The sequence below is a fragment of the Rana temporaria genome, chromosome 9, assembly GCF_905171775.1.
Source record: "Rana temporaria chromosome 9, aRanTem1.1, whole genome shotgun sequence".
NCBI classification, from domain to species: Eukaryota; Metazoa; Chordata; class Amphibia; order Anura; family Ranidae; genus Rana; species Rana temporaria.
In genome coordinates, this window is record NC_053497.1 from 121,911,968 (window position 1) to 121,984,056 (window position 72,089).

General features: G+C 44.4%; 2 protein-coding genes across 2 annotated transcripts in view; one reads left to right on the plus strand and one right to left on the minus strand.

The window, feature by feature from the left end:
* Positions 1–998: 998 nt before the first annotated feature.
* On the minus strand, positions 999–19,346 carry LOC120913980 (leucine-rich repeat neuronal protein 1-like). The gene is made up of 2 exons (XM_040324365.1): positions 18,930–19,346; positions 999–3,683 (listed from the first exon to the last, which is right to left on the minus strand). Exon 2 carries the CDS (start codon positions 3,631–3,633, stop codon positions 1,423–1,425), a length of 2,211 nt encoding a protein of 736 aa, XP_040180299.1. The 5' UTR covers positions 3,634–3,683; positions 18,930–19,346; the 3' UTR covers positions 999–1,422.
* Positions 19,347–51,537: 32,191 nt separating this feature from the next.
* Positions 51,538–72,089, plus strand: part of LOC120913981 (properdin-like) — a 39,603-nt gene continuing 19,051 nt past the window's right edge. The window contains exons 1-4 of the mRNA XM_040324366.1: positions 51,538–51,760; positions 57,540–57,690; positions 61,325–61,479; positions 64,348–64,518. Of these exons, the coding sequence (XP_040180300.1) occupies positions 51,697–51,760; positions 57,540–57,690; positions 61,325–61,479; positions 64,348–64,518 (541 nt within the window). The 5' untranslated portion in view covers positions 51,538–51,696. The remainder of the gene's footprint in view (positions 51,761–57,539; positions 57,691–61,324; positions 61,480–64,347; positions 64,519–72,089) is intronic.

Sequence of the window (72,089 nt, forward strand, 5' to 3'; positions counted from 1 at the left end):
TGAAGTGAGCTTCAATGGAAAAAAGTGGTGAACGTAACCTCGCTTTGCTAGAGCATTGTGAAAAAACGATGGTGTGTAGGCAACGTCGTTTTTGAAAATTGAAGTTTCAAAAACGTCGTTTTTTACTTCACAAAAAAATTCGTTTTTTTCCATTGCATAAAGTGATGGTGTGTACGCGGCATTATAGTTGTATATCTGCAATATAGGATCTCAGGATAAGTTTACATCTATGCAGTTGTGCCCCCCTGCAGCTTTTTCTAAACGTGGCTGCCTGCACGGAAACCACATTATGCTTGGGACCATGCATTTTCACATGCTGGAAACCGCACCACAATTTTCAGTGCATAGGGGTGCCAATAAAAGTTAATGGCACCCCTGTGTGTTGTAATAAAAGCAGCATGTTTTGGGGTGTGCATGTGGGTGCAGGACCACGTGTGATTTACACGCACTCCCAGACCTGCACAGATGTGAACCTAGCCTAAGGCTCTGCTGGCTCTGACTGCTCACTTTTCTCTAGGCTAGAGTCTCTGACATCAGGGAGCAAATCCCTGTCTCTACCAAGATGACTGCCTACACTCAGAAACACAATGCAGAGCAAGGCATTGTAGGTCAGCAATGGTGAAAGGATCAGCTGCAGGGAGACCACAGGCAATACTATTGACTAGTCCTTTCCTCTCTGCCTGCCATTTTTTAGGCACAGCTTCCACAGTTCAGTTCCTCTTTAACTCTAAATGTGAACCTTCCTAAATGCCAATGGCTGTTGGCATGTTGCGTGCACGCCACCTTGCTTATTTAGAGAACAATGAGGAGCAATTGCAGCACGCAATCAGAATGTACTTTTTAGGAAACAAAGTTAAATTAAAAAAGATCTGTTTTGGGTGTTTTATCACTGCACTTTATATTTACCCCTTGCACTGCTTTATTGAACAAGAGCACAGCAGCGGACCTCTTAAAATAACCAAAATCTTACTGGCAAGCAATTTAAAAAAACTTCAGGGTTAAAGTCTCATATTCCTTTAATCTAAAAAAGGATTACAGTCAATTTCACACAACATGGCATAAAAATAAACTTTTAGTTCCCCTTTGCCTCAAGTCTTTCACATAGTTAAATCAATACACGAGACAGTTTCCATAAGTCAAAACTCCCTTCTTATTCACAAAAAAAGTCCACATAAGACACTTAAACCGTACTGTTGGATGCTGGTAATGGAGCAAAACAGTGGATTTTTTTTCCCTAAAAACGAAAAAATAAAAGACAAGAATCCCCCCCCCCCAATTGTCTCTAATGCCAGTTTTGGGTGGGTTTGTGCTAAGTTCACCACTGCTTCATAACCATTTGTACAAAAAGATCTAAGACAGGAACACCCTCTACGAATGGAAAGCAGCAAAGTCAATATTAATTATCATCAGTCCTGTGTAAGTCTATGACTGCCACATATATGTTTTTGAAGTGTCAATTTGAACAATGGTTGGGAAAGTTTTATCCTCTTGCGGTGGCACCAGAACAGGTTGCTCAAGGCTGCTTTCCTTTTCTTTCTCTGCTTCTCCTTCCCAAAGGCTGATAAGTGGAGGGTAAAACTCATTTAGGGGGATGAATGAAGCTCTCTGCATGTACTTTTTTAAAGAGTGTCCGCAGCTTTTGTGACGGAGGTGATGTCCGGCATACACAATGACAGCTGCCATGCACAAACCAGCAATGAGAGAGCCAAGAGCTGCTGAAAAGGCAATACTCACTGGCCTACCCATGACTGCCATGGAAAATGAAGCATCCTTAGTGGTCACATTGAGGCAAGACTGTTGACTTGGACGAGAAATAGAAGAAACAGTAAGGCACACCTCATATTTGGTGGCTGGTTGGAGATGAGTGAGATTATACTCCTGGATTTCAAGAGGAACCTTGGCTGTGTAACTGATATGTGGGTTGTGTATCCTCATTGTTGCTGAGGTCCACTGGACAGGTACTAGAACACTTGGAGCATTCACAGGGCCACCCAACATTTTCCATTCCACTACAACAAAACTTGAATGAACTTTCTTGGTAATAATGGAGAGGGAAGTGACTTCTTGTTCCTGAGTTCCATTGATGAAGAGAACCACACTTTTGCTGTCTGTACCGTCTGAGTTCCACATTTGGCACATATATGACCCAGAGTCCTCCTCTGTGGCATCCAGTATTTCCAAGGAACCTTCTCCCTGAATACGTACTCTGCCATTTCCTCCTGATATTCTTTCTCCATGTGGAGTTATCCAGTAGATTTCAGGTTTTGGATGACCACTTGCTTGGCAAGTTAGAGTTACTAGCTGGTGCTTGGAAAGGTGGAGCCGAGAAGGAAAAGAGTGTGTATCTATTAACGGTGGGCATCTATTAAGCCATGCTTGGCCTTGTATTTCCTGAAAAGGGTGTCCACTCACCAGGGGAGGGCTTGTGCAAAGTGTTGCTTGGGCTTCAATTAATCTCAAAGATGAAAGTCCTTTCCAATTGTTTTGACAGTCACAGCGGAGAGGATTACTGTACAAACTGATTTCGGTTAACCCTGGTAGCATTTGAAATACTTTAAGCGGTATCAATGCTAGTCGATTATTGCTGAGAAGTAGCGTTTTCAATGCGCCAACGTTAGAGACAAATGCACTAGGATCAAGATAGGTCAATCTGGGGTTGTTGCAGATTTCTAGTTTAATTAGCTCAGGCAGATCCTGAAAGGCCTCACTCTCGATACGTTCAAGATCCTCCATTGAGTTAAGGCTTAGTTCTTCAAGATGTGGCATGTCTCCAAAATCTCCTGCTTGAACTCTGCTAATGGGATTCTTGTTGAGGTCTAGGAATTTTAGCAATTTGAGAGGTTTCAGTGCTTCCTTGGGAACAGAAGCCAACCGGTTGTCAAAAAAGGAGAGGCTTTCTAGATAGTCCAGTCCATAAAATGCATTTTCTGGAACATGGTCAAGTTCCATCCCTGCTAACACAAGACTATGTAGTTTCCCGAGAGGCTGAAAATTAAAGTTCTGAAGAGCGCTTACAGGATTTTCTCCAATCATTAGTATCTCTAGATTCGGGAGATCTTCAAACCACCTTGAATCTATAACACGTAGTCGATTGGCATTTAGGTGAAGTCTCAGAAGCTTACCTAAACCAGCAAAGGCACGGGGACCAATAAAGTTAATCTGGTTGTGGTTAATATACAACTCTTCTAGGCTTTCAAGGTCTTTTAGGCAATAGTCTGGAAGTTCTGTGAGTTGGTTCTCCTCCAGATAAAGGGTGATGAGATGAGATAGGTTTGAAATGCTCAGCTCTTCAATGCTTTGAAAGTGATTTTGTGATAAGTCTAGTTCTGTAAGGTTGACTAGATCCTGAAGTTCCCAACCCATACGTGAGATCTTATTGCTTTGAAGAAGCAAAACCTGGGTGTCTATGGAGAGGTTCTCTGGGATATGGGTCAGCAGAAGGTCATTGCAATCCACTGTCTTGGCTTCATGGTAAACTGACTGAGGTGTGAACCAAGGCCTTGTCTCACAAATACACTGAGGAGGACAGAATGTCAGGCAAGATGTAGAATATACATTGAAAATCATAAGAAGAATACAAATTTCAGTCCAAGGAAGCAGTCTTTTCATTCTCACACATAAGAAACGAGGCATGTTCAATGTTGTCTAGAAAATCACAGTAATCCAGTTGAGAAACAATTGACCTGTAATGAGAACAAGAGACTAGAATTAAAATGGATAATGTAATATAATAATGAAAAAATTTAAGATGGGATGGTAATGCCAACATTTTTATGCATACTTATTTAGCCAAAACTGGACCAAAGAAATCTATACTGCCCACATCGACAAGACCCTGCTGTCAGGTCACCTGTGGCCAGGTGACAAGTGCACCCCGTTGGGGTCAGGGATGCACCACAGGGTAGTCAACCCTATGGCCGACTGCTGCGATCAAAGAGGAAGCGTGAGCCCAAGATTCCCCATGGCGCGGAGACTAAGACTCAGCTTTGTGTTCACCAGAGCCTCTGGTGGTGAGGATGGCCTTCGCCGCAGCTGGATCCAGGTCGCGACCCCTGGGGTCCCCAAGGTCACGCTCCGCAGGGAGAGGGGGGAAGCAGCAACCAGGACAAGCGATAGTGATGGTAAGCCGAGGTCAGGGTAACAGGCAGACAAGGGTAACCGAGGGACAGGCAAAAGGTCAGGGTCACAGGCAAACAGGAGAAGTCAGGGACGAGGCAAAAACGGTACACAGGAAGGTAATTGTAACACAATGCAGACAGGAACTAAAGCTAACAACACGGTTGAACAGCAAAGCAGACTAGCAGTGCAGTGGTTAATATAGGCTTCCTGAGATGGCCTGGGGTGGAGCCATACAGGAAGGGAGGTGATAAAAGACAGCCAGAAAGAGGGTCAGGCCTCTAATAAACACATGAGACAGGTAAGCTGCCAGACTGTATTGCATATCCATGACACCTGCCTACCATTTTTGCAGGTTAGTTTGGCAAATAAAAGCCTAAATATGTATTTTTTTCAGGCGTTGAGCAGAGAGCCAGAGATGAGAGACCCACTGATTTCTTGTCAGCTGCCTGAACATGTGGCGATAACTTGCTCTGTCAACCAGGCTTCTAAGTAACTATGACAGTATCAAACACAAAAGCATGGATTTGCCATGAATAGCCAAAGTGACAGGTTCCCTTTCATCACTGGAAGAACCCGATACAGCTTCTACCTTTACTTCCTCACTCTGTCTGTTTACTACGATTTATTATTTATGTATTTGAATACATGATTAGGATGCTTTCCTCATTTATGCAGAATAACAGCGTGCCATTTTTTATTTTAATTTATCAGTTTTTAATTTTTATTTTCTATTTTGCCCTGGAAACGGAAAGGAAGATGTTGACCGGTTGCTTAGTGCAAAATACACAGGCACTTTCAAATGGTGGGGCCTGTTATTGCCACAAAAAGGTTATTATTTTCTTTTTTTTTTCTTTTTAAACCATTACATTGCTAATCCTCCTGATCCCATTCTCCACAATTCATGATGGCGTTTGCATGTAATTCCTGTCACTGCACAATACATCCCCGGGCCCTCTTTGTTTCCTCCACCTTGTGATGCTTTTGGTCAGCCCCTTGCCTACTTCTTCTCCCTCCATATTTGCCAGTTCCCCTCGTTATTCTCCCCATCTTAAGCCTTGTCTCCTACGCTCTTTTTAGCTCACACTAAGATGTTACCATGGCAACACCCTGACTGCTCTATCTAACCAACTACATGGAAATGAAGGCACAGAATTAACCCTGAGTAGCCTGTATTACTTAATACGCCATAGCTGTGGAGGAGTGGCAACTAGAAAGAAAAAATAAAAGGGCAATGTACACAGATGTCTGAAATATGACCGACATTATATGCCGGTGCTATACAGATACACATTTTTATAGCTTTATGTGTACTGTGGATCACATGAGTAAGCTCTGTTGATACTTGAATTATATTGAAGGTACACTCCAGGCCAACAAGAACTTATCCCATTTTCATTGACTGAGCGGACCGTTTTCATCGGACATGTCTCCTGGGATATTTTGGTCTGATGTGTGTACACACCATCAGACCAAAATCCCCGTGGACAGAGAACGCGGTGACGTGGCGGTGACGGTGACACGGCGACGTGCGCAAACCAGGAAGTTCAATGCCTCCACGCATGCGTCGAATCAATTTGACGCATGTGCGGGATTTCGGTCCACTGGTTGGACGTACTAACCAGTGGACATGTCCGACGGACAGGTTTCCAGCGGACAAGTTTCTAAGCATGCTAAGAAACTTTTGTCCGCTGGAAAACGGTCCGATAGGCCGTACACACGACCAAACATGTCGGACATGTTCGGTCGTGTGTACGGGGCCTAAGTGGCTGTCATTGTCATCCGAGTCATCCATCTTCTGCACCTGGCTGCCGTGCTGTTTACAATCCCAGTGCTGTTGTTATCCTTATTCCTAAATGACCCTGACCTACACTGTGTTGTGTTTCCCGGTTTTTAGGACTGTCCTCTCCAGTTCTCGGGGAATCAGAAGCTTCAGTCCTGCACAGGAGCTATGTTAGACCCTGAGAAGCTATATAAATACACATTTTTAGTAGGATTGCAAATGGTTAGTTGCTCTGTCCATTTCTTATTGCAGTTCCCTTTTGTTCAAGAATTTAAAGGGGTTGGAAAGGTTTATTTTCTAAATAGGTTCCTTTAAGCTAGTGCATTGTTGGTTCACTTACCTTTTCCTTCGATTTCCCCTCTAAATGTTTTTTTTTTCTTTGTCTGAATTTCTCACTTCCGGTTCCTCCTCAGTAAGCTGTTCAGTAAGCTGTTTTGGCTGACTATCCACCGCTCGGATGATGGTGGAAAGCTTACTGAGGAGAAACAGGAAGTGAGAAATTCAGACAAATAATTTTTTTTTCCCGAAGAAATCGAAGGAAAAGGTAAGTGAACCAACAATGCACTAGCTTAACTGGTTGCCGACCCGGCAGGTCGGGCCTCTGCGCGAGAGCATGTAATATAACGCCGGCTCTCGCGCAGGCCACTAGGGGCACGTGTGCGCCGCCGGAGGTGCGCGAGCGTGCTCCCCAGTCGCCCCTGACTCCCGTGCCCGGCGGGTGCGATCGCCGCCGGACACACACGATTGCTCGTTACAGAGCGGGGATCGGGCGCTGTGTATGTAATCACACAGTTCCCGGTCCTGTCAGGGAAAGAAATGCTGATCTTCTGTTCATACAATGTATGAACAATAGATCAGTCATTTCCCCTAGTGAGGCCACCCCCCTTACAGTTAGAACACACCCAGGGAACATACTTAACCCCTTCCCCGCCCCCTAGTGTTAACCCCTTTACTGCCAGTGGCATTTTTATAGTAATCCAATGCAGTACTGAAAAAAAATCGCTGATCGCCGCCATTACTAGTAAAAAAAAAAATATTAATAAAAATGCCATAAAAATACCCCCTATTTTGTAAACGCTATAACTTTTGCGCAAACCAATCAATAAACGCTTATTGCGATTTTTTTTTTAAGAAAAATATGTAGAAGAATACGTATTGTCCTAAACTGAGGGAAAAAACGTTTTTTAATATATTTTTGGGGGATATTTATTACAGCAAAAAGTAAAAAATATAATTTTTTTTCAAAATTGTCGCTCTAATTTTGTTTATAGCGCAAAAACTAAAAACCGCAGAGGTGATCAAATACCACCAAAAGAAAGCTCTATTTGTGGGGAAAAAAGGACGCCAATTTTGTTTGGGAGCCACTTCACACGACCGCGCAATTGTCAGTTAAAGCGACGCAGTGCCGAATCTCAAAAAGTGCTCTGGTCTTTGACCAGCAATATGGTCCGGGGGTTAAGTGGTTAAAGGAACCTATTTAGAAAATAAAAAACAAACCTTTTTCAACCCCTTTAAACCCTCTTCCTCTAAGGGTGCACACTGTATAACTGGATGTGCCACTTGGACAGGAAGTGAGTATAAAAACCTAACCCACAAAAATAAAATGCTTTAAACCTTCTCCACTTTATTCAATAAAAGCAAACAGCTTGGGCTAGAGCTGCACTTGCCTTGCCAATGGCAATTAACGCTTTTCTGACTGACTCTACTTGGTGCCTGGAACTAGATTTATTAGCATGATCATCCCAACTATTAGATGGCTTTTGGTCTCTGCAATCGGTTTCAGCACCAAGGACAGTTCCAGCAGCTGGATGTGTACAGAATACTGAGCCAGACATGGCCGATAGAGGAAAATATATCAGTGGTGGGTTTTGTGACCTGGACTTGATATAGCAGCTCCTGCAGATACAGAGAAGATTGCTTGTACAACAGTCACTTCCGCTCCTCCACACCAGCCCCTGGCTACACACCTTGGTACATATGCTTATGACAATTCTATATGCTTTTTACACTTTTTAATTTTATAATATTATTATTATTTTTGTATAGTTAAAGCCCAACTCTGGGGAAATGTAAAGGTATTCCTGCAGTGGGGATGTTCCCACACTGCAGGGGGGACATAGAAAAGTAACAGTATTTACACGTTTTTATTTTTTCATTTTCTACTCCAACTGGCCACAGTCCATGAAACTGTTACTCTGACCTGAATACTAAGCCCCCAGCCCTAACACTATTCCTAACATTAATCATCCTAATAACTCAATAACCTTAAAACTGACCTTTCTTGTAACCCTATACCTGACTCTTTTTTTTATTTTTAGCCCCCCCTGTAACCTTGGCACTTACCCTGTTACCCTAACAACAGCTTCAGCATAACCCTAACACTAACAATCTCTGTAATCCTAACACTAATTATCCCTGTAACACTAAAATGTACCTTTTCCTGTGTTTTTTATTTTTACCAAAAATAGGTAGAAGAATACGTATCGGCCTAAACTGAGGAATTTTTTTTTTTATATTTTGGGGGATGTTTATTATAGCAAAAAGTAAAAAATATTGCATTTTTTTCAAAATTGTCGCTCTAATTTTGTTTATAGCGCAAAAAATAAAAACCGCAGAGGTGATCAAATACCACCAAAAGAAAGCTCTATTTGTGGGAAAAAAAGGACGCCAATTTTGTTTGGGAGCCACTTCGCACGACTGCGCAATTGTCAGTTAAAGCGACGCAGTGCCGAATCACAAAAACTGACCGGGTCCCTTACTTGCCTAAAGGTCCAGGTCTTAAGTGGTTAAAAAAACTTCCTTGTAACCCCTAAACTAACCATCCATGCAACACAAAGATTGAGCTTCCCTGTAACCCCAACACTGACCCCTCCTTGAACACTAAGGGCCCATTGACTCCTACAAGCTTTGGTTTTACTGCTGTGCACAGTGACATGCTTACCACAGTATGATGCCATTCATTTTGATTGGCACCCCAATGTACTAATGACTCCCACACCAACACACCCAGACTGTAGCGCACTATAACACAGCCTAGCTTTTATACTTACCTCCCCTTAGTTCACCCACTGCTCTGTTCCCTGGGAAATAAGAAAATACCGTAATACTTCCATGTATGAGGGAGCATGTGACTCACTGGTGACAGCACTGGTGCTCAGTGATTGGATGCCTAGGCACACAGAGCTGTCCCATTTTAGCTTGGCACTTACACATGGTTTCCTCTTCTCACAGTGGTCCACTCAGCCACAGCAAATGAAGGGTCAGGAAGTATGTGCTGCTGGTGGCAACTCATTTGTTGATTTTCCCTGCATGGTCAATGCATAGGTTCACTGTAAGTCCTTGTTTGCATACCCGTCTCTTCTGATCTGAGAGATCACCCAACAACCGATTCCAGCACCCGATTCCTGGCACCTCTTGTTCGATGTCTCCACTTTACATAAAGCCATAAAAGAAATTAAATTACTTGAGAATGTACTGCACATTTATTTCTGGATAACCATGGCATTGCCAGTTGGCTCTAGCAATAGGAGAAAGGAGATGGACAGCCGCACTCCGAAATAACTTTTCAAAAAAGTTGTCTTTTATTTTCAAGCAGGAACATGCATAATCACCACAACCATAAACCAGGACAGCCGACTAGTTTCGCACTCTTGCTAGTGCTTAAGCCATGATTAAGCACTAGCAAGAGTGCGAAACTAGTCGGCTGTCCTGGTTTATGGTTGTGGTGATTATGCATGTTCCTGCTTGAAAATAAAAGACAACTTTTTTGAAAAGTTATTTCGGAGTGCGGCTGTCCATCTCCTTCCTCCTATTGCTACTGCTACGTGCATTGCCAGCACCTTGGTAATCCGACCGTCCCTGATTGTCTATAGGGCTCACCTGGAGCGGAGAAAATCTTCTTCTGCCAGTTGGTTCTAGGATGGCTGCAGAGCCAAATGGCCATGCCATGATTATCCAAGAATAATTGTGCATTCCATCGTCAAGTAAGTCATTTTTTGTTATGACTCATGTAGGGTGGAAAGGTAATCACTGTGTGAAACTGGAATTTCATTTTTGAATGTACCTACATTTTCTCTGAAACCATTACCTGTTTTTAAGTACCGGGGGGCAGATCCACAAAGATCTGCCCCGGCGCATCGTATCTGAGATACGCTACGCCGCCGTACCTTACCTGGCTTTGGTTCGAATCCATAACGAATTTGCGCCATAAGTTATGGCGGCGTAGTGTATCTCTTGCGGCGTAACGGCGTGGAATTCAAATGCGGCGAGTAGGGGGCGTGTTTAATTTAAATGAAGCGCGTCCCCACGCCGAACGAACTGCGCATGCACCGTCCCTAAATTTCCCGCCGTGCATTGCGCTAAATGACGTCGCAAGGACGTCGTTAGTTTGACGTGAACGTAAATGGCGTCCAGCCCCATTCACGGACGACTTACGCAAACGGCGTAGAATATTTAAAATTATACGCGGGAACGACGGCCATACTTAACATTGAGTACGCCACCAAATAGCAACTATATGCCGGAAAAAGACGAAAAAAAGCGACGTAAGAAAATGTGATGGCCACTCGTACGTTCGTGGATCGTCGGAAATAGCTAATTTGCATACTCGACGCGGAAAACGACTGAAACGCCACCCAGCGCCCGCCGGAAAATTGCATCTTAGATCCGATGGCGTACTAAGGCATACGCCTGTCGGATCTAAGACAGATGCCGTTGTATCTGTTTGGTGGATACCAACCAAAAGATAAGACGATTTGAAATTTGAAATTACGCAGCGTATCAACAGATACGCCGGCGTAATGCCTTTGAGGATCTGCCCCCTAGTCTGTAGGTGTATTATAGTTAGTCTTCAGTCATGAGCTGTCTGCCTTGTCCAAAAGCCACCAATCAGATTCCACACTGCACTGGAAAGCAGTATTGGAAAGGCATAGTTTGAATGTGATTAGCAACTAGAAGGTATAGATAGATATTATTTCAGACATACTGAGGTCCAGGGTGTTTGTACATTACTACAGCCAATGTCATTGGACAAATTATTCTTCGTGGTCTTTTGTTAGTATGTTTCAGATTATTAGGCAGACGGCCAATCTATTATGCCATTTACACACCATCGGAAATTCCGACAAGAAAAGTTCCGTGTGTATGCTCCATCTAACTTTTTCTGTCGGAATTTCCGACAGCAAAAATTTGAGAGCTGGTCTGTATGCAATTCCGACCCGCAAAATAACACGCATGCTCGGAATCAATTCGACGCATTCTCGAAATCAATGAACTTCATTTTTCTCGGCTCGTAGTGTTGCACGTCAACACAAGTTTGAGCCAATATTCCGTCGGGTTTTCTTGCCGGAATTTCCAATTGTGTGTATGCGGCATTAGAAGTGGGTTTGCCTGATATTATTGCATTGGATTCCTAATGACGTTGCAAAAAAAGCATTTTCATGAAAATAAGTTCAGTCCAAACACGTCAGTTTTAGTGTGAATAATTACAGATCAATTTAAAAGGATTGGTCCAACCAAAAGAGAAATTAAAAAATTTCAAATTAGAGCTGTTGTCAGCATCTGGCTTTCTATGGGTTATAGATACTCCAATAGCGAGAGCCCCCTGACATAATTCCTGTCTTTTTCTGTCCGCCTGGGAGTTTTGGGTGTCCCTTCCCATCTTTGTGTGCTCCTTCTGTCACATCATCAATAATATAAAATCAATATAATTCCCAGCAGGGAGAGTTGGAGCATCTTATGATAATGTGTAGACCTAAAAATTCAAGTGCAATACCTAAGTCCCTAAGAAATACATTAACCACTTCCATACCGGGCACGTATACACCCTCCCGCCCAGACTAATTTTCAGCTTTCAGCGCTGTTGCACTTTGAATGACAATTGCTTGGTCATGCTACACTGTACCCAAACAGCATTTTTATCATTTTGTTCCCACAAATAGAGCTTTCTTTTGGTGGTAGTTGATCACCTCTGGGATTTTTATTTTCTGCAAAAAAAAACGACCGAAAATTTTGAAAGAAAAACGTTTTTTTTTTTTTGTTTGTTATAAAACATTGTGAATGAGTAAGTTTTCTCCTTTACTGATAGGCACTGATGGTACTGCACTGACGGGCACTGATAAGGCGGCACTGATGGGCACCAATGAGGTGGCACTGATGTGGTGGCATTGATGGGCACTGATGATGGGCACTAATATGCGGCACTGATAGGCGGCACAGATGGGCACGGATGGGCACAGATAGGCACCGATAGGCGACACGGATGGGCGCGGATAGGCGACACGGATGGGCACAGGTAGGTGGCATGAATGGGCACGGATAGGCGGGATGGATGGGCACGGATAGGCGACACGGGTGGGCACGGATAGGTGGCATGGATGGGCACAGATAGGCGGCATGGATGGGCACGGATAGGCGGCATGGATGGGCACTGATAGGCGGCATAGATGGGCACTTTAATGTGTTGCACTAATGTATGTGTTGTACTAAAGGATGCCAATCAGTGCCAAACAATGCCTGCCAATCAGTGATGCCCATTGTGGCCACTGATTGGCATCCATTGTGGGCACTGATTGGCATCCTTTTTTTGTGTTTGTCATCCCTGGTGGTCTAGGTGGGCTTCCCTGGTGGCATCTGTGGTGGGCATCCCTGGTGGTCTAGTGGCATCCCTGGTGGTACAGTGGGGGGGGCGCTGCGCTCATAATCGATCAGCGCAAACCCCCCCTGTCAGAGGAGCAGCCGATCGGCTCTCCTCTACTCGCGTTTGACAGACGCGAGTGAGGAAAAGCCGATTACCGTCTTTTCCTGTTTACATCGTGATCAGCCGTGATTGGATAAGGCTGATCCGACGGAGACTCTTTACCTAGATCGGTGTTGCGGGGTGTCAGACTGACACCCTGCAACAACGATCGCCGCGAAGCGCCCCCGGGGCCCGCAGTGGCTTAATATCCTGAGGACGTCATACGACGTCCAGTCAGGATATTGAAACCACTTTGCCGCCGTCAATCTGTCATTGGCGGGCGGCAAGTGGTTAAAAAACCTCTAAGGCCAGGTTCACACTTTTCCGCTGCAGTGTGTTGCGATAATGCACGTTAGTGCCTGTTAATGCAGGTTAAACCCAGCGTATTAAGGAAACACAACTCCAACGCATTTTGCAGTGCACCTCAATGCATGGTAACTCACTACCATATGTTATGGTGCGCTGCATTGACAATAATACATAATTACCTGTAAGACATATTTAAAGTAACCTTAACCACTTAAGGACCGAGCCTCTTTTTGACACTTGTTGTTTACAAGTTAAAATAAAAAACTTTTGCTAGAAAATTACTTAGATCCCCCAAATATTAGATTTTTTTTTCTAACTCCCTAGAGCAGGGGTGCCCAACCTTTTGAAAAACGAGGGCCACTTAAGCAACTTGGTAACCAGTCATGGACCACAATGAGTGGAGCAGGGGGGTGACAGGTCACGGATATTCTATAGGCCCTCCGATTAGATCTTCCCAGATGGAAAGGGACAAATTCCCTTCCATTTTTTTTTTTTTTAATGCGGATCGGATTGGAGGTAGGCAGGCGTAAGCGGACAAAAATCTGTTTACATCTGCTGCTCTATAGAGGTGAATTGAGGGTCCAATTGGGTCGGCTCGATCGTGTAAAAATGGCTTAAGACTGCTTTCACACTGATGTGCTGCGGTTTAGGCATCACCGCAGGTTCTGTGTATTGTACATGTGTTTCTATCCTGCGGGTTAGCCAAACTTTGCCATAGACTCTGCCTGTGGCAAAAGCCGGCGCTGTACAGGAAGAGTCAGCTTATGGGGCTCTGCTCCGCAACTGCTTTCTTCCTCTACCGCCAGCTTCATTTACAGCACTAATGCTGTGGTATTGCTGGTCGGCGATCTGGGTTTGCCAACCCGCCATTCCAGAGAAGGAGGTCGCGGGCCACATTAGAGGGCTCCGTGGGCCACATGTGGCCCCCGGGCCACTGGTTGGCTACCCCTGCCCTAGAGAATACAACGGGGGTTGTTGCCATACTTTATGTCACACTGTATTTGTGCAGTAGACTTACAAGCACACTTTTTTGGAAAAAAAATAAATAAAAAAATAAGACAACAGTAAAGTTAGCCCAAGTTGTTTTTATATTGTGAAGATAATGTTACCCCGAGTAAATTGATACCCAACATGTCACGCTTCAAAATTGCACCCGCTCGTGCAATGGCGACAAACTTTTACCCTTAAAAAGCTCAATAGGTGATGTTTAAAAATGTCTATAGGTTACCAGTCTTGAGTTACAGAGGAGGTATAGGGCTAGAACATAGGTGTGCGCAGCCTATTGCATTAGGGTGTGCACCCCAGAGCTCAAACACACATTTGTGTTTGTATATATAGCAGTAGGACAATGGACAGTGTCAGTAGAACAGTGGATGATGTCAGTAGGGCAGAGATTGGTGTCAGCAGTTTATTTGTATTATTATTATTTTTTTTACTATTTTTTTTAAATAATTTTTTACTATTTTTTTTACAAACATTTAGGAGCCCCATTGGGGGGCTTTAGTGACATATTAGGGGGCTAAACAGACCCCTGATGGCTCACTCCTGAGACAGAGAAAGAGAGTGAGGACAGAGATTCCCTCATCCCTTTCTCTGCAGACAGGCAGCAGGGGGAATCTGCACAGCACAGGATGATTAGGGTGTGCCCAGGCACACCTGGCACACCCTGTGCGCACACCTATGGGCTAGAATTATTTCTCTCGCTCTAACGATCGTGGGGCGATACCTTACATGTGTGGTTTGAACATCGTTTTGATATGTGGGCGCTGCTCACGTGTGCGTTCACTTCGGAACGGGGGAATTAAAAAATGTTTTTCATTAATATTTATTTAACTTTTAATTTTTCATCTTCACATTGTCTTTTTTTTTTTTTTAATTGGGTCACTTTTGTTCCTATTACAAGGACTGTAAAAATCCCTTGTAATAGAAAAAAAAAGCATGACAGGACCTCTTAAATATGAGATCTTCAGATCTCATATTTACACAAAAATGCAATAAAAAAAATGTCACTTTAAAAAAAAAAAAAATCTCCTTTATGAGCTATTGGCGAAAGTGACGTTTGGCCCATTCCATGTTATGGAGCCGATCGGGGGCTATCTTCCCATCACTCGGCAGCCAGGCATCCACTGGAAAGGACCCAATCGTCTCTAGCGCTACCGGCCGGTCTGGTAAGCAGCGGAGACGACCAGAGCGCGGCAGGAGGGGAGTGGGCATCTCTCCCGCCACCGATAAAAGTGATATTGCGGTGAATCCACAGCAGAGACCACTTTTATCTCAAAGAGAAATGCACGCCATTCTTGAAAATACCGTGGTTATGACAGCTAGCTACCAACATACTAAAGCGGCAGTAAACCACTGCCCGTTTTTTTTTGTACCCTGCAAGGTAAAGGCATAATGTGCTAGTATGCATTACATACTAGTACATTATGTTAAACTTACCTTAAAACAAAGGGGGTTAATTAGGTTCAGGAAGGCAGTCTTTTCAATATATAACCAAAATCAAGAATATGGGGACCTCAAACTAACTGGAGGAAAGTTCAAAACTAATCTTAGAAAGGATTATTTTACTGAAAGGGTAGTTGATGATTATAATAAACTACCAACAGAGGTAGTGAGACAGTCAACAGTAAATGGCATCAAACATGCTTGGGATAAGCATAGAACTATAGTCAGACAACAAGGATAATAACAAACCCCCCCCCCCCCCCAAAAAAAAAAAAAAAATGGGCAGACTCGATGGACTACTCAGTCGTTTTCTGCTGTTACTTTTCTATGTTTCTATGAAGCCTGCCAGCGCTGTGCTGTCACCACTGCAGGCGCTTCCACCTTCACTCTGTCTACCTTCCGGGTTTACTGACTCCGGCTCTGTGACTGGCTGGAGCCACAATGACGTCACTCCAATGTGAGCCACTGTTTACGCACAGGACCCAGGGTGGCCGTTGCTTTAGAGCGTATTCGATGGTGATCTCAGCTGCATATACAGTAAATATCTCCTAAACGGTACATGTTTAGGAGATATTTCCACTACCTATAGGTAAGCCTTATTAAAGACTTATCTATAGGTAAAAGTCAGAGATGGGAGTTTTTCTCCCACTTTAAGAGAAATACAAAGGCTGCCACTGTGGGCCCCCCTCTAAAAATACCAGCTGCCTAAATGTTATACTGAGCCTCTGGCTTCAACACTCAGAGTCACTGACATGGAGCAAATATGCAGTTCAGGAAAGCTGTAGGAAAATTAAAAGTCCTTGTCTTGCTCAGGGTTATTGACTCAGAGTACAGTAAATGTCAGCATGACAGCAGGGCAACTAACATTTTCAGAAGAAGTCAAGAAATCAGGAATCAGAACCTCCCTTTGTTCTCTTGAGTGCTGTATTAATGGGCACATGTGAATAATGACTTATTTTTGTACAGGTTACACCCCTTTGTCACCAGCCAAGTTATGTTATTGCTGACTGATGATGGGTATCCAAAAACCAGTATAGGCTTGTGGTAGAAGTGTGCTGTCAGCTCAGGGCCGGCCCTACCATGGGACCCGATGGTACCATTGTACCAGGCAGCACTTTCAGGGGGGCAGAAAATTTCCTGCCCACACGCCATCCCATTCCGCCAGCTCCACTCTCCACTCCACTGTGGGGCTAATTGCCGCCCGACCACTCCTCCCGTTCCGCTCTCCGTTCCACTGTGGGGGTAATTGCATTAATAGAGCCATAACAGGTCCTTTTTATACTCCTATATACATGTATAGAGCCATGATAGGTCCACTTTAGTTATCATGATATAAAATAATGGATGTGGGGGCATTTTGGTGAACGTAATTTTTTTTGGGGGGGGCAGCATTTCATTCTTGGTACCAGGCAGCACAATGTCTTGGGCCGGCACTGTGTCAGCTGTATAGGTAGAATGATCACTGCAAGGTCCACCAATCAGCAGCCTGCAGGGATAAAGGACGTCATGCCCTTGTTAGTTATAAGTAACTGCAGCGATATTAAAATATATATTTAAATTTAGCATGTTTAGTGATGTGAAGGTTTAAGTTTACCAAAACTAAGATGTTGTAAGAAGTGGTTGTAAGACTTTGCATTCTCGAATTCCCAGGTAACACCCACACTCTTGTTACATAACATAATTTCATGCAGAACAAACGATAGCTAGTGTAACCATGTTAAGCTTAATAGTTTAAAGTTCAGTAAGACAAAAAGCAATACACTAAGTACAACAAACTTTAACAACCAACAGGAAGTCTTCCTTCACTTTCTTCTTTCACTGACCTAACAGCAGTAAATTGAATCCAATTGGTTGCGTATAAGTTTCTGCTCTTTGTACATCACCATTGTTCTTGCCATTTTAGCTCCTTTACCTCCCATAAAACTATTTTCTTGCTGGCTTTAGAAAATATGAATAAGGACAAGAAAGCATCTGTAAGCTTAAAAAGGGGTCATGATTACTTAAGAGAAGCACTTTAGATAGTGTAAGCATGTAGCCCGGTAAGCTCTTAAGGGGCAATAGTGTTGACAGGTCACATTTGGACTTAAGCTCCGTACACACGATCGGACCTTTGTCTGACCAAACTCACATCGCAATTCCGACGGAATTCCATCGGAGTAAAAGAGAACATGTTCTCTATCTAAACTCCGATGGAATTCATCAGAATTACTCCGATGGGGCATACACACGGTCGGAATTTCTGATGGAAAAAGTCCATCTGACTTTTTCCATCAGAAATTCTGATCGTGTGTACGGGGCTTTATAGTTCCAATACAACTAGGGAGCCTCACTTTGACCAAAACTGCACTAGAACAGGTGTAAAGACTACCTGAACCACTGAGCTAATAATGTAAACTAAGGCATCCTCTGTAATGATAGAGAGGGCCCAGTACTGTCAAATATCAGATAATTAAAAGTGCAGGAACAGATTCTAGGAAGATGAAGGATATAATATGATGAAGAAGATAATATGTTGAAAAAGATAGAAAGGGCAAGCAAGAGGTCAAATTAACTTTAACTTCACCAAGAGAAAAGACAGCCAAGGCAGGTTGGTATCCCAAAGTAAAGAAGGGAAGGCAACACAAAAACAAAAACAACAACTGGGAGTTGAATACATAGCAAAAAGTTAAAATGCGTAGGCAATTCAAAGGGGGAGATTCTAGGTAGCCCAAAAGGTAAGATAGGCAACCTAAAAGGGCAAGACTACTAGGTAGCCCAAAAGTATGATAGACAACTCAGAGGGAAAGACTACTAGTTGGCCTACAGTTAAGATAGAAATTCCAAAATGGAAGACTTCTAGGTAGCCCAAAGTTAAGATATACAACCCAAAGAGAAAAAATACTAGGTAGCCCAAATATAAGATAATCAACCCAAGGGGAAAGACTAATAGGTAGCCTAAAGGTAAAATAGGCAACCCAAGGGGGGAACTCTACTAAGAAGCCCAAAGTAAAGATAGGCAACCTAAAAGGGGAAGACTACTAGGTAGCCCAAAAGTATGATAGACAACTCAGAGGGAAAGACTACTAGTTGGCCTACAGTTAAGATAGAAATTCCAAAATGGAAGACTTCTAGGTAGCCCAAAGTTAAGATATACAACCCAAAGAGAAAAAATACTAGGTAGCCCAAATCTAAGATAATCAACCCAAGGGGAAAGACTAATAGGTAGCTTAAAGGTAAAATAGGCAACCCAAGGGGGGAACTCTACTAAGCAGGCCAAAGTAAAGATAGGCAACCCAATGGGAAGGTAGGTCATTCTAAGTGGTGTCTGAGAGGTAACCCGAAGGTAAGATGTAGAGTAAACATAATGGGGAGACAAATATGAATATGGACAAAGGCAACCTAAAGAAAAGATGGAGGCACAAATTGTAGAGGAATAGGCTACCACCTAAAAAATGGATGTGCAACTTAATAGACAAAACAAACAAGACACATAAGAAACTCAAAAAAGGAGGTGATGAGGCAGCCCATGGAAGTCAAACAAAAGCCAAAGATATAACTTACTATGTAGGGTCTTCTGGCTGTACGCAGCACCAAGGGTCTTGACTCTAATTGCGTTTGCACAATTGACGTCCTGAACTTTATGCCATCGGCTTTATGTTTGGCGTTCTCTCATTCTTTGTCTTCCACGCCCTTTTCTTCGCCAGCTCTCTCTGGTCGCTTGCGGCCTTCTATCTGTCTCTACAGAGTCGTAACCCTGAAAATTCTCCTGTTCTCTAAAATTCGCCTGCCTTGCCTTTGTCTATCATGTCATCTCTTTCTCTCTCCCTCGTGTTCCTCTCTGTGCTTGATTGTTTCTTGTCCTTATGCTGTATAAAAGCAGCTTTTTATCTGACAGCTGCTGAGAGCGGCCAATGGGATTTGCCAAGCAGCAGTGCAGCAGCCAATGACGAGGAGGGAAGGGAGGGCTGGAATGAGAGAATGGATAGTGTAAAGCTTCTGATATAGAAACTGACAACACACAGTGATATTATAAATATGGATAAGCTGTGTGTTGGTGTCAGACCAGGATCACATCACTGACCTGCCTGGAAACAGGGGGAGACTCATCCTTAACCCTTCCCTGCCTGCCTCAGACTGCACTGGGAAACAGTGACATCATTGGCTGCCAGCTGCAGACAGAGGAAGGGTGCAAGCTTTAGAGCTACGTGATCAGGACACAGTCTGCTTCATACTGCAGATGAAAACAACAATGCCTTAAAAGCCAAGATGTAAAGGGGCTATTGTGCGATCATTCAGCCTATATCTTTAATGAATAGTGTGGGCAGCCATGCAGTATGCTGCAAATGTGCAAAATTGTGCAGCCATTCAATATGGTGTCCTTCATACATTATAGTTACATATGCATAATTCTCGGCAACCTTAAATGAAGCTTGTAGTGAATAGTGTGTGCAACCATGCTGTATATATATATATATATATATGTGTGTACTGTGGGTGCAGCGTCAAGCCGCAACATACACTTCTAATGAATACTGCGCACAACCATGTTATTTCTATCGGTGCCCTATAATGTGTGCAGCCATGTAGTAATAACTCAGTCCTGTAACAGCCATGCAATAAGTGTAGAGTACTGGTTACTGTCTGTCCTGTCAATGCTGTGTGCAGCCATGCAATAAGTATAAGGAGTACATGTACCGTGCATACTGTGTACAGCAATACAGTAAAATATAAATGATATATTATTCTGTACAAAGATTAATGCATGTTTTTATTTTTATTCAATTTAAATTCAAATTGTGTTGTCAAACACTTTTAGGCTGTCGGTAGGGGGTGAGCTCTGCTGTATTATCAAACATCAGGAATGTGACCATCTAGACCAGTGGTTCTCAACCTGGGGGTCGGGACCCCCTCTGGGGTCAAATGATGATTTGCCAGGGGTCACCAAATCCTGGGCTGTTCCTGGCTCTCCCAGCATTTTTGCGGCCACCCAGCAGGGCTGTCCCTGGAGCCCACAGCCGCCCACTGAGCCTTTTTGCAGCCACCCATTCAGTTCACGGCATGGTTGGGGGGTGGAGACTAGAAATCAGCTGACTGCTGAGGAATGTGAAGTGGGAGGAGCTGGAGGAGACCCTATCTCCTGATTTCCACATAGGTGGCACTGCTATGAGACACCATAAAGTCGGAGACACAGTGAGTAACACTACCTGTGATTAGAGTTGCCATTCAAGTTGGCTGGTCAGAACTCCCCCCCAAGCATTTCCACTGATCCCGACTCCCCGCCAGCACTGCCACTCATCCCATCCCCCCCCCCCCCCACCAAGGAGTAAGAGAAGGAATAAAAATAGAGAATACATGGAAGGGAGAGGGAAAAAGGGGGAGGAACAAAGAAAAAGGGGAAGAAAGACGGCAAGAGAGAGGGATGAGGGGGGAAAAAATAAATTAGGATAGAGAGAGATGAAAGGGAAAATAAAGGAGAACAAACAGAGAGTGGTACATCCTAAAATGTGCCATAAGGGGGTTCAATACTGTACGAGTGGAAGGGATTTAGGGAGCGCAAATTGTCTTGTCTTGCCTTGGGCGCTGACAACCTACGCTACGAAAATAATTTGACTTTTAGGGGTCCCCACACCTTGGGAAATGTTATCAAGGGGTTACGGCACTAGAAGGTTGAGAACCACTGATCTAGACATCATGTGACATAACCAGTGTACCGAGACAAGGTCATCTAGAGCCCAGGGCAGACATGCCAAATTGCGCCCCCCCCCAAATGTATGAGCATTATGTGTTGGCGAAAATCCCCCCCCCCCCAAAAAAATAAAATCAAGCACTAATATGCATGCTGAATGAATGAATGAATGAAAAAACGTATATAGCGCGGCACATGCGAACTGAATCGCTTCTGGGCGCTTGATGTTTCGTGTCTCATGACATCAAAAGAGCAGAGTTTTGATCTGTCTTCTGAAAGTCAGGTGGTTTTCCTCCAACCGAATGCTGGTTGGTAAAGTGTTCCATAGTCTAGGACCCTGAAAAGCAAACCTTCTTTCTCCTTTGGACTTGTATTTGGTTTTTGGCACCTTGACCAGATTTTGGTCAGTGGATCGCAGAACGCGATTAGGATTGTGAGGTTCTATCTTGTCGCAAAGATATTGCGGCGCCTTCCCATGGATGCACTTATGTGTCAGGCAGAGTGCTTTAAATACAATTCTGTCTTTTACTGGCAGCCAGTGAAGGGTTCTCAGCGAAGGTGAGATTGATTCCCATGTCCTTTTCCCAGTCACCAGTCTGGCGGCCGTATTCTGTACGACTTGCAGACGAGCGATTTGGTACTTTGGGAGCCCGAGGTAAAGGGCGTTAGCATAGTCCAGTCTGGAATTCACGATTGTTCCCACCACGACTGCTACGTCTTCTTTGGGGATAAATGGAATAAGTCTGCGTAGTAGGCGCAACAAATGGTGCGATCCGCTGACTACTGACCCTATTTGTGCGTCCATTGTCATGAAGGTGTCAAAAATGACTCCTAGACTTTTGACTTTGGAGCTAGGGGTGATGATTTGGCCCAGAATGGGCGGCGGTGTCCAGGTTGTTGCCAGTTGACTCTTTCGGCTGGCGTGAAACATAAGAAGTTCTGTTTTGGAACTGTTGAGTTTAAGATAACTCTTAGTCATCCAGTTTTCTATCAAAGAGAGACATTTCTCTAAACTGGGATGATGATCCTTTTTGTTGCAGATGCGAAAATACAGTTGCGTATCGTCTGCATAAGAGTGATAGAGTAGTTCTTGGCTACTGATAATATCAAAGAGAGGGCGAAGATAGATGTTGAAAAGCACCGGCGACAGGGGGGATCCTTGGGGGACTCCACATGGCACCGTGCGTTTTTCCGACGTGAAAGATCCCAGTTTCACTGTTTGTGATCGGTTTTCAAGAAAGGAGGAAAACCATGGTAACCCCCTAAACATAAATTCCCCCTCCTCCCAGTACAAAGCCACTCCCTGCTGACTGAAATCCCTCCTCCCAATACAAATCTTTGCCCCCATCCCTTCCAACTCAAATCCTCTCTCTCCTCATATGTCCCCAGCACAAATCCCCCTCCTAACACAAATCCTCTACCCCTCAATTTCCCCTCCTAGCACAAATCCTTCCTCTCCCCAAATCCCCCATCCCAGCACATATCCCTCCCACAAAATTTCCACCACTAGCACAAATACTCTCCAATCATCCCTACTAGCACAAATCCCCCTCCCCCCAAAACAAATATATATTTCTCCTTTACCATATTACTTTTGTAGCACAAGCCCCCAAAATCCCCCCTCCTAGCTCTAATCCTTTACCCTCATCCCCCCCTTCCAACACAAATCCCCCAAATCACCAGTCCTAGCACACTTCCCTTATGCCGCGTACACACGATCATTTTTTCCGATGAAAAAAGTCAGATGGACTTTTTTCATTGGAAAAAGCGATCGTGTGTGGGCCCTATCAGACGTTTTTCCATCGGTGTAAAAAAATAGAACATGTTTTACATTTTTTGGATGAAAAAAAAAAACACGATAGGAAATTCCATCCCATCGGAGAAAAATCCATGCATGCTCAGAATCAAGTTGACGCATGCTCGGAAGCATTGAACTTAAATTTTCTCAGCTCGTAGTAGTGTTTTACGTCACCACGTTTTGGACGGTCAGAATTTAGTCTGATAGGGCCAGATTCACAGAAGAGATACGACGGCGTATCTCCTGATACACCGTCGTATCTCTTGTCGTATCTATGCGGCTGATTCATAGAATCAGTTCCGCATAGATAGCCCTAAGATCCGACAGGTGTAATTGACTTACACCGTCGGATCTTAGGATGCAATACTTCGGCCGCCGCTGGGTGGAGTTTGCGTCGTTTTCCAGCGTCGGGTATGCAAATGAGGTTTTACGGCGATCCACGAAGGTTTTCGCGTTCGTTACGTCGTCGCAAGTCTTTTTTTCCCGTCGCAAAGTTAGTCACGTTTTTTCATGCCTTATCTTTACACAGCCCATGTTAAAGTATGGCCGTCGTTCCCACGTCGAATTTGATATTTTTTTTTTTCGGCGTAAGTACGCTACGCACGTCGCGATTCACAAACACGTCGGGCCGCCGTAATTTTGCTCAAAGCACGTCGGGAAAATTGCGAACGGAGCATGCGCAGAACGTCCGGCGCGGGAGTGTGCCTAATTTAAATGGTACACGCCCCATTTGAATTGGGCAGGCTTGCGCCGGACGGCTTTGCGTTACTCCGCCGCAAGTTTACAGGTAAGTTCTTTGAGGATCAGGCACTTACGCTGAAAACTTGCGGCGGTGTAACGTAAAGACGATACGTTACGCCGCCAGAGTTTTTTGTGAATCTGGCCCATAGTGTGTAGGCAAGACTGATAAAAGTCAGCTTCATCGGAATTCCTAAGAAAAATTCCATCAGATTTTATTCCATCAGAAATCCGATCGTGTGTACACGGCATAAGTTTGCCCTCCTAGAACAATTCTTAACCCCTGCCGCCCCCTAAATTCCGTCCCCCCAATCTCCTTGTGGCCCCCCCCCCCCCAACTTACATGATACCACAGTGCCCAGGGCAGCTGTTCCTCCTGTCCACCCCTTGTCCAAGCCCTGCAACCATTGATCTGAGGATTGCAAACAATGTTGAGGTTTTTTTTGTGGTCTGTGTCCTTCCTCCTGAGATTCACCCTCTCTATTTGTTCTGATGATCGTTGTCGCTGAGAGAAAAAGTGATGGGAAATCCAAAATTTTACATTTGACAAGAAAGAAGAGATTTCCTCTCATTTCCTGTTGGGGACTGGGGCATGAAGGAAAGGGAAAACTCTCTAATGGGACACCTACAGCAAAATAAAACTGAGAGGGGGTTTAACCCTTTCCTAATCCATCCAAAACTCAACAAAAACATTTTGACTATTGATATACTTTAAAGGGGTTGTAAAAGTTTGTTTTTTATTTTCGAAATAGGTTCCTTTAAGCTAGTGCATTGTTGGTTCACTTACCTTTTTCTTCCACTTCCCTTCTAAATGTTTTTTTTCTTTGTCTGAATTCCTCACTTCCTGTTTCTCCTCAGTAAGCTTTCCACCATCATCCGAGCGGTGGAAAGTCATTTAGAACAGCTTACTGAACACCTCACTGAGGAGGAACAGGAAGTGAGAAATTCAGACAAAGAAAACATTTAGAAGGGAAATTTAAGGAAAAGGTAAGTGAACCAACAATGCACTAGCTTATAGGAACCTATTTAGAAAATAAAAAATTAACCTTTACAACCCCTTTAAAGATTTCAATATCCTAGTTGAATTTGACTGTCATGTATATTTGGATGAGACAACTTTTTTAGACACAATGGAAATCTGCAGATTCATTCTTATTGTTATTTGATAGCTAAAGAGTACCTGTCACCAAAAAAATACTGTACAGTGGAACTCGGAAACACTTGGAAATACTCGGAAACAGCTGTCCCCAAGTATTTCTGAGGCTCTCCCCACCTCTGGCCACATGCGATATTGCATGCAATAGAAGTCAACGCGGAACAAATTATCTTCGTTTCCATTGACTTCTATGGGGAAACTTGCTTTGATATGCAAGTGCTTTGGAATACAAGCTTTCTCCTGGAACGGATTATGCTTGTAATACAAGGTTCCACTCAGAGGTGTATTTAGGTTTTGTGCTGCCCTAGGCCTGACTAAACTCATGCGCCCCCTAATTTAAATATGACCCACTCCTTCCTGTTTAAGACACGCCCTATCATCTGTAAACCACACCCCTTCTACTTTAGGCTCCACCTTTTCCTGTTAGAGCTCCACCTCTTCCTCTCTGTACATTAGCGCACTCACGCACCATTCACTCCATACTTACATCAATCAATCCAGTTGCAGTTGGCTCCTGTCTAAATTGTTGCCCTTACCATGTGTATGTATGAATGCGAGTTAGGGAATTTAGATTGTAAGCTCCTTGAGGGCAGGGAGTGATGTGACCTCTGTACCCTCCCCGCACCTCTGTACCCTCCTCCTACCTCTGTACCCTTCCCTGTACCTCTGTACCCTCCCAGCACCTCTGTACCCTCCTCATACCTCTGTACCCTCCCTGTACCTCTGTACCCTCCCCGCACCTCTGTACCCTCCTCATACCTCTGTACCCTCCCTGCACCTCTGTACCCTCCCCATACCTCTGTACCCTCCCCGCACCTCTGTACCCTCCCCGTACCTCTGTACCCTCCCCGCACCTCTGTACCCTCCCCGTACCTCTGTACCCTCCCCGCACCTCTGTACCCTCCCCGCACCCTCCCCATACCTCTGTACCCTCCCCGCACCTCTGTACCCTCCACGTACCTCTGTACCCTCCCCGCACCTCTGTTTATGTCTGTACCCTCCCCGTAGCGCTGTACCCTCCCCGTACCTCTGTTTATCTCTGTACCCCCCCCCACACCTCTGTTTATGTCTGTACCCCTTCCTCTCGCACCTCTGTTTATCTCTGTACCCCCCCCCTGCACCTCTGTTCCCCTCTGATCCCACCACTCCCCCCCCCCCCCCCCACACACACACACACATCTGTGTTCCCCCTCTGGACCCCTCCCCCAATATCTGTTCTCTCTGTACCCCCCCCCACATATATGTACCCCCCCCCCACCTCTGTAACTTCCTCCCCCACGTCTCTGTTCCCCTCTGTACATATTGTAAATTACAATATAAACCTGACAGCAGAAAACGTTTTTTTATTTTTATTCAGGTTGGTTACTGAGTGTGCTGCCTGTTTTTCCCCTACCTGTGCAAATGCCGTGGTGGGATGATCACCAGCCTGAGGAGAGCATCGCTGCTGCCTGTCCTCACAAAAGATCCCGATGGTCCAGGAGCAAGAGGGCGGGAAAATCGCTCCAAGCCCAAACCTATATACAGCCTGGCTTCCATCTCATCCGCCCCAGCCGCTGCCATGTATCCTGCAGACACTTTAGGGCCGGCCGGGCACTTTGCGGGGGGCGGCACAGGCACCAAAGCCGTCCCCCGCATGAAAAAAAAAGACCCCCGATCCGTCCTTTTATTTAATCGGCTCCCGCGGCCGCCTTCTTGGCACTTGCGCTAGCAACATACATGGGGCGTACTAGGCCAGGGGGAGGGAGCAACTGACGCCCGCATTAAACAGCCGGTGATTGGCCAGACAGGGTGCATGTCATACCAGAGGCGGACATGACATGCACCCAGTCTGGCCAATCAACCTTCACCCAATCAACCTTCACCCAGTATAAAGTATAACTAAAGGAAAAATATTTTTTTAGTTTTGGATATATTGGGGAGGGATTTGAACGCATGTACATTTATATTGCTGTCTGTGCCCCCGTTAAGGAGATTCATCCTCTTTATTTGTCCTGTTTACCATTATCATTGAAAGTGAAAGTAAAAGAAAATCCCACATTTTGGGTTGTCCCCAAAAAAGTAATAGAGGGGAAATCTTCCAAAAATGACACTAGTTCTGTCGACCTAGGGGGCCTCCAAGAGATTCCCTTATTTAGCAGGGATTTCTTGCTTATAGTTCTACTTTAACAAGGAAAGGAAGGCCTAGTGCATTATCCTTGGTAAAAAGTTTTATTACAAAGCAAATGTAAGTGGAGTACTCACATTTGGAATCTGGAATAACATCACATCATTCCTCTCAGGCTGTGTACACACGGTCGGACAAAACCGATGAGAATGGACCGAGGTTTTAGTTTCATCGGTCCAAACCGACGGTGTGTATAGCCCATCGGTCTGTTTGCCTTCGGTCCAAAATTTTAAAACATGCTTCAAAATCGAACCGATGGACCGCTGACCGATCTATCCAAACTGATGGTTAGTACAGAAAAGCATCGGTTCAAAACCCGCGCATGCTCAGAATCAAGTCGACGCATGCTTAGAAGCATTGAACTTCGTTTTATTCAGCACGTCGTGTGTTTGACGTCACCGCGTTCTGACCCGATCGGTTACGCACATCAGACCATCCGGCCACTTCAGCAGTGAATCGATGGAAATGGCCCGTCGGACCATTCTCATCGGTTTGGAACGACCGTGTGTACGCGGCCCAAGAGGTCATAAAACAAAACCCATGTAAAAGTTACAGGAAATAAGGGAATGCTAAGATGAACGCGTTTCAAGGGTTTTTCCCTCTTCCTCAAAGCCTTATGGAGTCTGGTCTGCATGTTTATATTTATCTCATCATGCAACATATGTGGTGGAATTGCCCCATTTTGCGTCCATTCTGGGATAATGTTTTGAAAATATATAAAGCATTTGCCTAAAATGCAGTGCCCCAAACCCCCCAAATAGCATTATTATCAATGCTTCCAGAACCTATTTTAAGGGATAGGAAGGGGGTTTTATGTGTCTTTTTAGTGGCTGCCAGGGTGAAAATTCTGAAATATTGGAAATCCCAGCGTTTACCCTCCATAACAGAATGGATAAACTGCTCAGCGCAGTTACATGACCGACATTCTCATTTCCAGGACATATGGTTCCCCTGGATATCTTTTATGAATAACCCTAAGGCCTCGTACAGACGATCGAACATGTCAGATGAAAACGGTCCGCGTACCGTTTTCATTGGACATATCTGATGGGAGATTTCGGTACACACCATCAAACCGAAATCCCCGCGGACAGGCAGCGCGGTGACCTGGCGGTGACGTTGAGACGCCGCCACGTCCGCAAACCAGGAAGTAAAATGCTTCCACGCACGCATGCAGAGATTTCGGTCCGCTGGTTAGGTGTACTAACCAACGGACATGTCGGACGGACAGGATTCCAGCGGACAAGTTTCTTAGCATGCTAAGAAACTTTTGTCCGCTGGAAACCTGTCCGCTAGGCCGGAAAATTGTCCGGTCGGCCCTACACACGACCGAACATGTCCGCGGAAACTGGTCCGACGGACCAGTTTCAGCGGACATGTTTCCGTCGTGTGTACAAGGCCTAATTCTTCAACTGTTGTATCTTAGAATTCTTCTACCTGGTCTCAGAACCTCCAGAAACTCCATATTTTTATATAGCATAGGATACCTTGCCCATAGGCCCACTCACCGATTCTCTTTTATCTCCTTTTTCTTTTATCCCACCCCCCCCTTTTTTTTATACTTAACCATTGTTTTTGGTATCCAAAACTTTAAATGCATATTTACAATGTTGTTTTAATATTTTTATAGCAACATATACCAAGAGTTATAACCATGTCATTACGTGTATTTAAAGCGGAGGTTCACACAAAAAGTGAACCTCCGCTTTTTGCATCCCTCCCCCCCTCCGGTGACACATTTGGCACTTGTCTGAGACAGGTATTTGCACCACTTCCGGGTCTGATCCCCGCGGGGGAATCCAGCCTGTGACGTCACCCCCCCCCCCCCACTGTCTTCTGGGAAACACTGTTCTCTGGAGAGAGCGGGGACCAGTGATGGCGCACCGCGATCCTCGCGCATGCGCAGTAGGGAATCGGGCAGCAAAGCCGTCAGGCTTCACTTCCTGATTCCCTCACCGAGGATGGCGGCAGAAGCAATCGAGGACCGAGCGATTGCTCAGCCTCGGCTGCTGACATCGCGGGCGCGCTGGAGAGGTAAGTGTCCGTTTTTAAAAAGTCAGCAGCTGCCGTATTTGTATCTGCTGCTGAAAAAACAAAAAAAAGGCGGAACCTCCGCTTTAATGTACCTATGGGCTCTACCATATACCTGTTTATGTTTATTAATTTTTTCATCAGAAAAACAAAGAAAAAATATTGTATAAACAAGGAGAAGAAAATAAATACAAATTAAACAAAGCCTGCCTGTCATTAAGAATTAATAATACAAAAAAAATGTAAGGTAAAACGTGTTGATTCCACCAAATTCCCTCTTTAACCACTTCCCACCCAGCCTATAGCAGAATGAGGGCTGGGCGGGGATTTCATTGTTCTGAGTGTGCGTCATATGAAATCCTTCAGAAAGAGCCGCTCGTGCATGCTCCTGGGGGCATGGAGCATGGCGATTGGTAGAGAGGTGTGTCAGATTACAGTAAAGAGCCTATGACGTAGGCTCTTTACCATGTAATCAGCTGTGTCCAATCACAGCTGTTCTTAGTGTAAATAGGAAGTGCCAGATATTGTCTTTCATCTACTCACGCTGACAGCGCATGCAGAGAGGGTAACCGATAAAGGGACTTTCCTCAGTGGGGACATCTGTATTGATAATCAGTGCAATGTTTATCAGTGCAGACCCATCAGTGGTGCCTGTCAGTGCCCCCTCAGTAATGCTCACCAGTGATGCCAATCAATGCCCCAGTGATGACAATTATTGCCCATTAGTGCTGCCTTTCAGTGCCCATCAATGCCACCTACCAGTGCACATCAGTGCTGCCTATCAGCATGGGCGTCCGCTGAAATTTTTTCAGGGAGGGGCGCTTCGGGAGCAGCGATACACAGTCGCATTTAACCCTTTTTTCAAACGCTAGCGGGGTTAAAAGCGCCCGCTAGCGACCGAATAGCGCAGCTAAAACGATGGTAAAGCGCTGCTTTTTAGCGCCGCTTTACCGATAATACGGCCAGCTGGCAGTGTGAAATAGCTCTTGAGATAATTCAGCTTCACTCCATGCCCATATAAATATAGCCTAGAGAATGTACAGACCCCCCTTCAGCACAGACCCCTCCATTCAGCACAGATGGACCCCCATTCTGCACAAACCCCTCCATTCAGCACAGATGGATCCCCTTCAGCACAGATCCCCCCATTCTGCACAGACCCCTCCTTCAGCATAGACCCCCCTTCAGTACAGACCCCCCTTCAGCACAGATGGACCCCCATTCAGCACAAACCCCCCCTCCTTCAGCACAGACGGACCCCCCTCCCCCATGCCATTCAGTACCTCAGATCAGCCATCAACGCTGTACAGGCACAGCAGGTTCCCTCCCCCTGTGTACACATAAACACTGGCGGGGAGGCGGCTTCACTCTGCTCGCTGTGCCTGTGTGACATCCGACCCGGGACAGCTCAGACAGCCCACGGCCGCAAAACTCTTCAACACCACCTCGATTTTCCAGGGGGGGTCAATTGCCCTCCCTTGCCCTATGGAGCGGACGCCCATGCCTATCAGTGCCGTATATCAGTGTACATCAGTGCTGCCTATCAGTGCCGTCTATCAGTGTACATCAGTGCCGCCTATCAGTACCCATCAGTGCCCATAAATGCTGCCCATCAGTGCTGCATATCTGTGCCATCTATCAGTACCCATCAGTGCCCATAAATGCTGCCCATCAGTGCCGCCTATCAGTGCCCATCAGTGCTGTGTATTAGTGCCTCCTCATCAGTGCCCATCCGTGCCACCTCATCAGTACCCCCTCATCAGTGCCCGTTAGTGCAGCCTCATCAGCGCATATCAGTGAAGGAGAAAAAATATGTATTTACAACATTTTATAACAGAAACTAAGAAAAACTTTTTTTTTCTGGTCCTTTTTTGTTTGTTTAGCAAAAAATAAAAAACCCAGTGGTAATTAGATACCACCAAAAGAAAGTTCTATCTGTCTCAAAAAAATGATAAAAGGTTTGTTTGGGTACAGCATTGCATGACTGCGCAATTGTCATTCAAAGTGCGACAGTGCAGAAAGCTGAACATTGGCCTGGGCAGGAAGGGGGTAAAAGTGTTGAAGTTGTATTGAAGTGGTTAACGTTTGTTTGGAAATTCACCTTTTGCCAGCATTACAGGAGCAAAGACTTATTTTTCGAGCAGCTTAGGTCATGTAAACAGACTGTTTGTATGTTGTCATTACTTCGCACAGCCTTCTGGGAAATTCCTCCACTCTACAAATCAATAAAAATGATTATTGTATGGAATTGCTGATAAATTGCTTTGCTGAAGCACACAGATCCCCTCAACTCCCCCGCTGTATTGATCCACAACATGATCTAATGCGAGAATGAGAAGTCTTCCCTCGGTGAGATGGTGACATGATGGGAATCATGCCTCGTAGCCTCGGGTGACTCCATCTTAGCCATCTCAGTGTCTGATTTTCAGGAACCATGCCCTCTGGGATTTCTCTGCTGAGACCAATCAGAAAACAATATGCAGATGCTGTAGCCACGGAATTCTGAGCTTGCCTCCATTACTAATCAGAATTTCACGGCTATGCGAGCAGCGCTAAGCGTGTCACCGAAAACATAACCTTTAAAGGGGCTGTAGCCTGAAAATTGCTCTTCGTCTAAAAGAAAAACTTTTAAAGCTGAACTTTGGGCAGAGATGAAAAGCTAATTTTTATATACAACTACTACTACTGATAGTTGTAATAGTAATAAATAGGATTTTTTGCGCCGTAAATACCACCATTTGTAGGACACAGCTTCTGCCTTTAGAGCACTGGTCTCCAAACCATGGCCCAGGGGCAAATGTGGCCCTTTATTTGCCTTTATCTGGTCCTTGGGGCACTATTCCTCCCACTGAAACCAACAGTGTGACACAATTCCTCCCACTGATACCAACAAGGGGGAACTATTCCTCCCACTGATACCAACAAGGGGGAACTATTCCTCCCACTGATACCAACAAGGGGGAACTATTCCTCCCACTGACACCAACAGTGTGACATAATTCCTCCCACTGATACCAACAAGGGGGAACTATTCCTCCCACTGACACCAACAGTGTGACATAATTCCTACCACTGATACCAACAATGGGACATCATTCCTGCCATTGATACCAACAACGGGGCACTATTCCTTCCTCTGATACCAATGATGGGGCACTATTCCTTCCTCTGATACCAATGATGGTGCACTATTCCTTCCTCTGATACCAATGATGGGGCACTATTCCTTCCTCTGATACCAATGATGGGGCACTATTCCTTTCTCTGATTCCAATGATGGTGCACTATTCCTTCCTCTGATACCAATGATGGTGCACTATTCCTTTCTCTGATACCAATGATGGGGCACTATTCCTTCCTCTGATACCAATGATGGTGCACTATTCCTTCCTCTGATACCAATGATGGGGCACTTTTTCTTCCTCTGATACCAATGATGGTGCACTATTCCTTCCTCTGATACCAATGATGGGGCACTATTCCTTTCTCTGATACCAATGATGGGGCACTATTCCTTTCTCTGATACCAATGATGGTACACTATTCCTTTCTCTGATATCAATGATGGCGCACTATTCCTTCCTCTTATACCAATGATGGTGCACTATTCCTTCCTCTGATACCAATGATGGGGCACTATTCCTTTCTCTGATACCAATAATGGTGCACTATTCCTTCCTCTTATACCAATGATGGTGCACTATTCCTTCCTCTGATACCAATGATGGGGCACTATTCCTTCCTCTGATACCAATGATGGTGCACTATTCCTTCCTCTGATACCAATGATGGTACACTATTCCTTCCTCTTATACCAATGATGGTGCACTATTCCTTCCTCTGATACCAATGATGGGGCACTATTCCTTTCTCTGATATCAATGATGGCGCACTATTCCTTCCTCTGATACCAATGATGGGGCACTATTCCTTTCTCTGATACCAATGATGGGGCACTATTCCTTTCTCTGATATCAATGATGGCGCACTATTCCTTCCTCTGATACCAATGATGGTGCACTATTCCTTCCTCTTATACCAATGATGGGGCACTATTCCTTCCTCTGATACCAATGATGGTGCACTATTCCTTCCTCTGATACCAATGATGGGGCACTATTCCTTCCTCTTATACCAATGATGGTGCACTATTCCTTCCTCTGATACCAATGATGGGGCACTATTCCTTTCTCTGACATCAATGATGGCGCACTATTCCTTCCTCTGATACCAATGATGGGGCACTATTCCTTTCTCTGATACCAATGATGGGGCACTATTCTTTTCTCTGATATCAATGATGGCGCACTATTCCTTCCTCTGATACCAATGATGGTGCACTATTCCTTCCTCTGATACCAATGATGGTGCACTATTCCTTCCTCTGATACCAAACAAACGTTAACCACTTCAATACAACTTCAACACTTTTACCCCCTTCCTGCCCAGGCCAATGTTCAGCTTTCAGCTCAGTGATAGCGGTGACCCCCAAGCCTGGCAAGGACCTGGAACTTTGTAAACCTTACCATTCAATATCATTGATAAATGTGGACACCAAGCTTTTGGCAAAGATACTGGCAAACCGGTTGAATACGGTAATTACATCCTTCATACATCCGGACCAGTCCGGGTTCATGCCGGGCAGGGGGACAGACATCAACATTCGTAGACTGTTCACCCATATAGACCTGGCTGATAAGGGGAACTCAGGAGTGGTTGCAGCGTTAGACGCCGAGAAGGCATTCGATTTGGTCGAATGGCTTTTTCTCTGGCAGGTACTGGAATGCTTTAGACTTGGACCCAGATTAATTTCTTGGATCCAACTCTTGTACAAGAGCCTGACTGCAAGAGTCCAAGTGAACGATCTACTGTCCACTCCCTTCAACTTGAGTAGGGGAGCCAGACAGGGCTGCCCCCTTTCCCCGGGGCTCTTTGCCCTGGCGATAGACCCTCTGGCAATTCTCTTGCGCCAGGACCCCAGGGTGAAGGGAATCCCAGTTGGAGTCCTTCATTAAAAAGTATCTCTTTATGTGGACGACATGCTGCTGTACCTAACTGACGCGGGTGCCCCCTTGAAGTCTGCTTTGGAGATAAATGACCAGTTTGGCCAATACTCTGGTATCCGTGTCAATTGGGACATGTTTTCCTGTTTTCCCTTCATCCCTCAGGCTCTGGAATGGACACTCAGACTCCCCTCCAGTGGGTAGAGGAGTTCACATATTTGGGGGTAAAAGTCAGGGATCCTTGCCTGCCTACCTAGAAGACAACTTTTTGCCCTTGGTCACTCAGTTCACTAAATGCCAGTCATGGAAAACCCTGCCGTTATCACCAGTTGGTAGAGTATACCTACTGAAAATGGTTTACCTTCCCATATTCTTGTATTTTTTTTAAGAAACACACCGATCTCTATCCCTAAATCAGTTGGACACTCTTATTACTACTTTTGTTTGGGCAGGGAAAACCCCACGATTGGCAAAACGAGTGCTACAGCTCCCTCTTTCCCAAGCGGGGCGGCAATGCCTCATTTCCAACTTTACTACTGGGCGGCAGTACTAGTGACTGTCCGCTGGTGGTTTAGCCAGCCCAAACAGAATCCAACAGTGACACTGGAGGCAGCGATTCTAGGGTCCTATCTATGCAGCCCTGAGCAATCTAGTGTATAGAGGATCCAAAGCCCATCTTGCAGTAACAACTCTGATGAAAATGACTGTTTGTGTATGACAGCAGGCAGGGGCTATATACAAAGCAGAATCTACCTTCTCCCCACATACCCCCTTATGGGGCAACCCACAGCTTAAGCACCACAACCACTTGACAAACCCCCAGCTTTGGGCATCCAAGGGAATTGTTACCCATAAACATATCTTAACTAACGGCTCTCTATCATCCTTTTCGGTGATGAGAGAGGAGTACGCTATACCATGAGCTCTAGATACTATCAGCTTAAACACGCAACCCAGGCGCAATTTCCTAACCCCATAACCCTTCAAACAGACCCTACGGAACACCTCCTGATTTTGAAAATTCTACTAAAGACCGTTTCATCCAACTTAAATTAAGATGACTGATGCCGTGTACACACAATCATTTTTCGGGTTGGAAAAAACAACGTTTTTCAGGCTGTAGAAAAAAACTATGTGTTTTTCAACTTGATCATTAAAACGGCCTTGCCTACACACGATCGTGAAAAAAAAATTCTCTAGCAAAGCGCAGTGACGTACAACACGTACAACGGCACTATAAAGGGGAAGTTCCATTCGGATGGCGCCACCCTTTGGGCTGCTTTAGCTGATTTTGTGTTAGTAAAAGACAATTCGCGCTTTTCTGTCTGTTACAGTGTGATGAATGTGCTTACTCCATTATGAACGGTAGTTTTACCAGAACGAGCGCTCACGTCTCATAACTTGCTTCTGAACATGCGCAGATTTTTCACGTCGTTAAAGCCCACACACGACCATTTTTTACAACCCGAAAAACGACAATGTTAAAAAACGTCGTTAAAAAATAGAGCATTTTTTTGGCCGTTTTTCAGAACCCGAAAAATTCTCTGAAGCCCACACACGATCGTTTTTAATGACATAAAAATAAACGTAATTTTTTACAACCCGAAAAATTATCGTGTGTACGCGGCATGAGACTGGTCGGCTGACTCATATGTTTCATTGTACGCCAGCAGGAATGCTAACATCTGACCTCTTAATACTCTGGCTTCTCAGCCTATATGCTTATGTATTGACTGTGTACTGTGTCACTGTTACTGTGTATAATGTTTTTTTATTGTTTTGAGTAATAACAATTCTTCTGTTAAGAAAATAAATAATTGGGTCAGGGTTTACTGCGGGTCAGGCTGGATGACTCACAGAGGCAGGTCTCTGGTGCCTACCCCTGTTCTGGAAGTTTGGAGAAACTTCTAGAAGTCAGTGGGCGAAGACCAGGAGAGTTGATATGTACACTTGAGGGAGCTTAGCCAGCCCCCAACAGAGGGTGGAGCCCTTAAATATGGGAGAGCCATGCTAGAAAATAAGTCAGTTGGAAGATGGAGAACTGAGGAGACTGTCAGTGTCCTTGAAGGGGGGCCCTTAACCCTTCCTTTCCCTTGCCCTGCGAGATCTTCGAAGCAGCTGTGTGGGTTGGTGAAGAAGCAGCCAGATGGGCTGGTAGTTCCTGCAGGCCTTCAAGCTGGGATAAGTGTCTACAGTGGAGTTGGAGATACTCCTGTATGCAGCCTACAACACATTGTGCTACTTTCTAAAGGACTTAGAGTTTCTAGCCCTTAAGGGTCTTTTGTATTTTTGATGATCAAAGACTTTCAGTGTCCAGGAAAGAGGACAGTTCAGGATTGTGTACATAGAAAGGAAGTTAACCCTGTTTATTGTTGCAGCATAATTTCTATTCCCCATCCAAGCTATTACCTCTAATAAACAACAAAAACCAAGCTCAAAGACTGTTCCTTGTGTCTGGATGGAAGTGGAAAAATGTTTGTCGCCTGTCTGTCAGAGAATAATGCCCAATGGTACATTTGTCCCTCTCTCACATTTTACTATTGATTATAGGGCATCAGGGGCATTTCTAGGTCTGCAAAAGATCTGGGGCTAGAGCCCATAGCAGCGGTCACCAACCTTTTTGCAGGCCCAAGGAGGGGGGCTGTGCAGAGCAGATACGGACATGGCTGGTGCAAGGATTTTTGACACCCTAGGCAAAACCTAATTTTGCTGCCCCCCTTGGCTCCAACACCTGACTCCACCCCCTTTGCTCTGCCCATGTATACCCCACCTTTCTAATGAAGCGCCCATCAAATGCAGCCCATCACTTCAGCCTCACCAGTGCCCATCACTTCAGCCTCACCAGTGCCCATCAATGCAGCCTCACCAGTGCCCATCAATGCAGCCTCACCAGCGCCCATCAAATGCAGCTTTACCAGCGCTCATCAAATGCAGCTTTACCTGGGCCCATCAAATGCAGCTTTACCTGGGCCCATCAAATGCAGCTTTACCTGGGCCCATCAAATGCAGCTTTACCTGGGCCCATCAATGAATGTTTGCTTGCTTCCATTGATTCGGGAGTTGGGAAACAGACACCATACTCCGCCGCCGCTGTACCTTTGACACTATGTGCAAACGAAGCGGTGGCTGCCTGCTGATGCTGAGACTAAGTTGCTTGCTGCAGAGAGAAAAGTGTAGGAACACCAGTGGCCGGGCACCCTAGGCAGCAGTGCTCCCTAGGTGACTGCCTAGTTTACCTAGTGGTAGCACCGGACACAGTCCCTCTGCCCTCTATGGGAAAATTGGATGGAAACAGAGCGCCTGTCAATTTCTATCTGATCCGATCGGATGGAAAATAGGACCACCATCCATCTGCTTTTTGCAGGCAGGATCAGAATGGATAGTGGCGGGCGTCAGCAGACACATCTCATCCGTCGCTCCATAGAGTACAATGCAGTGTCCGATCAGGTCCACCTGAAAAACTGGACAGCCCACGTGAAAGGACCCTTAGATCTACCATCAACTATATAGTCCAAAGGCCTGCCTTATGTGGTAAATATTGAATCAATTGTTAAAGTTTTCGCTCATATTGCATGGTTGTGGTAAAAATAAATGAGATTGTACATAAATTGTACAGTAAGATTGTAAAATGTATAGCCCACATTAGTCTGATATCACCAGAAAAAGTTTCCCCATTGAAAGATTTCCCTTCACTTTGCATCCACCAACCAGGACAAGTAGAGGAAATGAAAACAGTTTTGTCTGGAAATATACTTTAACCACTTAAGCCCCGGACCATATTGCTGCCTAAAGACCCAAGGTGTTTTTACAGTTCGGGACTGCGTCGCTTTAACAGACAATTGCGCGGTCGTGCGACGTGGCTCCCAAACAAAATTGGCGTCCTTTTTTCCCCACAAACAGAGCTTTCTTTTGGTGGTATTTGATCACCTCGGCGGTTTTTATTTTTTGCGCTATAAACAAAAATAGAGCGACAATTTTGAAAAAAATGCAATATTTTTTACTTTTTGCTATAATAAATATCCCCCAAAAACATATATAAAAAAAAAAATTTTCCTCAGTTTAGGGCGATACGTATTCTTGTACCTATTTTTGGTAAAAAAAATCGCAATAAGCGTTTATCGATTGGTTTGCGCAAAATTTATAGCGTTTACAAAATAGGGGATAGTTTTATTGCATTTTTATTAATTTTTTTTTTTTAATACTAATGGCGGCGATCAGCGATTTTTTTCGTGACTGCGACATTATGGCGGACACTTCGGACAATTTTGACACATTTTTGGGACCATTGTCATTTTCACAGCAAAAAATGCATTTAAATTGCATTCTTTATTGTGAAAATGACAGTTGCAGTTTGGGTGTTAACCACAGGTGGCGCTGTAGGATTTGGTGTACACTGTGTGTGTGTTTACAACTGTAGGGGGGTGTGGCTGTAGGACTGACGTCATCGATCGAGTCTCCCTACATAAGGGATCACTCGATCGATGCAGCGCCATAGTGAAGCACGGGGAAGCCGTGTTTACACACGGCTCTCCCCGTTCTTCAGCTCCGGGGAGCGATCGCGACGGAGCGGCTATAAACAAATAGCCGCGCCGTCGTCCCGGATCGCTCCCCGAGGGGACCCGACCGCCGCAAGTTGCGGGGGGGGTCCCGATCGGACCCCCGACCCACGTCTAGGCAGGGACGTACAGGTACGCCAATGTGCCTGTACGTGCCATTCTGCCGACGTATATGTACATGCGGCGGTCGGGAAGGGGTTAAAGATAATTATGCAGTACATAACATACATGCACATACAATTCCAGTGCATAGTATTGTAACTTTATCATTTTCAGGCCCCATCCCGTGTGCATGTGATATTTTCATCAAGTAAATCTTTTTAATTTATGGAATAATTTTTAGCTCTAAACGCTGTAACAAAAGGAATCGGTCACAATTTTGCAGCCATTGTCTTAAGTCTGTGGGTAGCCAAAGGCCTCTTGCACACGGGGGCATCTAGCTGCTGTGCGTGCCTACCGGCATTTAGTGCATAGACCCCAGATGGACATACCTCACAAATTTTTGAGATGGGAATGAGGGACACCTACTAGCAAAAGCATGTAGGCATAGGACACACCCCCTGCCACACCCCATTAAAGAAGAATTAAGATAACAAAAGATTTGTTAAACCCACAAGGGCTTTTTTTTTTTTTTTACCACTTCTATTACTTTATATTGACTTTTGAAATTTTCAAATGCAGCAATTTAGATTTTGGATGAAAGATCAGAGGACAGTCCCTCGAAATCAGGGACAGTCCCTCGAAATCAGGGACAGTCCCTCGAAATCAGGGACAGTTGGGAGCTATGGATGGATGGTCCTATACCAAGTGGCGCTCTTGTTTAGGGCCCTATACATCGAGGGATGAATGGCTGGAACACAGGTCTTCTGCCATCCATAGACTTTGACAAACTGCAGGCAGCAGGGTTGGACGGTGGACACTGTACCTGTGCCTCTTGTGCACAATAAAATGCTGGAAGATATACGCACAGCAGCTAGATATCCCCATGTGCAAGGGGCCTAAGACCTTGTGTTATTTTCCTATGCAATGACAGACTCTGCTTGCTAGATACTGTCCAATTTTTTTTAAATTGGGTAGGCGTTCTAGTGCCACCTTCTGTTCATTCTGAGTAGTGCAAAAACAATAGTTAGGTGTTCAAATAGAAAGATGCAGAATGGGAGTTTTAAGGTACGTATTGATCAGATTAGAGAAAGATATATAAAAATAATTTATTTTTATAAACATCGTTAAAAGACATATATTAATAAAACCGGTTTAATGATGTTTTTAAAAAAATGTTTATATATATATATATATATATATATATATATATATATATATATATATATCTGTCTCTAATCTGATCAATACGCACCTTAAAACTCCCATTCTGCATCTTTCTATTTGAATTTCTTCTAAATTTGGGGAGGTGGTGCATTTAGAAAAAAACGTGTATCCTTCGGAAACCTATTTACAATGTTTAGGGGTTGTTTATTTACATTGAAGGACTACATTCCATTGCAATACATTGTTCTTTATCACCGATCTATTAATTAATTTGAGAGAAAAACATTCATGGATAAAATGTTCTGGAAGTTTTCTAGGACTGTGTCTACATTCATCTTTTTTTATTACAGGTATTTATATAGCGCAAACAATTTACTTACATGGACATGGACAATTCACTTACATGGACATCACAAGGCTCATTTTCTTCCGCGGGCACCAACAATATGGGACTTATTTTCCACTCACTGATATGAATTTTAGGGTTTTTTGTACTTCTGCCAACACCAGTGACAATTTTTTTCTCCTCACTGACTCTCCTTTTCACTGACACCAATGATGGGGCTTATTTGTTCCCCCATGGACATCAGTGATATGGCGTCTTTCCACTCCTACCAACATAGGGTAATTTTCCTTCCACTAACACCACTGATATGGGCTGACACCAACAATAAAACCTTCTTGCTGACACCAATATTTGGTCTTATTTTTACTTCTAATGACACCAACGGTGGGAACTAGTTTACCCCACTGATATCAGTGATTGAATGAACAGTAACACGTGTACAGCGAAGGCGTTGGCCATTGGTTTGTACAGGGTAGAAATCTGTCCGGAGCTGTAAGGCCCTGTACACACGACTGGATCTGTCCGCTGGGATTTATCCGCAGATCAGTTCCAGCGGACAGATCCGGTCGTGTGTAGGCCCGAGCGGACATTTTCCAGCGGATTAAAATCCTGCCGACGGATTTCCAGCGGATAAAAATTTCTTAGCATGCTAAGAAATCTATCCGCTGGAATCCTGTCCCTCGGACTTATCCGGTCGTCTGTACAGACTCACCGGATAAGTCCGCCCGATCCCCATCCCTCGCATGCGTCGAAGTGATTCGACGCATGCGTGGAAGTATTTACCTTCCAGGGTCGCGCACGTCGCTGCGTCATCGGCGCGGCGACGGCGCGGCCACGTCACCGCGGATGTTTTCCGCGGGGATTTTGATCTGATGGTGTGTACAGCCATCAGATCAAAATCCGCCAGCAGACATATCCGGTGGAAACGGTCCGGCGGACCGTTTTCAGCGGATATCCGCTCGTCTGTACGAGGCCTAAGAGTGCTTACATTTCTCTGCTGGAAATAATCTAAAATGAAAAATCTTTCAGCTGTCTTCTACCAGTTATTTAAAGGGATGCACCATAATAAGAAAGGTAATCAATTGGTAATGGCTGTCTTTTTCCAAGGACTGGCTCCACATGTAACTGCAATGCATGGTAATAGACAATGGTGCATTGTGCTGCCATTCATGTTGAATTGATTGGCTTGATTTTGAAATACGCAATAACGTGATTGAGGTCAAACACTGGGCTGCTGTTAAATTTACCCATGAAGTTGCTGCTCTCCCCTCCACCCCCCCAGTGTTGCCAACCTACCAGATTTAAATTTACTGGCACAACACCCAAAATTTACTGACGCAGCCACATTTTTACTGGCATTTCACAAAAGTTACTAAATTACATTTCTAGGTGCAAAATTCTGTATTTAGGCTACAAACAAGTACGCTAGGCAAATAGCAATGTGATTTAAGGTAGATATTAAAGCGGATCTCCACTCTAAAGTGAAGTCGCGCTGATCGGCACCCTCCCCCCTCCGGTGTCACATTTGACACCTTTCAGGGGGGAGGGGGGTGCAGATACCTGTCTGCTTCCCGTCCGTCCCCCGTTGTATGCTGGGAACACTCGGCTCCCAGCACACAGCGGGAGCCAATCGGCGGGCGCAGCGCGGCTCGCGCATGCGCCGTAGGGAACCGGGCAGTGAAGCCGGAGCGCTTCACTTCCTGGTTCCCTCACCGTGGATGGAGGGGGGAGCAGCAGGGTGACGAGCGATCACTCGTCATCTGCTGCGGACGGCGCTGGACTCCAGGACAGGTAAGTGTCCTTATATTAAAAGTCAGCAGCTGCAGTATTTGTAGCTGCTGGCTTTTAATATATTTTTTTAGTGGCACATCCGCTTTAAGGTAAAAAAAACATACATTGTTATTTTCAATATATTAAGGGCAAATTATTTAGTCACATTACCCCCTGCCTCCATCCCCCTCTGCCACCAACACCCCCTGCCTTCACCCCCCTCTGCGGTGCCACAATCTCCCCCTGCCTACAATCTCCCCCTGCCTCCAATCACCCCCGGCCTCCACCCCCCTCTGCAGTGCCACCAACAACCCCTGTCTCCATCCCCCACCCTCTGCGGTGCCACCATCCCCCTCTGTGTTGCCACCAACACCCCCTGCCTCCAATCACCCCCTGCCACTAACACCCCCTGCCTCCAATCTCCCCCTGCCACTAACACCCCCTGCCTCCAATCTCCCCCAGGCCCCCTGTCTCCAATCACCCCCTGCCTCCATTTTCCCCTGCCTCCATCCCCCTCTGCGGTGCCACCAACAACCCCTGCCTCCAATCACCCCCTGCCACTAACACCCCCTGCCTCCAATCTCCCCCTGCCTCCAATCTCCCCCAGGCCCCCTGTCTCCAATCACCCCCTGCCTCTATCGTCCCCTGCCTCCATCCCCCTCTGCGGTGCCACCAACAACCCCTGTCTCCATCCCCCACCCTCGGCGGTGCCATAATCCCCCTCTGCGGTGCCATCAACACCCCCTGCCTCCAATCACCCCCTGCCACTAACACCCCCTGCCTCCAATCTCTTTGAAAGATAAAAAGTGCATTTTATATACAACTATATAGATCAGACCAAAATGAGGGACAAATGAGGGGGAAAGAGGGAAAGAGGGACATTGCTCCAAATCAGGGACGGTTGGGAGCTATGGTTTTGAGTTGTCACCAGGAGCATAATAGAGGGGAACTCTTCCAATGGGGACACTAGTTTTGGTGACCTGGGGGTCCTGAAGGAATTCTCTTAATTTGTAGCGACTTCCTGTTTGGCTATGGGAAAGTGAAGGAAATCTCTGCAATGGGATACAGATGGCAAAACAAATTACATGGGTTATCACCCTCCCAGGATCACTGGGGATTATTTTGATAATAGCTGCAGATTTGAAAATATTAAAAATACGTTTTAAATTACATTTAATTACATGTTAAATCTTTTGTGAGATTTTAGTGATTGGTTTATATATACATTATTTTTTACTGTGCTTATTTTGTTTTGTTGATATAGTGGTGTTGTAACGTTTGGTAAAGACCTCAGCAAGGGGATTGCTTGTTTTTGCTGCTCGTAACATCCTTGGCTGTTATTCAGCTAGGTTCCAGCATCATTGACCCTTAGCATTTCTTGTGTAAAGGATTGCAACATATCAATTCCTCGGAATTAGACAGGGGAGGGGGTTGAATGGCATAAATACAGATTTCTTTTTGTGCAGTCCCCTGTTGATGTAAAGCTTTTTTTCTCCTATTGATGAAGAAAACACACCTCAAATAACTACATATAACGTTTTTCTTTATTAAAAAAATTATTATTAAAAAAATGTCCTTAAATAACTGCTTTACGTGTACCCAGCATATGGCAATTCCAATGCACCAGCTTGATCTGGTGAAAAATGAAAGTGAACAATTAGTTGGAAAGTGAACATGCTCTACTACTCCTTTAGTTACAGAGGGTCAATGATTCATGCAAGAAATACTCCCTTTCCTATAATTTTTTTTAAAAAAAGACCGTGTTCATACAGATGAAGGCTAATTTACTAAAGGAGAATCTTCACACAATAAATTGAATGTGAACATTCACTTCAAATATCCAGTTATCAGCAGATGAAATAAGAAAAGGGGAATTGGCTGTTCACATGATTGGATGATCGGTAATCGTCTGGGAGCGATCCGGGATTAGGGGGCAGCTATTCGTTTCTAGCCACCCCCTCGCGATCGCTCCCGGCGAATCATCTGCCGCCTCTGCCCGCCCTGCCTGTGTAAGTGTAAACACAGGCAGGGGGAATTGATGTCATCTCTCCTCGTGGAGGTCTTTTCGACCGACGCTGAGGAGAGAGAAGACATCAGAACTGTGAGTTGCACTTAACAGTACACTGACAGAGTCACACATAGGCACACAACCCCCCCAGTCACCCCCCAATCACCCCCCCCCCCCCCAGCCCCCTGTCACAGTGTCACTGATTGCAGTGATAATTTTTTTTCTGATCACTGCATTTAGTGTAATTTCTGACAAAAAAAAGTGTTAGGGCAGTTAGCTTTAGGCCCCTTTAGGTCCAGGGTAGCCCCCTACCCCCCCTAATAAAGGTTTAACCCCTTGATCACGCCCTAGTTAAAAGCTGTGTAAATTGCAGAAAATGTACCCTAGTTTGTAGACACTATAACTTTTGCGAAAACCAATAAATATACGCTTATTGTGATTTTTTTTACTAAAGACATGTGGCTGAATACATTTTGGCCTAAATGTTTGACTAAAATTTAGTTTATTCAATATTTTTTACTTTTTATTATAAGAAAAATCAATTTTTTTTCAAAATTTACGGTCTTTTTCTGTTTATATCGCAAAAAATAAAAATCGCAGAGGCAATCAAATACCATCAAAAGAAAGCTCTATTTGTCGGAAGAAGAGGACACAAATTTTGTTTCGGTACAACATTGCATGACCGCGCAATTACCAGTTAAAGCAGCGCAGTGCCAAATTGTAAAAATACCTCTGGTCCTTTAGCTGCATATTGGTCAGGGGCTTAAAGGGTCACTAAAGGAAAAACATTTTTTTGCTGAAATGACTGTTTACAGGGTATAGAGACATAATAGTTAACTGATTCCTTTTAAAAATGATTAAAAATAGATAAAAACCTATCATATAATGTACCTGCAGTTTAGTTTAGTTTTTGCTGTTGTTTCCTGGTTCTCTGATGTACAGAGACAAAGAGCCAATAGAGGGCAGTGAAGGTTTTGCAAAACGAAACTGGGTTGGTGCTGAGGGGTTATAGACACACAGAAATCACACCTCCTTAATTAGTCACCACAGTGAGAAATCTCCCAGTACTGTGGTGATCAGGAAACCGACAACCAGGAAGTGTCCAGAACAGAGAGAAATTACAGCAACATCAAAGCAAAAACGAACAATGAGGTCATGAAACCAGGACTGCAGTAAGGTAAAGGAAGCTATTTAGCTAAAAAAAAAAAATCCTTTAGTGACCCTTTAAGTGGATAATATTCAGTTACATTTTACAGATAAAAAAAATTAGATTAAATAAATGTAGCACCCTTGTCTTATACAGGGGCTACTGGTAAAATGTTCTGAGCTAGGTGGTAACTAACCTGGTTGATTTATAGTCTTTGTGATCATTTAGGTTTTCTGTGGTTCCTCCCTTCTCTCAGTAGGTGGCACTGTTGCCTTTGGCATTAGCATGATGAGCTGCAGGGAGACAGAGTTATGAATATGCATATCTCTTTCAGCCAATCAGCAGTTTCAGGTCACTGTGCATGCTGGAAGAGAGTATATATTTAGAGGAAGACCGGTGATGGAGGTCTTCACCCTCAGATTTTGGTCTGGTGTGGATGTGTGAGGAACAGCTGCGTTGGATTAGGCCTGGAGTCTGAGGCCTGGCCATGTACTCTAAGGCTCTGCCAGAGAGAGCCTGCCTGCCTGGGGGCTTTGCCAGAGAGAGAGAGAGCTTCTTGTTGCCTGGAGGCATGAGGAGAATGATGGAGTTCTGAGATTAAGTACCAGAGTTACTCTTCATGAGTCAGGAACTGTGGAGAGGCTGGGAAAGCATCAAGGGGAACTCATCCTAGGAAACCCTTAATGAGACAGCTTATGCTACATAGGTACAGAACATTGGATGAAGGCCTAAGGCCCTTGTTCTGTATTGCTGTCTACCTGGATGTTTTGTATTTTGAGTCTACTGATCTGTCTGCATATCGTCCTAGGGTGACCTGTGCCCCAACCCTCTCTCCTGAATTTTTTTCTGTGGTGAGCAATAAACTGTGGTGGCTTTTCTTTTCCCCCCTTTTTCAACTGGCAAGCCTGGAAATAACACACTTCCTGTTCTAGGGTGGCTATGCTCACTCCATTGTATCTATGGAAGATGCCGTTGTTGCCCATCTAGAACAGGACTACAAACACGCCTTTCTTTTTTTAACTCTTCGATTACATTACATGTAGTAATAGGGGGGATTAGTAGCTTATGGAAGATAGTTTGGAAGGAAGATACAGGTAGATATCCTTTAATCTATTTGTAAGAGGGAGTTAGAATCCCTTTTATTGTGTTCTCCAGTCAGTTTGGATTTAACTTTCCTCTCCCTGCCTAGGCTATATAAAGTGGGGGTAGGAGCTGTTAGTGGATTGGTGCATGAGAAGAGAAAGACAGTTTGTGGTGGTTATCGCCATATTTTTAGCGACATGTGTAAGTGTGCTGGTCAGGTGTCCACAAACTTTTGGGCATTTAAAAAATCCTGTCTTAATTATAGTTTGTTTTAAAATATGTACATCTCAGCAGCCACATTTGTTTATATTACCTAACAGATACTAACAGATTTTATCTCAGCAGATGTTTGGTGGTAATGGGAACCACACATTTTTTCATATAAAGGCATTTGTTAAATCTACAAATCTGTCTATACAACATAGCCATGAAGCAAAAAGCATTTCAAATTATGAAATTCCATGGGTATGGCCTGATGCGGCATGGAGTAGGAAGAATGAGGTGAGAGCTATGCTACCAGACTCATCCTGTAACCTATCCCGCTTTGAACTAACTGTGTTTAATGTCTACAATGTACCACTCTATTACATTGGAACCCACTTTACTGACAAATAAGGGCAATCTAAGCCGTTACTGGCAGATTGTAACAGTTCTGAGTCAAGCAAAATGGCGCTGCAACAGCCTCAGAAGATGATAATCCCTCATCACCTGCTCAATAGCCCATAGACATAAAAAATGCTTGAGGCATTAAACACAGACTGCCAATCCACACTAACATTAAAGATCAAGGAAGTAAAAGTGGACATATCCCTCATACAGCAGGATCTTCAGAAACTTTGGATAGGGTGACTGAAACTAAACATTGCATCAGGCAGCTGGAAGACCAACTACTTCCAATACAGCATTTATCAGACCACCAAGACTGGCAGCTCCAAATGTTACAACAACATCAAGACGACTTGGAGAACAGGATGCGCCAGAGCAGTCTTAACTTTATGGTGCTGTCTAATAGAGCTGCACGATTCTGGCCAAAATGAGAATCACGATTTTTTTCTTAGAATGAAGATCACGATTCTCTCACGATTCTCACGGCGTAAAATCTTTTACATTTATACAAAAAAAAAAATGGGCTAACTTTACTGGCTATTTTTTTTTTAAATTCATTAAAGTAATTTTTTCCCCAAAAATTGCATTTAAAAAGACTGCTTCGCAAATACAGTGCAACATAAAATATTGCAACAACCGTCATTTTAATAATGATTTTAACTTGAAAAGAGCTGTCAGAAAAAGGTTTGGTGTTTAAGTGGTTAAACGTTCCTAATTTACATACAGAAGTCAATGTGATACAATGTTTAGACTTAACTTTCCACTGATAAAGAATGTTTTCAAAACTTGGCAGGCTGCCCAGACTTGGCAGACTGCCCAGACTTTGACTTTTGGCTGAGAGCAGACAGGAAATTCTTTGCATACCAAAGTGCAGAGAGAAAATTATTTTCATGTCAAAGATCGTGAAACCCTGTGTCAAGAATCGCAACGGGAAAAAGATCGTGATAACGATTCTTGACGATTAATTGTGCAGCTCTACTGCCTAAGCAAGTGGAGTAAACAAACCTGCCTGGGTTTCCAGAGGTTTTATTAACCTGTATGTAAGCAGGTTGGAAGGGTTAGTGGGTGCTATCCGAGCTAGGAGGATTGGTGTTAAAGTTTTGCCTGCTCGCCTGAACTTTTTGGTGGCGTTTCCTGTTTGGGTCTGGCCCACTTGCCTGTGTGATATTATTTGGGACAGTGGTCTGGTCCAAGAGAGTCCCCTGAAGAGTCTCCCACAAGGAGACCAGGGAGCCGACAGTGGATCCACAGGATACACTTAATGACCATGGTTCAGCCTTAAGCGTGAGTCCCGCAGGCGTTGGATGCAGGAGAAGAGACCTGTAGGGGTAGGAGAAGGACACCAGTCATGGCTCACAACAGATTTTTAACTTTGCCCTGAAGATACCAGCACTGGACTATGCCTTGGAAGGATTTAAACTCGCGTGAGGGAGCCTGTAAGAGACTATGGACACTGAAAGGCACTTTTATTATTATGCCAGGGCAGCACATCAGCCTGTAGGCATAGTTAGGTGTAAGGAAGTATCATATTTTGCCTGTTGGACTGGACAATATCTATTTTTGCACCTTTGCTAAGTGTTTGAAACTTTGTCCCTGCCTGGTCTGAAGTCATTAAAGAGGTGTATCCTAAGTAACTGGCACACACAGAGTTAACCAGTGGGTCTTTTTAACACATTGGGCTATGGAGACATCAGCGTAGAAAGGAGTAATGCAAAGACATAAGTAGTTACCTAGAGTAACAGAAGTTTAATGAGCAGCCTGTTGATAGCGTGTTACTGTTATAGGTGGCACGACCTCTAGCAGCGAGGAAGATGTTGTCGGCATTCCTCCTGCCAGAGGTCTGACTCAGAGGTACCTTTTCTGTACAATGGTACGGAACGTCAAGAGTTAAGTTGAGTGCACATATGAAGCCCACACAGAGTGATTCATATTTTAGTAAGATTGTCCAATCATACGTTCGTATTTTCGCTTGTTCGTTATTTTGCTTATTCGTAATTCCGTAATTTTCGTATTTTGGTTCTTTCAGCTTTTCGGATGTTCGAATTGATCTGAATGTACGAATACTAACAAATTTGTACGAAAATCCATTCGTTACGAACGGGAACGCACATTTCTACTATCAAACAACGTGTCAAGCAGAACATGAAGTATTGTAAAAATTCCTATCTGTTTCACAGGTGTCAGAAGAAAATGGAACCTTTTCCAACAAGATAACAAACTTTCTGTAGTAGATTTGGAAAGGATTTGAGCCTCTATCAGGATTTTATTCCTGTCTGTGTTACCATTAGGGCAATTTCCATCACCTACTGTCCCAGTGACGAGGATCTGACAGAATGAGAAATGTTCTTTCCTCAAAGACAGATAGCATATAAAAGAGAAACATCTGCTCAGTGGGTAATAAAAATAATTCAAAACCCAAGTGAAGTTTAAACCCTTCCACTCTATCCAAAATACATAAAAAAAATTGTATGGAGCTTGTTTTAATGTATTTTTACAGTTAGTATAAAATTTAGTATCTTAATTTATACAAGTTTTTTGCAATCCCTCAAAGTTTAGGCTGGTGTCTTGACTGCTGCGCCTGTTGTCCTGTCTCGGGGTAGCTCCTTTTTCTCCTAATTCTCCTATGGAGCCACCATTGCATGGAGGGACTAGAGCTGTGTCTCCCTACACTGTGTACATCAAAAGAATCTCACAGCCCCATAGCAAGGCTGGCCTTTCCTGCTCCTCCCTCCGCTATACTAACAGGCTACCTAGAGACTGCACTGTCCACTGTTAAGAAGGAAAATAAGTGGGCCTTGTTTGACAATTAAATTTATAGGTGCCACATTCCAATTGTACACCAAAAACGAATCCATAGAAAAAATTGTGTTTTTAAGGCATCAACCTAAATGTACTGATGTACTGTATGTTTAGATAGTAAAGTGGCCCCTTGGTTATATAGGGATCAAATCCTTATGGTTAAAAAAATGTTTTATACTGGATTGCATACAAATTTTAATAATTTATTTTATTAAACATTATGGAACTTAAAGCGGTAGTTCCCCCTCAAAAAAATTGTTACCCTTAGATTGATGCTCATTTTGTCTAGGGGAATCGGCTAGTTGTTTAAAAAACGAAGCTGTACTTACCGTTGTAGAGAGCGATCTTCTCCGCCGCTTCCGGGTATGGTCTTCGGGTCTGGGCGTTCCTTCTTTATTGACAGGCTTCCGGCAGGCTTTCGACGGTCGCATCTATCGCGTCACGATTTTCCGAAAGTAGCCGAACGTAGGTGCGCAGGCGCCGTATAGAGCCGCGCCGACGTTCGGCTTCTTTCGGCTACTCGTGACGCGATGGATGCGACCGTCGGAAGCCTGTCGGAAGACTGTCAATCAAAATAGGAACGCCCAGTCCCGAAGACCATACCCGGAAGCGGCGGAGAAGATCGCTCTCTACAACGGTAAGTACAGCTTCGATTTTAAAACTAGCCGATTCCCCTAGACAAAATGAGCATCAATCTAAGGGTAACATTTTTTTTGAGGGGGAACTACCGCTTTAAGATCCATAATGTTTATTAAAATAAATTATTAAAATTTGTATGCAATCCAGTATAAAACATTTTTTTAACCATAAGGATTTGATCCCTATATAACCAAGGGGCCACTTAACTATCTAAACATACAGTACATCAGCTGTCTATATTATAATATGGTCAATAATTCAACACGTTTCAATCAATTATGTTATCTTCCTCAGGGTAAATCGTACTGTATACTAATGAAATGGATTTGTGGATATGCAAAAAATCTCTAGTCTCTAGCAGTCCTTCGATGCCATCAAAGGGGAAAAGATAAACACAAGAGTCCAATATGGCGTCTCAGCTTCAAATTCCTGGATGAAAACTTTCCAGGAGTTCATGTTAGCACCATCATATTATGTAAAATCAGTCATAGGGTGCATACAGTTAAGGGTATTCCAACAAATAGATATCAGTAGCCCTCAATTCAATCACCAGTCCATTGGCACACAGATCACATTAATTCACCTCACAAAGTTAAAGTGTATTTATCATACACCTTATGGTTGTAATTACTCTATATGGGTTTCTTCAGTTTTTACTGGATTGTATACACATTTTAATATTTTTTTGTAATAAGGATTATGGATTTTAATATTTTGGCAGTTGTTATTTTTGATGCCTTAAAAATCCTATTCTTTCTATGCATTTGTTTTTAATGTCCACTGTTAACTCTTTCCTGTAAAGTTTAGGGATATAGCACTGAGAGAGCAGGGGCCAACAGCATTAAAAGTGCTGGGCTAAGAAATTTAACAAATAATTTACTGGGGGATGTTTATTAAATTGTGCTCAGTGTGTTAGGCTAACAAAAAAAATCACTGAGGGTTTAATACTACTTTAAGTTAACAGTACTCCTAGAAGTATGGGTCTGAAGTAGGAGAATAATTTAGGTTAAGTCAAGACCTTTATAAACTATCTCTAGTGTTGACATTGTTCTAGGGGACTCTTCTGTAATAGCATAAGCTTTGTAAATATGTTTTTCCTTTTGTTTAGGAACATATTTGCATATTGTTTCCAGCAATTGCTCAAAGAGTTTCTTAAAATGTACTCTTGTCTTCATTTGCTAATCCTGCTCTGACAGTTGTCACCACGTTGCCTGGCAGCACAGAACATTAAGCTGGTATGATAGAATGCTGGTATTGTTAATAAAAGAGTATTGTATGACCATGTGCAGTAGTCGTTTCCTGATTGTAAGCCAGCCAAGTTGGGATTGGCCAATACCAAAAGAAATCATTAATTTATAAAGGAGAGTTGTAGACATTTAGATCATAGAAACTGCCCAGGAGACTTAGAAAGGAGCCGTACTGTCCTTCTTCTAGAGATGGTCAAACAATAGAGGAAAAGAAGAAGCAGGAAATTTGGTATCATCCTATATCATTTTATTTCATAAACTGGACTCTGTGACATCCTCTCCAATATGTCTCCAATCTGTTTGCTCCCGGTGGTGGCTACTGGGCTAGTGTTTATCCTGCATTTTGCAAGTACGTAATTTTGAAAAAAAAACTTTTTACATATCGAGCCATGCATTTTGTGTGTTTTGTACCTAGAGGTAGTGAATGGAAATGAAGAAAGCGCTATCAGGATTACAGTGGGACCTCCAGTAATTTAATGTCAAGCCAATGATGATGGCTAAAAGTAATTTATTGGAACAAGGATAGATAAACCCATTGCAGATGATACGATACCAAGCCGGCGTGGATGGATGTAGGTAGGCCAACGTCCGCTGGGTCTGGTGGGCATTAAGGTAGAAATTATCCACCGTATGTGCAACAACCAGCCGTACCAAAAACCGTGACACTGAGGTGGAAGGCCAGGACTGGAGGGAGCTGCCAATCAGACCAACCTTGAACACAGAGCCTACCTATATGTATCCACACCGGCTTTGTATCGTATCATCTGCAATAGTTTTATCTATCCTTGTTCCAATAAATTACTTTTAGCCTTCACCATTGACTTGACATTACTGATATATATTGAATTACTAGAGGTTCTATGTTCCCACTGTAATCCTGGCGCTGTCTTCATTTCCATTTACAACCTCAGTCACTGTGTGTGCTTTTATTGATAGCTGCATCAGGTTGGCCCCTGGACAGTGGACAGTGAGATTCTCTATAGAGTGCAGCGCCTGGAAAATTGTGTTTGTTTCTGTACCTAGAGTTAGTCAAACACAGAACAAGTGTTGTCACCAATGCTCAAGTTTACAATCTATAGAGTGCAAATCTTTTGGGGATTGACTTCAACTTTGCAAGGGGGACATCTGGTTGTAAGACTGAAAGTCTAGGTGGAGGGCCGATGTATTTGGGTTTGTAGACAGAAAAGACAAGGGTTCTCACACCACAGAAGTGGAGTTTCAGGATGACTTATACCCCATACACACGATCGGAAATTCCGACAGCAGAAGTCCGATGTGAGCTTTCGAATGGAAATTCCGACTGTGTGTATGCCCCATCGGACTATTGCTGTCGGAATTTCCGCCAACAAAAGATTGAGAGCTGGTTCTCAAATTTTTAGATGGAAAAAATTCCTATTGGAAAATCCGATCATCTTTAGCAATTCCGACCCAAAAAATTCAGACGCATGCTCGGAAAGAATTTGACACATGCTCGGAAGCATTGAACTTAATTTTCGGCTCTTCGTAGTGTTGTATGTCACCGCGTTCTTGACGGATGAAAGTTCAGAGAACTTTTGTGTGACTGTGTGTATGCAAGTCAAGCTTGAGCGGAAATTTCGTCGGAAAAACCACCCGAGGTTTTTCCGATGGAAAATCCGATCGTGTGTACCCGGCATTACAAGATTACCTGGCGCAGGGACATGTGGGGGTGATGCCTGGTGTTTTAAGTGGTGAGGGAGGTTTTTTATTTCCAGTCAGCTGTGGTTGCCGGTAAATTGAGAGTTACCCCACTCATCCTCACCTATTTTATAGGTAACAGATACCTTAGTGTTCATATGTGCCTTCAAAGACCCTAGTCCAACTTAGGTCTTACGTTTATTTATTCTAAAAAAAAAATGTTTTCATTTGGGCCCTTTTTACAAAATGTTGTTAATATAAGCCAGCAAAGGCCATCAAGTCCAATGGTATAGTATATGTGCAGAGAGCACACATGTTTAACTACTTTTGTAGAGTTTTCCTAATGTCATTTTTATTTGACTTTTACATATATACTGGTTTACCTTTTAATAACCTGTTATTATATCAGATGTAGGATTTCTGTAATTTAACCACTAGAGGTAGGGTAGAATTACTAGCAACACATGGATTATTAACAAGAAAATAAATCATATGGATTATGAAAATTCACACTCAGTCAAAGAACACAAAAAGAGCACACACCCAATCACAGCACACAGACAAAACACACTCATTTACAGCATGCAGGCAGAGTGTACAAGAGTGTACATTTGGTCATAGAACACATCAAAGCAGGCCATAGATGGAAATAATCTCAGAATCAATAAAAATTATGAAAAAAAACTTCACACAAAAGATTTAATCATTGAATAATCCCAAAAAATCCCCCAAAAAATCCACATAAATATCTTCTTCCACCTCTGTGAACTAACAAGATGTGATGCAAAACAAAACACATAAAGTGCCCGTGCAATCCTCCACCTCATTGCAATCAATCCTCCTCCTCACTGACCGCTCACCTCACCTTATGACATAACTAGGAATGGCCGCGGGATGTCGTCACATGTCAAGCTCCTATGCTGTACACGTTGCCTCCGGGGTCTGGACTTTGTCAGTGGGGGCATTTTTTTCCACAAAACTGCCGCTTGCTGGATTTTTTCTCTTTTTCGGACTATCCTCTGTAAATACTCCGTTAAATACACAGACCAGCACCAACAACCATGCCACGGTTAAAGTCAATTAAATCCCCTTTGTTCCCCATTCTGATGCTCGGTTTGAACTTCAGCAAGATGTCTTTGCCACATCTAGATGCCCATATGCATTGAGTTGCTGCCATTTGATTGGCTGGTTAGCAATTTGTTTTTCTAAACAATTGAATGGATGTACTTAAAGTGGAGTTTCCGCCTGAAAAAAAAAATTCCACCAAAAATCTAAAAAAAAAAAGAAAATGAAAAAAATATTTTTTTTTTACTTACCCTAAATAGCTGTTGCTATGCGGAAGTGCCGAATTTGCCTCTTCATCCTCCGCGGTGGATTTTCTTCCTCCTCCTACACTCGGTGTCTTCTTGTGAATGGGGCACGCTGCATTCTGGGAACTGTGTGTGTCCCAGAAAGCAGCCGGCCCATTCACAAAGCGCCGCGCTGCTCGCGCATGCGCAGTAGGAAACGGGCAGTGAAGCCGTACGGCTTCACTGCCTGTTTCCCTTACTGTGGATGGCGGCGCTTGGAGCTGCCAGGATCGAGGATTGGCCTCGGCGGGGGCCGACATTGCTGGCGGCTAGGACAGGTAAGTGTCCTTATTAAAAGTCAGCAGCTACAGTGTTAGTAGCTGCTGACTTTTATTTTTATTTTTTTTTGGAATGGAACCTCCGCTTTAAAGAAAATGGCCATTGTGTGTATGTTTCTTCATATCGGAAGGAGTATCCTTTGTTATAAAGTACGAAAAAACTGTTGTGGATTTAGGAGATTTTATTGTTGGGAAAAGAAGGAATACTTGAGGCTCCCTCCATGTTGCATCTATGAGCTTCTGATGTTAATCTTGTGGCCATCTGAAGCCATCCACACTTGCTTATGCTTTGTTCGCTATGTGATTAATCTATAAAGAATTTTTGATATTCTTACCAATAAAGGTTGATGTGAGAGACCCAACCAGGACAGGGGCTTTTAGGGGACTGCAGGGAAGCCTGTTGCCTACTGACTATGAGCCCTGGCTTTTGAGGGGGCTCTATATTTTGGATGTGTGTGCCTATGGGACCCTTGGAGTGGTCTTGCTTCTGATTCAAGGCCATGTCTCCCCAAAATACAATCTGGACCCAGATACATATTTGGGGCCTCTATGCCCAAATCAGCAATGACTGCCTATTTAGACTGTGAGACTCAGAGTAGATAATAATATAATCAGCTCATACCAACCTGATACTGGGGTCTCCTGCTATAATCTGTTTAAGGTGTTATGTGTGCCTTTGCCCCATTCTGTGCCTCCTAGATTGAGTTCCAATTGTTAATTGAGTTACCTATTGTTTCTGTCCACTCATCTCTTTGAGATGAGATTAATATTGTATCCACTTTACCTTGTTATTGAACCATTCTGGGATGTTATGTGTTTATATTTTTAATAATGTATAATATACTTTGAGTATCCAGGGTTGTGGGTTGGTGCCGGATGGCCTGGGCACCTAGGCTTGTTTAAGTGACTAGTTGTTAATTAGTTCAAGGTAATTATGTAGCAGTCTCCCTAACATCCAAGGGCATAATGGTAACCCCCAGAGCCAGGGAGAACTGACACTCCTCCTAAGGGTGCAGGTTACTAGGCATAGTGGGTGTGGTGTAAGGTGAAAATATTGGGCGCCAGTCACTTTTTGTAAACATTAACAAAGAGAGTTTATTTCTCCTAACAGTAACGGCGGGAGAGTGGGTTAGGGCACAGGACACCCTTGGGCAAATGCAATAGCAATTAGGCAAATTCCCCAGACCAAAAATAGAACTAGGCAAACAGCAATACAGATAAAGAGCCTTTAAGCTGAATGCAGCCATCTGTATCCTGTAGCAACTGCTGTCTCCTATAACAACAACTTCTCTCACAGTATCCTACTGTAGATATTCCAGTTTAACTAACATTGGTGTGGAGTCCCCCTTACAATCCATACCAGACCTGAGGGGGGCAACAAGCGCCAAATTTTTTTCCTCGATTTTTATTCTATATGGCTGGGAGCCGGTAATACATTACAGCCGTGAGCAAGTTTAAATTACATTTTTCCCCTTCGAAATTTCATTTTGCTGCGGCATTGTTCTACACATTGCACAGATGCGCCACTTGACAGGCAGACTAAGTGGACCCCCCAGGCACGATATTTAAAGAAATATTTTGTGTTTATTGTTTCACTTTAAGCATTATTAAAATATGTGATCCTGAAAAAACGGTAGTACCCAGGTCCCCATACACTTTTTATGGCAATAACTTGCATATATAAGCCTTTAAAATTAGCACTTTGATTTTTCATGTTCGTGTCCCATAGACTTTAAGGTGGTTGTATACCTAGTTACACCACTATACCTACAGGTAAGCCTATAATAAGACTTACCTGTAGGTACTGGAAATGGCTCCTAAGCCTCCACGGTTTAGGAGATATTTACCATCACGTGACTCCGGCCAGTCACGGAAGTAGGGGTGAAGATTGATGTGGCCACCAGCGGGGACATTGTATGAATCGTGAGTCGTGTGTGAGGCGATGCATACTAGCCCATTATGCTTTTACTTTGCAGGGGAAAAAAGAGGAAGTAAACCCCATCAGGCTTGGCTGCCAGCCAAGCCTGATGCCGTGTACACACGACCGTTTTTAATGTCATGGAAAAACGCAGTTTTTCTCGACGTGATTCTTGTCAAGCCTGCCTTTCATGCACACGATCGTGAAAAAAAATGCTGGAGCAAAGCGCGGTGACGTACAACACGTACGACGGCACTATAAAGGGGAAGTTCCATTTCGGATGGCACCACCCTTTGGGCTGCTTTTGCTGATTTTGTGTTAGTTTGGTGAGAGACGATTTGCACTTTTGAGTCTTCATGCTTTTCAGTCTGTTACAGCGTGACGAATGTGCTATCTCCCTTACAAACGCTAGTTTTACCAGAACGAGTGCTCCTGTCTCATAACTTGCTTCTGAGCATGCATGTTGTTTTCACGTCATTAAAGCCTACACACAACGTGAAAACTATGCAAAAAATTAGGGCATGTTTAACATTTTTAATGCCCATTTTTCACGTCGAGAAAAATGCTCTGGAGCCTACACATGATCACTTTTAATGACCAATTATAAAAAAAAAAGGCATTTTTCTCGTCATGAAAAACAGTCGTGTGTACGCGGCATTACAATTTACCTATCCTATACAAATAAATCCTACTCACTATCTAGCAACCTAGAGGCTACTACACATGTTACACAGGATGCAGAGTCCAGCTAGGACATTACTCTCACTCACCAAGCTCTTGAAAATTCCAGGATTGGATGGTCAAAAATAAAACAGGTAGAAAAGCTCCTATATCCTGTATGTATTTTAACTATATATTTACCAGTTTTTATAGTGTTCAGCTTTCTTTTACATTCTATCTGCATTCTCTGTTCTTTCCCATCTGTAGAATCAGATGATGTTATGTGCTATGAAGCTGTGAATGAGAACACCGGTGAATGCGAGGAGTATCTTGGAGATGGTGTGTCAAAGGAAGATTGCTGCCTGAATAGAAAATATGGCTTCAGGAGAGAGGCTCATGATCAGTGCCAGTCCTGCCGGTGAGTCTCTTTCTTTCTATCTATCTCTCTTGTCCCCTCCTCCCATGCTCGCTTCCAGGACTTTTCCAGAGCCTCTCACATCCTATCCAACAATCTGCCCGACTATCTCCTACCCTGTCCACCTTTAGACGATCCCTGAAAACCCTTCTCTTCAGAGACACCTATCCTGACCCCACCTAGCAACTGCACTTTTATTTTTTATCCGTCAGTTCACCCTCCACAGTTATTACCATTTGTATCACTTGAGCCCAACTAACTACTCTTGGTAAGTTAGTTTATCGGTTTCCCAGGTTGGGAAGCATTTAATGCTCATGCTGCCTTTTTTTGTGCATTTGCGGGTTCTCCTCTATGGTCCAGCCTCCTTCCTTCCAGATCCTGGGGGGAGGGGCGTGGGATGCATGTACAGAGACTCCAAATTATGTCCTAAAAAGCTCGCTGGAACGCCGACCCATCAGAATACTCCCAGGACATGAACTCCTATGTTCGAGCTATCGCCAGTTTGGACTTTTGCTGAAGATGTTTCACCCACACAGGTAACATGGGGTAGCCACAGCTAGGTTTAGTTCGAGAAATTACATTGTGCATGTTCTGCCTAATGTTCAGTAAAGTTGCTCAAAGCCTGGTCTAAAGTTACTCAAAGGGGTGCATGTAGGGTCCTGGTATATCATTCTTAGGAACCTGGGTTTTGACTAGCACATTGGTGTCTGTAAAGCATTACTACAACAAAAGGTTAACTTGTCAGTCAAGTTGCTTTGAGTAACCAGAAGGAAGAACAGCAACCAGTCATTGGTGTGGTACCTGAATAAGTGACAGATTCTCTGGTAGCGAGGGGGATTGGCATTCAGGCCCCCTCCCTAGCTGTCTGTCTCCATCGATCTCTAGGAGTGAATTAGAGTAACCGAGACCTAATACCTGGTCACTTGGTACGAAATGAAAAGGGTAATTGTAGCACACATGAGGTCCACGCTACGTGCTTGGCGGGACCCCATTCTGTTACTGGGAGTGAGGTAATAGAGGTACGCTGAGCAGGCATAGGCTCTGCATGTCCCTCTCTAATGCAACCCGCACACCTGTTCAAGTGTGTAGGACAACACCACACGCATACAACACCACACACAAGTGGCTCATCTCTGAGTTGGGGGACCACTTTAACGTTTGACTTTTCACATGATCGTGGCCCTCTCCTGGTCCTGGGCATTGGTGAGCATGCCTTCAAGCAAAGTGGTACCCCTGTGCTGGGATGATTGACCCCGTTCATCGCCCGGTGTAGCCTTAAGAACCTACCCCAGGGTAGGCCTCCTGTGTGACCCACACATGTCGCCCAACAAGTTAACGGGAAACATGGAGGAAGTGTCACCCGTCTGCCCTCTAAAAATCTGTTCTTCATATCTCCTACTCTGTCTACTTTTAAACAATCCCTGAAAACCCTTCTTTTCAGAAAACCTATCCTGCCCCTACCTAACAACTGTACTTTTATTTTCTGAATCAGCTCTTCCCCCACAGTTATTACCTTGTGTATCACTTGACCCTGCCTTTTAGATGGTAAGCTATTACCAGCAGTGCCTTCTGATTCCTCCTGTATTGAATTGTATTGTAACTGTACTGTCTGTGCTCATGTTGTAAAGTGCTGCGCAAACTGTTGGTGCTATATAAATCCTGTATAGTAATAACATTATTAAATTCATTTGAGGAACCCTTTAAAAGGACACTTACCCCGTACTACTTCAAAAATAGCTATTTGAATTCAGATCGTGCCTGAAAGACACAGCATAGGACAAGGTTGTCTTCCCTTGCCCTTAACTTCACCTTTCCTCAGCTGATTTCTGTGGTCATGGGCACATCTGAAATTGAATCTCTATACTGCATAGGATTAACAGACGATAGAAATACGTAAAGGAGTGAAAGACCAAAACCAGATAAAAGATAATTTTTGTTGTTGGAAAAAGTCATATAAAAACAGCCAACATGTTTTGGGGGCAACACCATTCTCCCTTCATCAGGGCTGAATACAGTATAAAACTTGAATGGGTTTAGAGAAAACAGATCTATAGTAGAACCCATCGGCAGTCCGTCCATAGAGGGTGCTGGAGCGCCGCCCCCTCTGGCTCCGCACCGCCACTGAAAATAACATACATTCATGCATTGCATGAATGTATGTTATTGTTGCTAGCTGCCACTGGTCTATTCAGGTGGCCGGACATGGAGCGCCGACCACCTGAATAACGGCAGCTGGTTGGCTGTGCGGAAGTGCCTATCGGAGCCAGCGGCTCTGATAGGCTTTCCGAGTACAGCCCTCGTCTCCCGGATGTCTTATCCAGGGAACGTACGGGGTGCGTTCTTTGGATAAGACTGACGGCCGTCTCAGCCAATCAGGTTCGCCGATTCTGGTTATCGGTAACCTGATTGGCTGAAGCGTCACCAAGGCGGGAGAAGAAGACATCGAGGGACGTCGAAGGATTAAGGTAAGTGCATTTTACAGGGCACAACGGCGACAATGGGCACAGAGGCGACAAAGGGCACAGTGGCATTAATGGGCACAGTAGTGACAATGGGCACAGTGGCAACAATTAAAGGGCACAGAGACATGCACAGTGGCAACAATGGGCACAGTAGTGACAATGGGCATAGTGGTGACAATTGGCACAGTGGCGACAATTGAGGGGCATAGTGGTGACAATTGGCACAGTGGCGACAATTGAGGGGCATAGTGGTGACAATTGGCACAGTGGCGACAATTGAGGGGCACAGTGACTGCATTTGATGGCATGGCACAGTGGTGATAATTGATGGCACAGTGGCTGCGTTTAATGGCATGGCACAGTGACTGCATTTGATGGCATGGCACAGTGGTGCGAATTGATGGCATAGTGACTGCATTTGATGGCATGGCACAGTGGTGATAATTGATGGCACAGTGGCTACGTTTGATGGCATGGCACAGTGGTGACAATTAATGGCACAGTGGCTGCGTTTGATGGCATGGAACAGTGGTGACAATTGATGCCACAGTGGCGGCGTTTGATGGCATGGCACAGTGACTGCATTTGATGGCATGGCATAGTGGTGACAATTAATGGCACAGTGGCTACATTTGATGGGCACAGTGAGGCTGCGTTTGCACCCCCCAAAAAATTTGGAGCACCACCCGCCACTGGTAGAACCAGTAGTAATGTCACGTTTATGTCAGTGGACATGAGCATCTTTGCATGCTTAGTTGAGCAACTGTGCTTTAGGATATGTGCACACGTATGCACAAGTCAGCATGAGGTTCTTGTCAATTAAACTCATCTTGACAGCAATTTCTGAGAAGCAATGAGACAGAAGAACTTACCCTTTCCCACTATGTCAAAAGATAAAAAAAAGTTTTGGCTGGAGTTACACTTTAGCACATTAGAAAGTATTTTTCATCAAAGAAGCCTTTGCAAGTGTTTGCTAAAGTATGAGTCCAACAGTGTCCCGCCATTGGGAGGAACCCAAAGTTTCCATGTTCCCATGGCAGACATTTCTAAGGTACGTGACCCCTTATATTCTCTAGCTTGCAAAGAGGAAATAGGAAATATGGTATTTTTTTCGCGGAAAATTAACGCTCTGTGCTCTGTTGCTATTTTATATAACTCAGCTTAATATTTTTTAGCTCAGCAGAGTGGACAGATTGGGGTAGCTGGAGCCTGTGTTCTGTGTCCTGTGAGGAAGGAGTGCATACAAGAAGAAGGACCTGCCTTGGACAGGGAAACTGCACGGGAAACAGCGTGGAAGTCAAAACCTGCATGATGCGAGAGTGCTGTCCTGGTGAGTCCCAATGAACACATCTCTCAAAAAGAGGGCGAAAGTAATTTTACTTCTTAACACATACTTGTTACCTGTGTATACAAATCAACATTGGCAACTAGTAAGAGTAGTAAAGGCATACCTCCCACCTTTAGAATCGGAGAAAGAGGGAAAGGAGAAGACCTGAGGAGTGCACCACTACGAATATGGGCATGACTATTGGGCATGGCTTAACCACTTGCCGTCGCCGCACCGTCGAAATACGTCCACAAGGTGGCTCTGCTGGGCGAGAGCACGTAATATGACGTCCTCTCTCCCAGCCGCCACTAGGCGCGCCCCCCGCTCGCCCCCGACTCCCGTGCGTGTGCCTGGCGGGCGCGATCGCCGCCGGGCACACGCGATCGCTCGGTACAGAGCGGGGAACGGGATCTGTGTGTGTAAACACACAGCTCTCGTTCCTGTCAGCGGGGGAAATGCTGATCTTCGGTTCATACAATGTATGAACCGTGGATCAGTGTTTCCCCTAGTGAGGCCACCCCCCCCCCCCCCCCCCCCACAGTAAGTTCACTGCCAGTGGCATTTTTATAGTAATCCAATGCATTTTTATAGCACTGATCGCTATAAAAATGCCAATGGTCCCAAAAATGTGTCAAAAGTGTCCGAAGTGTCCGCCATAATGTCGCAGTACCGAAAAAAAAAAAAACGCTGATCGCCGCCATTACTAGTAAAAAAAAAATAATAAAAATGACATAAAACTACCCCCTATTTTGTAAACGCTATAACTTTTGCGCAAACCAATCAATAAACGCTTATTGCGATTTTTTTTTTACGAAAAATATGTAGAAGAAAACGTATCGGCCTAAACTGAGGAAAAAAAATGTTTTTTTTATATATTTTTGGGGGATATTTATTACAGCAAAATGTAAAAAATATTCATTTTTTTCAAAATCGTCGCTCTATTTTTGTTTATAGCGCAAAAACTAAAAACCGCAGAGGTGATCAAATACCACCAAAAGAAAGCTCTATTTGTGGGAAAAAAAGGACGCCAATTTTGTTTGGGAGCCACGTCGCACGACCGCGCAATTGTCTGTTAAAGCGACAGAGTCCCGAATCGCAAAAAGTACTCTGGTCTTTGGGCAGCAATATGGTCCGGGGGGTAAGTGGTTAAAGGACCATGGTTAAATAGAGGTTAAGCCTACATACTGTATACAATATACATGGTCTGTAGTTCTTGTACCCCACAACATACTCCATATTTTCTGTGCTAAAAGGGAGAGTATCCCTTACATAAACCTAAAGGATCAATAAAAAATAAATAAAAATAAAACCACATTTATACAGAAAGCTAACACTTTGAGCTTTACCTAAAGAAGAACATAATATAAAAAGCACAGAAATAAACAACTGTTTGGACAAAATACACTTTTCTCAGGACTACATAATCCACAACATAATGTATAGAGAGGACAGATGCAGGTCAATGTATTGTACTACACAGCACAACACAGTCAGTACAATATGATGTACAATACAGTATATGAGTGCATCAGTAAGGAGTATGTATCATGGGGCCCCTTACATTAGTAGTCAGTGGCTTGAGAAAATATTTCATGGTCAATTTTGTGTAAAAAGGGCATCTAGTCAGTGGAGGGGGAAAGCCCTGGAGAATCAGTGGTACTAAGGAAAAAAAAGAATCCCTGAGATCAGTGGGAACAAAAATGCCCAGTGTTTCTCATCAGGGAATTAAAATTGGCTGGTGTGAGAGTGGGCATTTTTTTCCCACCCAGTGTCAGTGGCCAGTGGGAGTTAGAAATGCCTGTCGGTGGTTATTGGGAAGTCAAAATGGCTGGAGTCGTGTGAGTCCAAGGAATGAAGAATGCCCTAAAGTCAGTGGTCTGTGTGAGATGGGGAGGAAGATGCGTTTGTGTCAGCTGGAAGGTGGAGAGAATAATAGGTCTTAACATCAGTATCCCCAGTGGCGCCCCTCCTTACCTCTGGTGTCCCCAGCGGAGCCCCTCCTTACATCAGGTGTCCCCAGCGGAGCCCCTTCTTACATCTGGTGTCCCCAGAGGAGCCCTTTCTTACATCTGGTGTCCCCAGCGGAGCCCCTCCTTACATCCGGTGTCCCCAGCGGACCCCCTTCTTAGATCTGGTGTCCCCAGCACGGCTATCACCTTCATGTGTCCAGCAGTGGCAGCTACAGTTCCTGGCTTTCACTTGTGTTCAGTGGAGGGGGGAGGGGCCTCATATCGATCCATGCAGCCAATAGGCTTCAGTGTACAAGAGAACTGTCTACTTGTACACTGAAGAGAGAAGCCAATTGGCTGCCCCACCCCTCTCCACTGAATACGAGGGGAAATGTACTTGCAGAGGCGGCGGCGGCCATCTTTTTGTAGTTTGCTGGCCGTTTTTTGCCTAAAACATTTCTGATTTTCCCAGGAAATTAATCGAGACGAGCTCCGATCGGGACGAGGGTCCCTAAATCGGGATTGTCCCGGGAAAATCGGGACTGTTGACAAGTATGGCAAAAAATAGGGCCCGCCACTAGGAAAAACAATAGTGTCCCGCATGGAGTGGTGAGCAGAAACAAAAGTGCCCAGCAAAAAGAGGAAAAACAATTAAAATAATTAAAGTTAAGTTGTTAGGCCAGCTTTCATACATGACATCCATCAGATTCTGGTGGCTATCTTTGCTCAATTACCAGAAGCTGTACAAGTTGCAGGGCACAGCGCACCTCTACAGAATCGCACTGTGACTTTTCCTGGAACTAAGCAGTGCTTCTGAGTCACTGGAGGTTACACGTTCTCATTATACAACAAATATTACATATATAATAATATGACCTTGGCATTTTTTATGGTCTGTTATTTTTTCCTGCTTTTCCTTCAGAAAATGGAGGTTGGTCTATCTGGTCTTTGTGGTCACCGTGTTCAGCAACTTGCAAGACTGGACAAACACAGAGAACTCGCCAGTGCAACAACCCTCGTCCGATCTGTGGAGGGAGGTGTAATGGACTTCAAAAGGAGGTGGATATATGCGAAACCTACCTCTCCTGTCCCAGTAAGTGGCCTAAATGACAGTGCTCCATGTCACAGATAGGGGTTTCCAATAAAACAAGTAAAACCAATACAGTACTGGAAAAAAAAAATCAATTTACAATTGAAAAATATATATATATTTTTTGTTCAAATGTTTTATTGGTACAGCAAAAAAAAAAAAAGAGTAAAATATGAACCTAATAACTCTTGCGGATTAACCCCAATGAGAAATTATGTGCACAATATCACATTAATTTAGTAGCCCATAACAATGTAGTAGGGAAACAATGACTTAGTATTTAGCCATTTGTTGGGGTAGCATGGTAAACCCCAAATGTCCAGGGAAGGAGGAAAAGGGAGAAGGAGAACCCTTCAAGACAGCTATGCCTACATGAAGTATTTTGCAAGGTAACATTCAAAGAGCAGCAGATAACATATGGGATACACAGCTAAGGGTATTGGGCTTGACAGTTTGAGGAAACTAGCTAGATAAGCTAGATAAACTGACCCTGACAACTCTAGAGCCACCCAATCACTTTTACAAGGCTTTAAGGGTGTATATTCCCCTGCCAGTGGTGCCCACAATGTTTTATCTGCTCTCCTGTTTCTCAGGAGAACTCAGGACGGAGGTACAGCACTGTACCTGAGTATCATGAGCAGGAGGTGACTAGGGAACATGCATTATCTGATCCCCTCTGTGACTAATAAAGCCTGAAACTAAGTGTATTATGTCAATTTCTGGTTTAGAGTTGCAATTCCCTGGCTACTACAGCTGGGATGGCAGTTAATCAAGCACAATCTATGCTTGATTAGCTGCAGTGGGGGAGACATTGGGGTCTAATAGATCCTTGATCTCATCATAAAGAAAACCACCTGCCCATGCTATCTTGTAGAGGGCTTTTCAGCCCGCATGTGATAGCAATAAAGTTATATAACTATTAAAACATTTAAAAAAAATGTTAAAAACGAATTTCGAACATTTTGATATGAGATATCTCAGAGTGTGGAATGAGCACTGGGAGGCGGAGAGATGGGTTGGTCTACGTTCCTTTCACCACCCCCTTCCCATACCCTCCCACTTTTTCCTTTTATTACTATTTTTTCCTTTTTTGGGGGGGGGGGTTCTTACTTTTTTTTTTTTTTTTTTACTATGGCCCTTCTTTATACTTTTCTCAGCTTCAGCCAGTATACAGGGACCCAATGCCGTACCTATGGTGGTGTATTTCACCCAATCTTTACACATTTCAAGTCTGTTGTTAGTCTTGTTGGATAGGAAAGCCAACAAGTTTCCCTTCGCCAAGGAGAGAGAATGGTGCACCTCCCACCCTGGCCAGGGAAGCCTACATCTGAGGCATAGTTATTCTCCCTCACCAGATTACGGGAAGCCCCCCGTCTTTATACACAGCCACGGTTTAAAATGCGATTCTTGTACTGTGAAGTTTCAATAGAGTTTTTTGGAACAAAAAAAAAATCCACCTACCTATGCACCTTAATGCAAGCGCATAGGTCTTGCACTTATATGTAAACAAAAATTGCATCGCCTACAGTATGTTAGGCATTGTTGCAAACACCAGAGTGAGGGCAATAATTCTAGGGCCATAATTCACGGTTATATCTAAACTGATAATCCACAAAGGCTTTTAAAACGTCGCCTATTGGGTAGCATAATTTTTTCCAACTTCATGGGCACATCTAGTTACTCGATGCAACCCCATCTTTTGTATTGTACAAAAAAAATGGGTATAATGTTTGTTTGTACTAAAATACATTTTAGTGTATTCTTTTCTGAAAATATGTGGTTGATAAATAGCTGTGCAAATATCATGCAACATAAACAAATTGCGACTGTTTCTGTTTTATTCTCCAGGGTCTCTGCTTTCAGAAAATATATACATGTTTGGGGGTTTAAAGTAACTTCTAGCAAAAAATGCAGATTTTAAAGTGGTGGCATGCGCAGCGGGGATCCTCGGCTAAAGGCCCGGCGGCCGCCGGACCTTGCCGGAATGAAGTCTCCCGCGCACATGCGTGGGAGTGACGACATCACCGCTCCAGCCAATCACAGCGCTGGAGCGGCGATACCCGGAAGACACGCCGAGGCAAGATGACATCTCGCTCGGCGTGGACCAGGTAAGTTCTCTACACCTCATTCCAAGGTAAGTATTTCATAAGGAGCTAGTATGCGGTGCATACTAGCTCATTATGCCTTTTGCCTTTCAGGTGTAAAAAAATTTAAATTAATTATTGCGGGTATACAACCGCTTTAACGAGTGTGCAAATTTTTTTTCCTGAATAATGTTTCACAGACATCAGATCAGAAAGGGAAATTTCCCCAATGGGCAGCAAACGAACCCCACAGTTTAGAAGCTTTGTCAGAATTTTATCAATAGTGGTTAGCACCCCTTGGGAGCTGCAAGCAACTGGGATCCCCCACCCTGCACAGCCAGACACACCAAATTTCCACAGGCAATCAGAGTCAGAGAACAGTCCATGCCATTGTTGTTGTTTTTTTGAGGGATATAACTTGGAAAGGAAAGGGAGGTTCTGGAACGCCCGAACAAACTTCAGGGACAACTCTTCCTATATACAGTCTCTATATACAGATTCTCTTCTTCCTCCAGCACACACTTGCTTGTAGAACCCAGCTATGTCACCCTGTAGTAATTATGCAGCAAAAGCCCATTACAGGCAGGGACTCACAGCCCCTATACTTAAAGTGGAAGTAAACCCTCCTATTGTTTTCAGCCAAGGAAGCTACCATCTTGGCTTCTGTTTAATCTGCAACTGCCACGATGTTGCACATGTGATCAGTTATGAAACCAGCCATTGGATGGTTTGACAGTTTTGGTTGAGAGCACAAGCAAATGTGACATCTAGCATTTCCGGCATGCCTGGAATGTTAACTGTTTTTTTAAACTATAGAATAGATGGGTTTACTTCCGCTTTAAGGCACTGATTGAGTGCCAAAGTTCACACATTCCCAGCACATTCTCTCTGTGGTCACTGATCTCAGCACCACCTTTTCACCCCTCTCACTTGTCCTCCAGGCTAACTCTCCAAAGTTTCACCAGACGGTTACTCACCAGCCACCTGGCTGACTCTCAGGAGATCTTCCGGATGCACTGACCCGCTTCCGCTGTCCAGTCTCCATGCTCCCATGCCTTCAGGAAGGGTTTCCTTTGTGTCTTGTAGAGGGGAATCTTTCAGCACCTGAGCCCCAGATCACCCCCCACCCCCAGACTAGGGGACCTCCTCAAGGGCCACCGACAGCCTCCTCAACACTCCATCTCCATCTTCCACCCGACTGCCCTTTGCTGACATTATTCATGCCTATTTATGAGGAGGCCTGCCCCCTGCCAGCCCTTTCACTGGGGATTGGTAGAGGTCCTCACAAATATTCCTAACAGCCCCTCCTTGCTTCCACCCACTATGTCTAGAACATTCTCCAATGTTCCAGAGAACAGGGGGAGGCACCAGAAGAGCTGTCAGGATGAGTCATGCAGCCCCTGAGTCACTAAACCCTGACCCAGATTCACAACCCAGGCCTGGCTCTCAGCCAAATCAATTTTCCTACACTAACAACTAAATCTATTTACACCTAGCTCACTAGCCAGAGGGCGCTACAGTGGAATATAGGGCGCTCTAGGTTGGCTGTTTTTCTGTCAGTGGTGAGGAGACCTGGATGCTGGGTGGAAGCCTCCCTACTCTGACTTGAACCTGCTGAAATGGGAATAGAGAAGCAGAGATATGTTACGCTGTGTGGCATCACCTATTGATTCAACAACTGGGTTTCCCTTCTTCTTTTCTTCTTCCACTGGTGAATAAACATTTGGATAATTTTGGTAAACATTTGTCCCAAAAGAGCCAATGCGCATTCTCCGCCCACCCCACTGACATTACATCCAGCCACTGCGTTCAACGCTGGTTCCGGCAGCGTGACGGGTCCCACGGAGGGGGGGGGGTTCAGGGGTTGATATGCACACCGCAGGCTGGCTAGGAGACACGTTGATAGGATTACTCAGGGAGCACCTCTAGACGCTTCAAAATATATAATGAGTCTTCACACCCTTTTCTTTTTGTAAATGTTTTTAACCGCCTTGGGCTATTAAAGTCTTGTCAGAATTTTACCGCTGTTTGTGTCCCCATGAGGGACATTTCCCCTCATTTCCTATTTAGGTAGATGTTAGACAATACAGGAAGAAATGGAGAACTCTCTTTCCAATAGGCACCCTAACCTTCCCAAATCTATTCAAAACTAGATTTTTTTTGAGGTAGAGTTGGGTTATAAGTATTGGCATAAAGAATATATTAAAAGGGGGCGTGTCTGGATGTGAACGAGGCAGGACGTGCTTTCAGAGAGCTCCACATCTCTCCTGCTATTTATCAGTTTTCTGAGCTTTTCTGTCCTAAACTTTTGGTGCTGAGGCATCGGTCCGAGTGGGGGAACATCCAGGCATGAGAAGGGGGGCAACAAAGGCCGGTCACCAGACTCCGAAGAGCCAGCGCCAGACCCGCTCCTCACGAGGCCCAGACACGGGTCCCGCCGCCGCCATCTTGCCCTCTCCTCCTTCCTCCAGAAGTGCCAGAAAGCTAGCCAGGAAGATGGCGAATACTGCGGTGGCCGCAGTGGCTGCACTGGACATCCGTGCTGAGGATTCCCTGCCTGTCTCTCCGGATCAGGGGGCTGCCCAGGATGCGATCACTCGCCCGATCCTGGAGGTGATCAATGCCAGCAAGGCCGCAGTCATGGTGAGCATTGAACATTTGACCACTGAATGCAGACTGATTAGACATGACCTGGATAAGATAAGGGGCGACTCACGGAGGCAGAGGAGAGAATTTCTGGGGTAAAGGATGTTACACATGCACAGGGTAACCAGCTGACTGAACTGCAAGCTCTGGTGAAACTGCTGCAGAACCACGCTGACGACGCTGAGGACAGACAGAGGAGGAATAATGTGCGCGTGGTGGGATTGTCGGAGGGAGCAGAGGGGTCCTAAACTACCACCTTTGAAGAATCCTTTTTCAAGCAGTTGCTGAACTTGGGGGACCGACCTCCAATGTATGTGGTGGAATGGGCGCACAGGGTCCCCACGGGCAGACGTCTCCCTGGTGACTACCCACGTCCCTTCTTGGTGAGATTCCTGAACTACAGGGATCGTGATATGATCCCAGCTGCGTCCAGGAAGACCCAAGACCTGAAGTATGAAAAAGATTCAACATCAGGGTGCAGTAAAGTTTTTTGATAATCCGCTGGATACTTGTGATTGGCTGGACAGGAATCCTTGATGAGGCTGCATTTCAAGAGGAGTATTAGCTCCTTTCAGTTGAGCCTGTTGTGCCTTATTTTGTCAACCCCTGGCATGTCATGTTAGGCTTGGTCGGGGGGGGGGGGGGGGCACTGATTTATTTTCAGCTGGAAGCTGCAGTGTATTTTTGATGTTTCTCAATTTTTTTTATTTTTATTTTTGTGTTCTGTGCTGCCTGGAATTTTAGTTTTGTTCATTAAGGACCTCACCGAGCTAGGAGCCCTGACACCACTAGAGGGCAGCAGAGTACGGCTATTCCCTGTATTCTTTCAAAGAGGCCGAGTTGTTTTCATACGTTACAAATTTTTTGCTCCCACTTTTCACTGTTTATGTGGAGCTCTCTGGAACTCAGGAAGACTATCTGTTTGAAGTGTCGGACAATTGAATGTTCGAAGGACCTTCCAGCAACATCTTTTTTAGGTGTTTCTCAGTTTTTTGGGGGTTTAAAGCTGCATACCAGACAATGGTTTTTCTTGAAGCTTTTTTTCTTCAAGGTTTTTTTTCTTTTGTTGGTTCTGGTACAGTGGTAGGGGGTGGGTTACTGTGGTTGTTTTTTTTTTGTTTGTTTTGTTCTGGGCTGTTCTCTACTCAGTTCCCGGTCCTCGATTAGTGTGGGCCTCTCTCCATGTCATGGAGGTTTTTTTTGCCTTTGACTTTGGGGAAAATTTGGGATGAACCTATGATATGTTTTTCTTATGGGACTATGGCTAATGTGATCAAATTGGTGTCTTGGAATGTGAGAGGCCTAAATAGTAAATTTAAGAGGGCCTCGATGTTCCAATATTTAAAGGTGGTGAAGCCGCATGTCGTCCTTTTGCAGGAGACCCACCTGGATGGTAGCAGAATACTGGTCTTACGTAAGCCCTGGATTCAAAAGGCATTTCATGCCACTTTTTCCACTTTTGCCAGAGGCGTGTCTATACTTATTAGTAGGGCACTTTCCTGCACGATTCACCAGGTGGTCACTGATTCGGGGGGACGTTATGCGGCTGTGGTTTTGGATATAAGTAATTGTAAAATGCTACTAGTCAATGTATATGTACCACCTCCTTTTAATTATTATGTGACTTGTTTGTGAAGCTAGCGCATCCTCTGCTACTGTTGATGGGGGATTTCAACGCCACCTTGGGGGCGTTGGATTCCTCTAATCCTGGGAGGGGGGGGGGGGGCAGTGTAGTTGTTGTCCTGGGCATCTGTAGCTGGTCTAACTGAAATATGGCAATCTAAAAATCCTACTGCCACATGTTATTCTCACCTTTCTCAGTCACACAGCTCCTCAGCTAGGATTGATCTGGCATTTGGGAATCAGGCCATGTTGTCTTATGTGAAGGGGGTGGACTACCTAGCGGGTGGCTTATTGGATCATAATCCACTCTCTGTGTCCTTGCTCTTCCCGGCAGTCTGGGGGTTGAGGAGTTGGAGACTGTCCCAGTGGTGGTTACAGGAGGAGCAAGTCTCATCGCATTTGATGGACACGGTCACTGACTGTTGGGCCCTGAATGCGGACTCGGCTGACCCGACAGTTGTGTCAGATGCCTTTAAGGCGGTGTTCCGAGGAGAATCTATGACGGCCATAAAGAGGGTGCGGGTGGATCAGAATGCTGAAATTCAGGTGCTGCAGGATAAGGAAAGGGAATGTGCGAGTGTGCATGCTACTGATAAAACAGTTGCCTCTTATACTGCTTTATTGGAGGCTAGACGTCAGCTTTCTTTTCATTGTAATAACCTGGCGCATACTGAGGCTAAACATAGGGCAAATTTGTTGTTTTCTGTAGGGGACAAAAATGGGAAACTACTGGCTAGGCTGGTGGCGGACAATAATCACATTGAGCATATATCAGTTGTTAGAGGTTCGAATGGTGACTTGGTCGGGGACCCGACTGCCATTTTAACCGAATTCCAAACATACTTCTCAACCCTGTATGCCCTGATTCCGCCATATGACCCTTCTGCCCTGAGAGACTTGCTGAACCTGACCCTTCCGAAGCTGTCTGAGGTTGATCGGGCGGCTTTGAATGCCAAGATTACCAACAAAGAGGTGGTTTCAGCAATATTTGCCTTCCCGCCTAATAAAGCGCCTTGCCCTGACGGATTCCCAGCGGATTTTTACAAATTGTATGTTGACCAATTGGCCCTCAGGCTTACGGCTTTTCTGGATTGTTGTTTGCAAAAAAAGGCGCTTCCGGCCTCAATGCTCGATGCTTATATAATTTTACTGCTTAAACCAGGTAAGGACCCGTTGGAGTGTTCTTCATACAGACCCATTGCCCTACTGAATATGGACCTT

What these genes read in the sequence shown, in the direction of transcription:
- LOC120913980 (XM_040324365.1), bottom strand. Translation starts at nt 3,633, where the DNA reads ATGCCTCGTTTCTTATGTGTGAGAATGAAAAGACTGCTTCCTTGGACT.